Genomic DNA, 60343 nt, shown 5'->3' with positions numbered 1-60343 from the left:
CTCACCGCTAGGGGTCATTTGGATATTAGGTTGTTGTCACGGACTTTGTACCCGGGCATTCCTTGTGAGACAAACTGAAATCTGTATTTGTTCAACTTCTGATTTATTGTGACAGTGTACATGTGGGCTATGAGCAGGTCCACATGCCACATCACCGGTCCGCTTCGATCTGTTGCAGCCACTGCTGTGTCCGCGTCATTATGTTGTACTCAAGGTTCTGTCCACGTCATTCTGTTGTACCCTCGGCTCTGTCAACGTCATTCTGTTGTACCCTCGGCTCTGTCTACGTCATTCTGTTGTACCCTCGGCTCTGTCCTGGTCATCTTCTTGTACCCTCGGCTCTGTCCACGTCATTCTGTTGTACCCTCGGCTCTGTCCACGTCATTCTGTTGTACCCTCGGCTTTGTACCCTCGGCTCTGTCCACGTCATTCTGTTGTACCCTCGGCTCTGTCCACGTCATTCTGTTGTACCCTCGGCTCTGTCCTGGTCATCTTCTTGTACCCTCGGCTCTGTCCACGTCATTCTGTTGTACCCTCGGCTCTGTCCACGTCATTCTGTTGTACCCCCGGCTCTGTCCACGTCATTCTGTTGTACCCTCGGCTCTGTCCACGTCATTCTGTTGTACCCTCGGCTCTGTCCTGGTCATCTTCTTGTACCCTAGGGCTCTGTCTACGTCATTCTGTTGTACCCTCGGCTCTGTCTATGTCATTCTGTTGTTCCCTCGGCTCTGTCTATGTCATTCTGTTGTACCCTCGGCTCTGTCTACGTCATTCTGTTGTACCCTAGGGCTCTGTCTACGTCAGACAGAGCCCTAGGGTACAACAGAATGACGTAGACAGAGCCGAGGGTACAACAGAATGACATAGACAGAGCCGAGGGAACAACAGAATGACATAGATAGAGCCCTAGGGTACAACAGAATGACGTAGACAGAGCCTAGGGTACACAAGAATGACGTAGACAGAGCCCTAGGGAACAACAGAATGACGTAGACAGAGCCGAGGGTACAACAGAATGACCTAGACAGAGCACTAGGGTACACATGAATGACGTAGACAGAGCCGAGGGTACAACAGAATGACCTAGACAGAGCCCTTGGGAACACAAGAATGACGTAGACAGAGCCGAGGGTACAACAGAATGACGTAGACAGAGCACTAGGGTACACAAGAATGACGTAGACAGAGCCGAGGGTACAACAGAATGACCTAGACAGAGCCCTAGGGTACACAAGAATGACGTAGACAGAGCCGAGGGTACAACACAATGACGTAGACAGAGCCCTAGGGTACACAAGAATGACCTAGACAGAGCCCTAGGGAACAACAGAATGACGTAGACAGAGCCGAGGGTACAACAGAATGACCTAGACAGAGCCCTTGGGGTACACAAGAATGACGTAGACAGAGCCTTGAGTACAACAGAATGACGTAGACAGAGCCCTAGGGTACAACAGAATGACGTAGACAGAGCCGAGGGTACAACAGAATGACGTAGACAGAGCCGAGGGTACAACAGAATGACCTAGACAGAGCCCTTGGGGTACACAAGAATGACGTAGACAGAGCCGAGGGTACAACAGAATGACGTAGACAGAGCCGAGGGTACAACAGAATGACGTAGACAGAGCCGAGGGTACAACAGAATGACGTAGACAGAGCCGAGGGTACAACAGAATGACGTAGACAGAGCCGAGGGTACAACTGAATGACGTAGACAGAGCCCTAGGGTACAACAGAATGACGTAGACAGAGCCGAGGGTACAACAGAATGACATAGACAGAGCCGAGGGAACAACAGAATGACATAGACAGAGCCGAGGGTACAACAGAATGACGTAGACAGAGCCCTAGGGTACAAGAAGATGACCAGGACAGAGCCGAGGGTACAACAGAATGACGTGGACAGAGCCGAGGGTACAACAGAATGACGTGGACAGAGCCGGGGGTACAACAGAATGACGTGGACAGAGCCGAGGGTACAACAGAATGACGTGGACAGAGCCGAGGGTACAAGAAGATGACCAGGACAGAGCCGAGGGTACAACAGAATGACGTGGACAGAGCCGAGGGTACAACAGAATGACGTGGACAGAGCCGAGGGTACAAAGCCGAGGGTACAACAGAATGACGTGGACAGAGCCGAGGGTACAACAGAATGACGTGGACAGAGCCGAGGGTACAAGAAGATGACCAGGACAGAGCCGAGGGTACAACAGAATGACGTAGACAGAGCCGAGGGTACAACAGAATGACGTTGACAGAGCCGAGGGTACAACAGAATGACGTGGACAGAACCTTGAGTACAACATAATGACGCGGACACAGCAGTGGCTGCAACAGATCGAAGCGGACCGGTGATGTGGCATGTGGACCTGCTCATAGCCCACATGTACACTGTCACAATAAATCAGAAGTTGAACAAATACAGATTTCAGTTTGTCTCACAAGGAATGCCCGGGTACAAAGTCCGTGACAACAACCTAATATCCAAATGACCCCTAGCGGTGAGGAGAGGGAGGCAAGCTTCAGCGTGACGTGCAGCTTGGCGTGTACATCCCCCCCCCCCCCCCCCCCCCAACACACACACTGTTTCCCCACTAATCAACAATATTCCAGCTAGCTATATTACGGCGGTCGGTACATAATCGAGTCTGAACCAGATAATCCAGTGACCATCGATCGACGCATGGGGATGCGTTGACAAGCATCAACCAGGTCAGCTAGCCTGACCACCCGATCCCGTTAGTCGCCTTTTACGACAAGCATAGTCGCTTTTTACGGCAAGCATGGGTTTCTGAAGACCTATTCTTCCTCTGATCTTCACGTGTGTCCCCACAGGAAACATGTATCATGAACCATTTTGACTTTATCAAATCAGGTGACAGCAGGCCTCACGAATAGCTACCTGCATTCATCTTGATCCCCTATGCTGTCTAATGTTGCAAGACCTAGACCAAAGCCTCTAGCTTATGGGTTATAGTTTATTAGTTTTGTGTTTATATTAAGCCAAGATTTTAGGGCACCACATTCCCAATGCAGTACAAACTATAAATTTAGGATCGGAAAAAGTAACTGTGCTTCATCGAACGTTCAATAAGAAAATGTATTTTGAAATTAAATAATGCATTTTATCACTCAAAACTGGCTCCCAAAGGAGAGATCACTTGGGTGAAATCAAGTGATATATACAGTGTAGATGCTGCTGCAATGCAATTGCATCACAATGCTTTGCAGACCATTGTGACGTCATTGTTACCATGACGTCACAATCAAATGACATCACTGCTACTGAAGCTGTTAGCAGTACTTTTTAACTGCTTATTACTATCTGCAAACTGAAAAGTGGGAAGAATGATGTTGGATGATAAATAGAATCTCACCCTTGTTTTTTCCTATATGAAATATATCAACACTACTACTGCCACTGCTACTTTTACTAATAATACTACTGCTGTTGCTACTGCTACTACTACTATTGTTATTACTACTGTTATTTTTATAACTATTAACTTAAAGACCGCCTCCGTGGTCTAGTGGTAGAGCGTCCGCCCGGAGAGCGGAAGGTCCGGGGTTCGATCCCCGACCGCGTCATACCAAAAGACGTTAAAAGATGGTACTTGTTGTTACACTGTCTGGCGCTCGGCATTAAGGAGCTAAAACAAGGACTGGTCGGCTCGGAGTCAGTATACTGTGTCTGAGTGGGGTATTCATGTTAAACTGCGGCATGGTATCTCAGTGAGCTAGCACTATAAATCAGTCCGGACTAGTACAAGCAGCCACACAAACACACACACGTACATGCACGTCGCTATATAAGTGCAGTAATCTTGACGCGACGACCTCATTTCACCTCACCTCACCTCACCTATTAACTTAAACGTGACAGGTCGCGGTACCACCGTGCGACGTTGCGACATTACCAAACCACGAGAGTAGAATTATCGCGGAACAATATTCGACCTCCAGGTTGCCAACGGACTGCACTGTGTTTTAACGGAATATTTGTGAGTACAGTAAACTCCGATTACAACGAACACGCTTATAACGAACTGACGGATATAACGAACTTACTTTGTAGTCCCGACTATTTGCTGTAGTTATGCTGTATATATGCTTATAAAAATACTAGTCCCCTTGAGTTCGTTATAACCGTAGTTTACTGTATCTAGCTATAGGAACATTTGTGTAGTTATTTGGGTAAGCAACAGGACAGACATAATGATTGTTCTCTTCTTCTCTGTTCCAGGTGGTGTGTCTGCCCAGCAGCGTTGTACCAGTAAGTATATCGCCGCCACACGGTGAGTAAGTGAGTTGGGTTTTAACGCCGCTTTTAACAGTATTCCAGTTATATCGCGGCGTGTCAGCTTAATGTGGGAGGAAAGCCCGGAGTGATGCAGGTGTCAGACGTTTACCACTTCGGTGAAACCCACGAGCACAGGTATGGTGCTGACAAACCTAGAAACATAATCGGGGCGAACCGGGATTCGAACCCACAATCATAGGTTTCTGCCGTGCCTAAGGGACGCAACTCTGCACAGCGTATTGCGGCGCCTTAGACGACTGGGCCACCCGTGCCCCCACTACTTCGATGAAACCTACGAGCACGGGTATGGTGCTGACAAACCTAGAAACACATAATCGGGGCGAACTGGATTAGAATCGTCCATCACGGGATCGAGTGGTCAGGCTCGCTGACACAGGTCATCATCCAAATTGCCTCTCTCGATGCTCATAATGTTAAACACCGGAATGCCTGGTCCCGACTCGATTATTTACAGACCACAGGCACATACAGCCGGAATATTACTGAGTGTGGCGTGAAGCAACAAACGCAACCACTTGGTTCTCAGCAACTCTGTATTTTATGCATTTCAGTGTAGAAACTGTTATCTCCACAGTTCCAGACCCTAATGTTCGTCTGTACAATGATGGTGGACCGGGAGGTCTCGGACTCCTGGAGGTGAAGGACCTCGCCACAAATTCATGGGGGTCTGTCTGTGCTGATAACTTTGACGTTGCGACAGCGAAGGTCGTGTGCAGGATGGTGTGTTTCGAGTAAGTGATGAACTCCCTCTCCCTTGTCAATCTGCAGAAAACTGTGTTCCCTGTGCCTTATGTTTGTCTCCCTTACATATGTCAGTTCTAGTACACTTAGCTTATCTCCCTTGAACCAATCACCTTGGAGAAGAATGGGATCAAAGTATACTATGCTTGTCTCCCTTGAACCAATCACCCTGGGGAAGACTGTGATCCATGTATACTATGCCTGTCTCCCTTGCACCAATCACTCAGATAAGACTGTGTTTAAAGTACACTATGCCTGTCTCCCTTGCACTAATCACTCAGATAAGACTGTGATCCAAGTACACTTTGCCTGTCTCCCTTGCACCAATCACCCTGGAAAAGACTGTGATTCAAGTATACTATGCTTGTCTCCCTTGCACCAATCACTCAAGATAAGACTATGATCCAAGTACACTATGCTTGTCTCCCTTTCACCAATCACCGTGGCGACGACTGTGATCCAAGTACACTATACCTGTCTCCCTTGAACCAATCACCCTGGAGAAGACTGTGTCATAAGTACACTATGCCTGTTTCCCTTGCACCAATCACCCTGGAGAAGACTGTGTTCCAAGTACACTATGCCTGTTTCCCTTGCACCAATCACCCTGGAGAAGACTGTGTTTCAAGTACACTGTGCCTCCCCCCTTGCACCAATCACCCTGGAGAAGACTATGTTTCAAGTACACTTTGCTTGACTCCCTTGCACCAATCACCCTGGAGAAGACTATGTTTCAAGTACACTTTGCTTGACTCCCTTGCACCAATCACCCTGGAGAAGACTATGTTTCAAGTACACTTTGCTTGACTCCCTTGCACCAATCACCCTGGAGAAGACTATGTTTCAAGTACACTTTGCTTGACTCCCTTGCACCAATCACCCTGGAGAAGACTGTGTCATAAGTACACTATGCCTGTCTCCCTTGCACCAATCACCCTGGAGAAGACTGTGATCCAAGTGCACTATACCTGTCTCCCTTGCACCAATCACCCTGGAGAAGACTGTGTTTCAAGTACACTATACCTGTCTCCCTTGAACCAATCACCCTGGAGAAGACTGTGTCATAAGTACACTATGCCTGTCTCCCTTGCACCAATCACCCTGGAGAAGACTGTGTCATAAGTACACTATGCCTGTCTCCCTTGCACCAATCACCCTGGAGAAGACTGTGTCATAAGTACACTATGCCTGTCTCCCTTGCACCAATCACCCTGGAGAAGACTGTGATCCAAGTGCACTATACCTGTCTCCCTTGCACCAATCACCCTGGAGAAGACTGTGTTTCATCCTTACCTTGTCAGTGTAGCAGAGTGTGGAGTCACCCCACAGATGACATCCTTACCTTGTCAGTGTAGCAGGGTGTGGAGTCATCCCGCAGATGACATCCTTACCTTGTTAGTGTAGCAGGGTGTGGAGTCACCCCGCAGATGACATCCTTACCTTGTCAGTGTAGCAGGGCGTGGAGTCATCACACAGATGACATCCTTACCTTGTCAGTGTAGCAGGGCGTGGAGTCATCCAGCAGATGACATCCTTACCTTGTCAGTGTAGCAGGGTGTGGAGTCATCCCGCAGATGACATCCTTACCTTGTCAGTGTAGCAGGGTGTGTAGTCATCCCGCAGATGACATCCTTACCTTGCCAGTGTAGCAGGACGTTGAATCATCCCACAGACGACATCCTTACCTTGTCAGTGTAGCAGGGTGTGGAGTCATCCCACAGATAACATCCTTACCTTGTCAGTGTAGCAGGGTGTGGAGTCATCCCGCAGATGACATCCTTACCTTGTCAGTGTAGCAGGGCGTGAAGTCATCCCACAGATGACATCCTTACCTTGTCAGTGTAGCAGGGCGTGAAGTCATCCCACTGTTGACATCCTTACCTTGTCAGTGTAGCAGGGCGTGGAGTCATCCCACAGATGACATCCCCACCCTGTCAGTTTAGCAGGGTGTGGAGTCATCCCACAGCTGATATACTTACCTTGTCAGTGTAGAAGGGCGTGGAGTCATCCCACATATGACATCCTTACCTTGTCAGTGTAGCATGGCGTTGAGTCATCCCACAGATGACATCCTTAGTTTGTCAGTGTAGCAGGGCGTGGAGTCATCCCACAGATGACATCCTTACCTTGTCAGTGTAGCATGGCTTGGAGTCATCCCACAGATGACATCCTTACCTTGTCAGTGAAGCAGGACGTTGAGTCATCCCACAGACGACATCCTTACCTTGTCAGTGTAGCAGAGTGTGGAGTCACCCCACAGATGACATCCTTACCTTGTCAGTGTAGAAGGGCGTGGAGTCATCCCACATATGACATCCTTACCTTGTCAGTGTAGCATGGCGTTGAGTCATCCCACAGATGACATCCTTAGTTTGTCAGTGTAGCAGGGCGTGGAGTCATCCCACAGATGACATCCTTACCTTGTCAGTGTAGCATGGCTTGGAGTCATCCCACAGATGACATCCTTACCTTGTCAGTGAAGCAGGACGTTGAGTCATCCCACAGACGACATCCTTACCTTGTCAGTGTAGCAGGGTGTGGAGTCATCCCGCAGATGACATCCTTACCTTGTCAGTGTAGCAGGGCGTGAAGTCATCCCACAGATGACATCCTTACCTTGTCAGTGTAGCAGGGCGTGAAGTCATCCCACTGTTGACATCCTTACCTTGTCAGTGTAGCAGGGCGTGGAGTCATCCCACAGATGACATCCCCACCCTGTCAGTTTAGCAGGGTGTGGAGTCATCCCACAGCTGATATACTTACCTTGTCAGTGTAGAAGGGCGTGGAGTCATCCCACATATGACATCCTTACCTTGTCAGTGTAGCATGGCGTTGAGTCATCCCACAGATGACATCCTTAGTTTGTCAGTGTAGCAGGGCGTGGAGTCATCCCACAGATGACATCCTTACCTTGTCAGTGTAGCATGGCTTGGAGTCATCCCACAGATGACATCCTTACCTTGTCAGTGAAGCAGGACGTTGAGTCATCCCACAGACGACATCCTTACCTTGTCAGTGTAGCAGAGTGTGGAGTCACCCCACAGATGACATCCTTACCTTGTCAGTGTAGCAGGGTGTGGAGTCATCCCGCAGATGACATCCTTACCTTGTTAGTGTAGCAGGGTGTGGAGTCACCCCACAGATGACATCCTTACCTTGTCAGTGTAGCAGGGCGTGGAGTCATCCCGCAGATGACATCCTTACCTTGTCAGTGTAGCAGGACGTTGAGTCATCCCACAGATGCCATCCTTACCTTCTCACTGTAGCAGAGCGTGGAGTAATCCTGCAGATGACATCCTTACCTTCTCACTGTAGCAGGGTGTGGAGTCATCCCACAGATGACATCCTTACCTTGTCAGTGTAGCAGGGCGTGGAATCATCCTACAGATGACATCCTTAGTTTATCAGTGTAGCAGGGCGTGGAGTCAACCGACAGATGACATCCTTACCTTGTCAGTGTAGCAGGGCGTGGAGTCAATGTAGAAGACAGACACAGTCCCCCATTTCTTTTAATCACGATTATTAAGTGGTGGGTCCGTTATGTAGTAGTCTAAGCACCTAGTCTGTTCAGACAGTATTGATTTGTACCGACACGATATCATACAAAGATCTAGAACACCCCTCCTTCACTTCCTGGTAGCTGATTTACTTTGACACAATGCCATTAGTCGCTATGAGGACATTCGGGTTTTTTTATCAATCACGTCACTTCAGCTTCTCGCCCCTGACTACACTCACACGCAATAATGTGAAGGAAATAGTGTTGAGATTGAAGAATGTATTAACTTGTCAGCTGTCAATCAAACATATAATCTATGACTATAATCAGAAATTAGAGATCCAAAATCCGCCATTTTGTTCGACGATTTCTACCTGTCAGACTTTAAGACCTGGTGATAGATACTTTTACAGTCAAGGGTCAAAATAATGTTGTTTAATATGATGTAGATACAGTGCAATTATCCATGATTTGTATATCTCAAAATTTCGAATAATTAGAAAATAAACAATGCTCGCCTGGACCAAGAGTTTAATATATCAATGAAAATAACTACTTAGAAGTTGATGAACGAATTTATATTCAAATCATTTCCCAAAACATACTGAGGATACCTAATTCTATTGATTTGAACAATGATGTCATTGTGGCGACCATACCATTTCGGATTCGAACCACGGATCTTCTGATCAAAGGCTGGACGCCTTGTCCATATCATCAAAACGGTTAACCCCGTCAGCAAGCTGACAAGGTAAGGATTTCATCTGTGGGATGACTCCACGCCCTGCTTCACTGACAAACTAAGGATGTCATCTGTGGGATGACTCCACGCCCTGCTACACTGACAAGGTAAGGATGTCATCCGTTGGATGACTCAACGCCCTGCTATACTGACAAGGTAAGGATGTCATATGTTGGATGACTCCACGTCCTGCTGCACTCACAAGGTAAGAATGTCATCTGAGGGATGACTCCACGCCCTGCTACACTGACAAGGTACATGTAAGGGTGTCATCTGTGGGATGACTCCACGTCCTGCTATACTGACAAGGTACGGGTGTCATCTGTGGGATGACTCCACGCCCTGCTACACTGACAAACTAAGGATGTCATTTGTTGGATGACTCCACGCCCTGCTACACTGACAAGGTAAGGATGTCATCTGTGGGATGACTCCACGCCCTGCTACACTGACAAGGTAAGGATGTCATCTGTCGGTTGACTCCACGCCCTGCTACACTGATAAACTAAGGATGTCATCTGTAGGATGATTCCACGCCCTGCTACACTGACAAGGTAAGGATGTCATCTGTGGGATGACTCCACACCCTGCTACAGTGAGAAGGTAAGGATGTCATCTGCAGGATTACTCCACGCTCTGCTACAGTGAGAAGGTAAGGATGGCATCTGTGGGATGACTCAACGTCCTGCTACACTGACAAGGTAAGGATGTCATCTGCGGGATGACTCCACGCCCTGCTACACTGACAAGGTAAGGATGTCATCTGTGGGGTGACTCCACACCCTGCTACACTAACAAGGTAAGGATGTCATCTGCGGGATGACTCCACACCCTGCTACACTGACAAGGTAAGGATGTCATCTGTGGGGTGACTCCACACTCTGCTACACTGACAAGGTAAGGATGTCGTCTGTGGGATGACTCAACGTCCTGCTTCACTGACAAGGTAAGGATGTCATCTGTGGGATGACTCCAAGCCATGCTACACTGACAAGGTAAGGATGTCATCTGTGGGATGACTCCACGCCCTGCTACACTGACAAACTAAGGATGTCATCTGTGGGATGACTCAACGCCATGCTACACTGACAAGGTAAGGATGTCATATGTGGGATGACTCCACGCCCTTCTACACTGACAAGGTAAGTATATCAGCTGTGGGATGACTCCACACCCTGCTAAACTGACAGGGTGGGGATGTCATCTGTGGGATGACTCCACGCCCTGCTACACTGACAAGGTAAGGATGTCAACAGTGGGATGACTTCACGCCCTGCTACACTGACAAGGTAAGGATGTCATCTGTGGGATGACTTCACGCCCTGCTACACTGACAAGGTAAGGATGTCATCTGCGGGATGACTCCACACCCTGCTACACTGACAAGGTAAGGATGTTATCTGTGGGATGACTCCACACCCTGCTACACTGACAAGGTAAGGATGTCGTCTGTGGGATGATTCAACGTCCTGCTACACTGGCAAGGTAAGGATGTCATCTGCGGGATGACTCCACACCCTGCTACACTGACAAGGTAAGGATGTCATCTGCTGGATGACTCCACGCCCTGCTACACTGACAAGGTAAGGATGTCATCTGTGTGATGACTCCACGCCCTGCTACACTGACAAGGTAAGGATGTCATCTGCGGGGTGACTCCACACCCTGCTACACTAACAAGGTAAGGATGTCATCTGCGGGATGACTCCACACCCTGCTACACTGACAAGGTAAGGATGTCATCTGTGGGGTGACTCCACACTCTGCTACACTGACAAGGTAAGGATGTCGTCTGTGGGATGACTCAACGTCCTGCTTCACTGACAAGGTAAGGATGTCATCTGTTGGATGACTCCAAGCCATGCTACACTCACAAGGTAAGGATGTCAACTGTGGGATGACTCCACGCCCTGCTACACTTACAAACTAAGGATGTCATCTGTGGGATGACTCAACGCCATGCTACACTGACAAGGTAAGGATGTCATCTGTGGGATGACTCCACGCCCTGCTACACTGACAAGGTAAGTATATCATCTGTGGGATGACTCCACACCCTGCTAAACTGACAGGATGAGGATGTCATCTGTGGGATGACTTCACGCCCTGCTACACTGACAAGGTAAGGATGTCATCTGCGGGATGACTCCACACCCTGCTACACTGACAAGGTAAGGATGTCATCTGTGGGATGACTCCACACCCTGCTACACTGACAAGGTAAGGATGTCGTCTGTGGGATGATTCAACGTCCTGCTACACTGGCAAGGTAAGGATGTCATCTGCGGGATGACTACACACCCTGCTACACTGACAAGGTAAGGATGTCATCTGCGGGATGACTCCACACCCTGCTACACTGACAAGGTAAGGATGTCATCTGCTGGATGACTCCACGCCCTGCTACACTGACAAGGTAAGGATGTCCTCTGTGTGATGACTCCACGCCCTGCTACACTGACAAGGTAAGGATGTCATCTGTGGGGTGACTCCACACCCTGCTACACTAACAAGGTAAGGATGTCATCTGCGGGATGACTCCACACCCTGCTACACTGACAAGGTAAGGATGTCATCTGTGGGGTGACTCCACACTCTGCTACACTGAAGGTAAGGATGTCGTCTGTGGGATGACTCAACGTCCTGCTTCACTGACAAGGTAAGGATGTCATCTGTTGGATGACTCCAAGCCATGCTACACTCACAAGGTAAGGATGTCAACTGTGGGATGACTCCACGCCCTGCTACACTGACAAACTAAGGATGTCATCTGTGGGATGACTCAACGCCATGCTACACTGACAAGGTAAGGATGTCATCTGTGGGATGACTCCACGCCCTGCTACACTGACAAGGTAAGTATATCATCTGTGGGATGACTCCACACCCTGCTAAACTGACAGGATGAGGATGTCATCTGTGGGATGACTCCACGCCCTGCTACACTGACAAGGTAAGGATGTCAACAGTGGGATGACTTCACGCCCTGCTACACTGACAAGGTAAGGATGTCATCTGTGGGATGACTCCACACCCTGCTACACTGACAAGGTAAGGATGTCATCTGCGGGATGACTTCACGCCCTGCTACACTGACAAGGTAAGGATGTCATCTGCGGGATGACTCCACACCCTGCTACACTGACAAGGTAAGGATGTCATCTGTGTGATGACTCCACACCCTGCTACACTGACAAGGTAAGGATGTCGTCTGCGGGATGACTCAACGTCCTGCTACACTGGCAAGGTAAGGATGTCATCTGCGGGATGACTACACACCCTGCTACGCTGACAAGGTAAGGATGTCATCTGCGGGATGACTCCACACCCTGCTACACTGACAAGGTAAGGATGTCATCTGCGGGATGACTCCACGCCCTGCTACACTGACAAGGTAAGGATGTCCTCTGTGTGATGACTCCACGCACTGCTACACTGACAAGATAAGGATGTCATCTGCGGGATGACTCCACGCCCTGCTACACTGACAAACTAAGGATGTCAGTCTTCGAAATAGACATCGGTCCGTAGGCCCACCCATCGGACAATACATGACACCTGGTCGGTGCTCGAAATAGCCATCGGCCCGTAGGCTCGAGGCCGACAGATTTGTCCTCAGGGTGATAGTTTTAAATTTCAGCAGACCCTTACAGCCTGCAGTTTATTTTAAGCTGTAAACATGGTTAATGAATCACAACGCTAAGATTGCTTTTTGAAACAGGTTCCAGGTTCGAAGTATTCTGCTCGTTAACCCTTCCACACTGCAGGTCGGTCTACCGGCCACACCGTAGCCGCGTCACGATAAGTTAGTTAGTTAGTTAGTTAGTTAGTTAGTTAGTTAGTTAGTTAGTTAGTTATGAAGTGTTAGCTTCATCGGTCTTGTGTTTTCTTAGTTAGTTCGGTAATGGTCAAATAGCCAATTCAACTGCACAGATTTCCCCACTGAACTAGATATAAAACAGACCAGTGAAGCTCCTCCTCTGTTTCATAGATAGGTCTGTGTATTTCAGAATCACAGGACAAGAGGTATCCACAAGACTACATAAAATTCCCCATTGTGTTGAGCAATATTCCAGCAGCAATAGCTTTTAGTGTCTACATTTCACAACATTTGAGGAACGTTTTATGGTAGACATGTGGTGGACATTTCCAAATTTGACGCATCAGTGACCTATTTCCTATATTGACTTTCACAATTTTAGCTGAGTTTCATTATGATTTTGGAAAGGGTTTTGTCATTATTATTCTGAGGCGTTAATGTTTACATTGAAAAAATGCATTTTGAGATGCTTCAAGAGCAATGTAAATAGGTAAAGATCAAAATCTAAAGCATTGCCAAAAACAGAACATGTGTGTTCAATCTAACTACGAACTTCACAAATACAGAATTTCATTACTTTTTTTTATAAAATTGGAAAGTCATTGTCATAAAATGGCTGAGATACCGGGCACATTTGAAGTCAGGTTCGAGCCTCGCAAACAAAGTCACGCAACGGGCATGTGGGGATTCAGCTTCCGTGGTCATATTGATCCTGAGATTACGATGTGTACAGTGCGAGGAAACACAGTTTATGAGCAAGGTCTGAGATTTTATCGAAAAACATAAATTGTCCCCTAAAATGCTTGAACCGAATAATTATACTTCAAACAGTTAATAAATGAAATTCATCACCACAATAATATTTTCAAGATTTTTTTCGAAAACACATTTAGGCTCATAATTGTATTAAAAAAGAAAAAATATCTGGTTTTGTTACAGTAGCTAGAAAAATATCCCAGTCCCCGGATATCAAATGGACGGTCCATAAGCTCACTTGACTTCGGTCAACTAAAAATATGGACAATAAAGAATTTCGACTCGTTGGCCCCTGAAAGAAAACAAAGAACTTGTGGAGGGCCGAATTCTAATTTCGCTTTAGAGTTTGATTTCCCAAACACTCGCAACACAATAAAAGAAATACAAGAAAACAAAGGATAAATATGAATATTTGTTGTCGGGTACAAAAATATTTTTTTCATTTCGAATGAAAATAACCATAAATAACGTTTTCCTTATAACTAGTATTTGAAATGTGTCTGGGTGTTACTGTTAAAGATCGCTGAAAGCGTCTTGGGTCACCTTCAGCCCAAGTAAACCACTATTGCCGTTTAACCTTACAAGTAAAAGAAAGGTATTTGTGTTTTATGTCAAAATCTTACTATGATAAATATGAACACAACCATTGTTATGTTTGCCTTGATTACATATATCAAAGAAGACTCATGAGGTATTTACCCAAGGCTGCGAGGCAGAACGTGAACAACAGGTGCGCGGAGTTCCGCTCCATACTTGTAGCAGTGTGACAACACGAGCCTCGTCGGGGACTGGGAGACTGTTGTGTTAATGTTAATGGAGACAGTTGATGGCTGATTGGGCCTGAGCGAATACAAAAAGAGTTCAAATCAGAGTGAGCCATTCGTCAGACGCGTGGTATCTTTCTTTAAATAGTCTGTTTCCGTCATTACAGGCGCCAGGTCTAAGCAGCCTGCATATCAATCTGTGTCAGGCTTGCATGACCTCAGCGCAGGCATCGATTAGGTGTGATAACGCTCTTTGAATATTTTTAATACATATTATCAAATGTGTCGGTGTTTGTATGCTATTAATACGCCCATACCTGATCACCTATATTGTTTAAAAAAATTACGTACTTACTATTTGAGACTTAACGTGCGCTTTCCGACGTTATTCGTATTTCGCACACGGTTTCAAAAATGTAACTGTGCACCTGTTATATTGCAGATAGTTTCACGTGAATACATTATCATGCAATGCCGTTACAATGGGATCACAAATACCCGACCAGTCGGTAAAACTGCCCTTATAATCCATGCGAGGATGAATAGTCACTTTTCGATGGTTGTCTTAAATGAGGTGAGGCGAAATTGGTTTTAACGTCGCGTCCAAGATTATTGCACTTATATAACGACGTGCATGTACATGTGTGTGTTTGTGTGGCTGCTTGTACTAGTCCGGACTGATGCCGATTTATAGTGCTAGCTCACTCAGATACCATGTCGCTGTTTAACATGAATACCTCAATCAGACACAGCATACTGACTCCGAGCCGACCAGTCCTTGTTTTAGCCCCTTAATGCCGAGCGTCAGACAGGGTAACAACAAGTACCGTCTTTTAACGTCTTTTGGTATGACGAGGTCGGGGATCGAACCCCGGACCTTCTGTTTCCGGGCGGACGCTCTACCACTAGACCACGGAGGCGGTCTATGTCTTAATGTAAGTCTGTTTGTTATTTAACGCCGCAGTAATAAATATTCCGGCTACATGGCGGCGGTTTGCAAATAATTAAAGCGGATTGAGAATAGGCCCCAAGCAACCTATGTCTTTCATTCGAGGCCACAAAGTGGATTGGGTGGCCCTGCTGGGTGCCTGGACTGATTGTGTGTCATCGTACCCCGACAGCGTGGGGAGTTGCTCGAAACGCCAATGACTGATTTGTCTAGCCCAGGCACCATAACATAACCGCCGCCATATTCGCTGGAATATTGTCGGGTGAGGCGTTGACAACTAACAATCACAAGGACGAAAATCTGACCAGAACAATATTGGGCCCCAAACCATCATGATCAAGCTATGACAATTCGGTGACTGGCCATGATGTAGCACATGCATATAGACGCAATTAATATTGTGTAATAGTACATGCAATAGCATATGCACCTGTTTTTAATTCTGTCTTAATTTTGATTGGTTTTCCAAAATGTCGGAATAATTTCTTTTCTAGGTGTGTGTTGCACGTCGTGTATTGTAAACATCCAAAAGATTGGGTCGCCATATGGCTGAAATAATGCCGATGTGACGTTAAATTCTAACTAAATAACTAACTAACTTACTAACTCCAACAGACTGGGAGGTACTAAACCTAAGACACCGAGAACAGTTGGGAGTCGAACAACTTGGTACTTGGGATGCAAGCGTGACATTTCAAAAGCGAGGTCCGCATATTTGCCATGTTTTTCCTCAATCTTGTCAATCACATTAGTGTCAAAAGGGACAGAAAATTCAATGATATAAATGAAATCATTAGATTTATCAAAAAGTACAAGATAAGGTTTGTTGGCCTGGATACGTCTGAGGCTGTATACGGGCCTATTCCAAAGAATTTTGTATTTATCATTTTCCATGACACCTTTAACATATACCGGGGTCGTACCATGGGTGGACCTCTGTCAAAACCACGCGCATGGCGAAGACGGTAATAAAATGATCGAGCTGCACCATCATGTCGTTTAAGAAAGTTTGTTTGTGCCTGCTTAATTCACGAAACGGGCAGTTGCACAGATTGGGTGTAACATATACACGGCTTCATTTATTAAATGGGACTTCATGTTTACACTGACAGCCGTACAACAATCGCGGAAATGCATGGCTCCTCAAAACCAGAGATGACATGAGCGCATGTATACTCAAATGGCTCTTCGGCACCTTTGTATGCACGGGGAAGTTGGGAACGGTACAGATACCGTATCTTATGCTGTAGCTAAGTGTTATGTATGTTAAGGTATTTTATCTTGCATGCTGGTTTTTATAATTAATCGTTTTAGAAGTCTCTCGTAGCCCATTGGAGTGGTCCCGTTCATTTATCAGATCCTATCTCATTGCATTGATTTGTATTCTGTTCTGTCTGGAGTGACAGAAATAAATTATCAGCCCGTCTGTCTGTTTGAATCGCCCTGGACGACTTGGCCACTCGTGCCCAGGAAACACAGTGGGTAGTTATCTATTGCAAATAGTTGATTGTTAGTAAAATACCTCAACCCCATTTTGACACCTCTGCACCAGGAAGAGTCGTTGTGACACTGCATGTGTTTGATAAGACATCGCCCCACACGTTGAGTTTAACACGACGTGTAAAGCCAGTGCGTGCAGATACTGCTTTCATAAATTTTCTTTCCAGTTAAATGCTTGAACTAATTCATTATTATGCCAAGAAGCGTTTCTGGAAATCAAGGGCCAAATTTGTCAAATACGCGGATGAATAAAACATCTGATTGAAATTCCATTTTTAAGGACCGCTTCCGTGGTCTAGTGGATAGAGCGTGTGCCAGGAGTCTGTCTCCGTGGTCAAGGGGATAGATCGTGTGCCAGGAGACTGCAACCGTGCTCCAGTGGATAGAGCGTCAGCCAGGAGACTGCAACCGTGGTCCAGTGGATAGAGCGTCAGCCAGGAGACTGCAACCGTGGTCCAGTGGATAGAGCGTCAGCCAGGAGACTGTCTCCGTGGTCCAGTGGATAGAGCGTGTGCCAGGAGACTGCAACCGTGGTCCAGTGGATAGAGCGTCAGCCAGGAGACTGCAACCGTGGTCCAGTGGATAGAGCGTCAGCCAGGAGTCTGCAACCGTGGTACAGTGGATAGAGCGTGTGCCAGGAGTCTACAACCGTGGTCCAGTGGATAGAGCGTCAGCCAGGAGACTGTCTCCGTGGTCCAGTGGATAGAGCGTCAGCCAGGAGACTGCAACCGTGGTCCAGTGGATAGAGCGTCAGCCAGGAGTCTGCAACCGTGGTCCAGTGGATAGAGCGTGTGCCAGGAGACTGCAACCGTGGTCCAGTGGATAGACCGTGTGCCAGGAGTCTTCAACCGTGGTCCAGTGGATAGAGCGTGTGCCAGGAGTCTACAACCGTGGTCCAGTGGATAGAGCGTCAGCCAGGAGACTGTCTCCGTGGTCCAGTGGATAGAGCGTGTGCCAAGAGACTGCAACCGTGGTCCAGTGGATAGAACGTCAGCCAGGAGTCTGCAACCGTGGTCCAGTGAATAGAGCGTTAGCCAGGAAACTGCAACCGTGGTCCAGTGGATAGACCGTGTGCCAGGAGACTGCAACCGTGCTCCAGTGGATAGACCGTGTGCCAGGAGACTTCAACCTTGGTCCGGTGGATAGACCGTGTGCCAGGATACTGCAACCGCGGTCCAGTGGATAGAGCGTCAGCCAGGAGTCTGCGACCGTGGTCCAGTGGATAGAGCGTCAGCCAGGAGTCTGCAACCGTGGTCCAGTGGATAGAGCGTGTGCCAGCAGTCTACAACTGTGGTCCAGTGGATAGAGCGTCAGCCAGGAGACTGCAACCGTGGTCCAGTGGATAGACCGTGTGCCAAGAGACTGCAACCGTGGTCTAGTGGATAGAGCGTCAGCCAGGAGTTTGCAACCGTGGTCCAGTGGATAGAGCGTGTGCCAGGAGTTTGCAACCGTGGTCCAGTGGATAGAGCGTTAGCCAGGAAACTGCAACCGTGGTCCAGTGGATAGAGCGTCAGCCAGGAGGCTGCAACCGTGGTCTAGTGGATAGAGCGGGTGCCAGGTGTCTGTCTCCGTGGTCTAGTGGATAGAGCGTCAGCCAGGAGTCTGCGACCGTGGTCCAGTGGATAGAGCGTCAGCCAGGAGACTGCAACCGTGGTCCAGTGGATAGAGCGTGTGCCAGCAGTCTACAACTGTGGTCCAGTGGATAGAGCGTCAGCCAGGAGACTGCAACCGTGGTCCAGTGGATAGACCGTGTGCCAGGAGACTGCAACCGCGGTCCAGTGGATAGAGCCTCAGCCAGGAGTTTGCAACCGTGGTCCAGTGGATAGAGCGTGTGCCAGGAGTTTGCAACCGTGGTCCAGTGGATAGAGCGTTAGCCAGGAAACTGCAACCGTGGTCCAGTGGATAGAGCGTCAGCCAGGAGACTGCAACCGTGGTCTAGTGGATAGAGCGGGTGCCAGGTGTCTGTCTCCGTGGTCTAGTGGATAGAGCGTCAGCCAGGAGTCAGCAACCGTGGTCTAGTGGATAGAGCGTCAGCCAGGTGTCTGTCTCCGTGGTCCAGTGGATAGAGCGTCAGCCAGGTGTCTGTCTCCGTGGTCCAGTGGATAGAGCGTCAGCCAGGAGTCTGCAACCGTGGTCCAGTGGATAGAGCGTCAGCCAGGAGTCTACAACCGTGGTCTAGTTGATAGAGCGTCAGCCAGGAGTCTGCAACCGTGGTCTAGTGGATTGAGCGTCGGCCAGGAGACTGCAACCGTGGTCTAGTGGATAGAGCGTCAGCCAGGAGACTGCAACCGTGGTCCAGTGGATAGACCGTGTGCCAGGAGACTGCAACCGTGGTCCAGTGGATAGAGCGTCAGCCAGGAGTTTGCAACCGTGGTCCAGTGGATAGAGCGTGTGCCAGGAGTTTGCAACCGTGGTCCAGTGGATAGAGCGTCAGCCAGGAGTCTGCAACCGTGGTCTAGTGGATTGAGCGTCGGCCAGGAGACTTCAACCGTGGTCCAGTGGATAGAGCGTGTGCCAGCAGTCTACAACTGTGGTCCAGTGGATAGAGCGTCAGCCAGGAGACTGCAACCGTGGTCCAGTGGATAGACCGTGTGCCAGGAGACTGCAACCGTGGTCCAGTGGATAGAGCGTCAGCCAGGAGTTTGCAACCGTGGTCCAGTGGATAGAGCGTGTGCCAGGAGTTTGCAACCGTGGTCCAGTGGATAGAGCGTCAGCCAGGAGACTGCAACCGTGGTCTAGTGGATAGAGCGGGTGCCAGGTGTCTGTCTCCGTGGTCTAGTGGATAGAGCGTCAGCCAGGAGTCAGCAACCGTGGTCTAGTGGATAGAGCGTCAGCCAGGTGTCTGTCTCCGTGGTCCAGTGGATAGAGCGTCAGCCAGGTGTCTGTCTCCGTGGTCCAGTGGATAGAGCGTCAGCCAGGAGTCTGCAACCGTGGTCCAGTGGATAGAGCGTCAGCCAGGAGTCTACAACCGTGGTCTAGTTGATAGAGCGTCAGCCAGGAGTCTGCAACCGTGGTCTAGTGGATTGAGCGTCGGCCAGGAGACTTCAACCGTGGTCTAGTGGATAGAGCGTCAGCCATGAGTCTACAACCGTGGTCTAGTGGATAGAGCGTCAGCCAGGAGTCAGCAACCCTGGTCTAGTGGATAGAGCGTCAGCCAGGAGAGCTGAAGGTGGGTGGTTCGATCCCTATAGCAAAAGACGTTGTTGTTACCCTGTCTGGCGCTCAGCATTAAGGGGATAAAACAAGGACTGGTCGGCGCGGAGTCAGCATACTGTGTCTGAGTGACTTGACCATGTTAAACTGTGGCATGGTATTTCAGTGAGCTAGCACAAGGAACCACACACAAACGCATGCATGCACGTTGCTATATTAGAGATTTTGTCTGAGGTTTTTTTTGTTTGTTTTTTTAAGCAATGTTGGTTTTGTTATATGAAACTGCGATGTTGTTGTGCAGGATGTAAATAATAACGTAGCTGTAGTTATGAAAGAAAATCGAGTAATATAACACTTCAGAACAACAATTATCGAGGTACTTTTATGTCAATTATATTATGTATTTCTCATGTCATTGTAATTTGTACTCGTATGTGTATCATGTTTGAGAGAGGCATTCAGATCAGCAAAATTTGCTTGTTTGCCAATCCCTCCACTTTATGAAAATAAAAATGTTTATATCAAGACTCGGTGGTAAATATGCATGGGTTACTGATGGGTAAGTACTGGCTTCTGTGTGTTTCGGTCTTCGGAATTTGATAGTGAAACATTCGGTCCGTTGGTCAAAATATAAAGGCATTGTACAGGATATTTCAAATCATTTTAAAGTTTGATTTGGATCGGTTGGTGGTTTTTATTTTATAACACCTCGGCCTGATTGACGTATTTTTGCTTATTATACAACTAAAATCTGACATCGGCATTTCAGTGTTATTTGTATTGTCGAAGCGATCTTTACCGTCAGCGGTATACAACAACCCTATCTTTCTGATTTTATTTATATTTCTTTTTGCCTAGCAGTTTATATAAAGCTTGTTTGGTGTTGCTTTATAAATAAACCAAATACCAAAACTGAAATGACATTGATACATCGATTTTTCAAGGATATCGTTTCCTGTTATTACCTTTTTAGTTATGGTTTCGCTGAAAACATCTGAAGCCGCCAAAGCGTTGGCATTGTCTTACAGATATCTGGACTCTCTGTGCGCCATGGTATGGCCATCCTTTGCAGTGACCTCCAGGATATTTGGTCCGCAGTGCTTGCATTCAATGAATCTTTGCAGAAATAATGACTGACTGACTGATTGAGTATGGTTTTACGCCGCTTTTAGCAATATTCCAGCAATATCACGGCGGGGGCCACCAGAAATGGGCTTCACACATTGTAGCCATGTCGGGAATCGAACCCGGGTCTTCGGCGTGACGAGCGAATGCTTTAACCACTAAGCTTCCCGACCGCCTCTGTAGAAATAATGAACGGATAAAGACATAAGCTGTTGTACAAAAGAAAGTATACACCCATGTTTAATGGTGGCTACAATAAAACAAACACGAAATGGTTATTCGATGGTGATGTATGTCATACGGGTGGTATTATTGCTGTGTTTCGGGCCTTAAGTTTGCAGTGTTTCGGCGACTGTTTTCAACAATGTAACGTTTTGGTAACGTTTGTAATTATTTGGTCAAATCTAATTGTATTTTAGTCGGCAGTTTATATTAATATGTCATTAGAAGGACCTTATGTTTGCAGTGTTACTATACTACAGTAGGGATCATAAATATATTTGGGGATATCTTTTATAAAAAAAATGTGTGCTCAGTCTTTACTTTATAAGCTATCCCAAAAATATTCATGATCGCGGAAACTCTTTGTTGTGTACACTTATAAAGAATTAATCCAATCGAAAATTTATGCTAAGTACAAAAACAAAAATATTCTTCAAATGAGTAACAACGTCGTGTGTTTTTTACCTCGAGTTGCCCCACGACTTCAATCTGAGAAATAAGTACAGGTTAGACCACGCGGACCCAGTGTCTAATCGTTGAAATGGTTAATTAAACCACGAGGCGCGCGCAACCTTTATGGCACCTAAAATGCTTAGAAAACATTGTTTTGTTAAAGGTATTTTGAAAGATATTCAGGAACTCTATGCTCAACTGTGAGAACACTGTGTGAGTCGGCCCTGCGTGAAGCACGTGAAATATGTTTCCCGCGCCTTTCGCACGTGCACCTCGCACTTTGCCGATTTGGGTTATGAAATGCATGTCCCGGGCCATTCAATTTGGACCAACTCGAGCACATTTATCAATCAACTAAATATTACTTGTCCATGTTGATGGGCCAATTATGAGCAAATATAGCCCTGATCAAGATAATAGTAATTTCTTTTCTATCTGTTTGTTTCGTTGAACGAAAAGCTTCAAAATCACAAGTGCTGTACAAATACAAGAATGCATAGAGTAACAAACTGTATAAAAATTGCACAAAACACATTTCGCAGTTCATAAAGGGATGAGCAATTGGTACATATGTAAGTAAATATTTACTTGTTAATTTCATATTCGTTCCCCCATGCCGCCGTGGCAAAGAATTCATTCGTTAGCCTTCAGTGCGGACCTCGCGGGTTCGAACCCCGCTATCGACAAATGTTTTTCATGAAATTGTTCTATGATCAAGACAAATGATGGGGAAAAAAGAAGTTCCACCATTGCCAAGTGGTGGTCAACTAACAATTCATTTCGTTTGACCATGGACAAAGACAAAGAAGCCATGGTTTAGATACTGTTAACCCAAATGGTGCTGTGAAATACAGCTGTTCTCCTATAAGTGTATACAACAGGTAAAATAGTCCCCAACAGGTAATCCAGGTGAGGTGAAATTACGTCTCTCGCTCACGATTATTGAACTTATATAGCAACGTGTATGCGCGTTTGTGAGTGGGTGAGTGAGTGAGTTTGTTTTAACGCCGCTTTTAACAGTATTCCAGTTATATCACGGCGTGTCAGCTTAATGTGGGAGGAAAGCCCGAAGTGATGCAGGCCTCAGACGTTTACCACTTCGGTGAAACCCACGAGCACGGGTATGGTGCTGACAAACCTAGAAACATAATCGGGGCGAACCGGGATTCGAACCCACAATCATAGGTTTCTGGCGTGCCCAAGGGTGCGCAACTCTGCACAGCGAATCGCGGCGCCTAAGACGACTGGGCTACCCGTGCCCCCCGCGTTTGTGAGTGTGATGTGTGTCTGTGTGTCTGTGGCTGCTTGTAACTAGTCTGGACCAACACCGGTTTTGCAGTGCTTGACCATTGGGTGAGTGTGTGTACTGTGTTAAAACCCGCTTGTAGCAATAGTCCAGCAATATAAAGGCGGCGGACACCAGAAACGGGCTTCAAACAATGTATCCACGTGGGGAATTAAACCCGGGCAGTCTGCGTGACGAACGAACGCTTTTTGATCAGGCTAACCCCCACTCCACTGATATATTATGCAGCAATTTAACATGATACCACACTGGGACACAGTATACTGACTCCGAGCCGAATTACCGCTATCCCGACAGACGCTCTATCCACAAGCCCACGGTGACGGTCTCCAACAGGCTAATGTAAATATGGTCATAACATGAGCGGCGTCAACCTATATTATTTCTAGACAGAACTTGATAACTTAGGGGCCACCTCGTTCTGGAGGGGAACATGCTGACTGTAAAACCTTCATTCACGAACGAAAGAACGTACGAACGAACGAGACGAAGAATAAATTCGTTATCAAACTCAAGTACAATACAGCTGCATTTGTTTATTCAGAATTCCTGGTTTCTTTTGATTCTGAAGCGATGACAATTGTCTGGAAGGTTTGATCCAGGGCTTTATGGCATCATTCATTCGTGGTACATAAACACATTGTAGGAGAATACTTGACTAAATCCAGGCATATACAAAAGCGAAATATCAATAGCTGTGCGTATATTACCCTAAGAGTGCAGAGTTGCGTCCCTTGGGCACGCCAGAAACCTTTGATTGTGGGTTCGAATCCCGGTTCGCCCGATTATGTTTCTATATTTGTCAGCACCGTGGGTTTCACCAAAGTGGTAAACGTCTGAGACCTGCATCACTTCAGGCTTTCCTCCCACATTAAGCTGACACGCCGTGATATAACTGAAATAATGTTAAAAGCGGCGTTAAACTAAACTTACTCACACTATTCTGAGTGAGTGAGTGAGTTAAAAATTTAACGTCGCATCGGCATTATTCGGCCATATAGCAACGAGACCAAGTTAATATATTATTAATTCAGTCATTTATGCAAAGTTATATTTATAAAGGAGTTATGAAACATATTTGAGCATACTATGTTTAAAAACATTTGATGAAACATATTTGAGCATAACAATATCATTAATACAGTTGAAGTATATCCTCCTAAACAGAAAAAAAGAAAATATGTTGTGTTTGCTAATGACCAAATCATCAGATGAAGACAACTAAAAGCAAAAGTTCAGTTCAGTTATTGCATTGTTTTTGCAACATTGTCTTAAGCAGGAGAAATAACTTCATGTCGACTTACATAAAGTTTTTTCTTTCCTGATAAAGTCCCCTATAACATGTTGCCCTTCCTGGGTGGGACTCGTGCCTTACTGGGATTAAACATCCATGCTTATTATAGTCAGATAGTCAAAGATTGTCGAACATATTGCAAAGCTTCTTAAAAATAATATTGGACTTGTGTCTAAGCTGAGGTCGTGATTCTAGACATAGACCTCCCTTCGTCTATCCCTCTGCCAAATCCAGGTGTTCCTCGATCACCATGGTGCCCCTCTGGGTCCTGTTCCTCCAATAGCAGCAGGCAGCCGACACCAGGAACACCAGCCCCACGCTGTTGGCGAGTCCCACCACTGCCGCTATAGCGGGGAGCACGCGCGGATCCTCGGGGGAAGCAACTGCAACACGAAGTATAATGCGAACAAAAGTATAGTGAGGCCCAAATACAACAAGAAATACCCTGTATAAAAAAGTCAGATGTGGAGACCCAACTTTTACACGAAATATCCTGTGTAAACTGTAAGCGGCTGAAACCCCACTACACGAAATACCCTGTGTAAACTGTAAGCGGCTGAGCCACAACCGCCACACGAAATATACTTGGTAAATTGTACGAGGCTGAAACCCCACAACACGAAATATACTTGGTAAATTGTACGAGGCTGAAACCCCACAACACGAAATATACTTGGTAAATTGTACGAGGCTGAAACCCCACAACACGAAATATCCTGTGTAAACTGTAAGCGGCTGAGCCACAACCGCCACACAAAATATACTTGGTAAATTGTACGAGGCTGAAACCCCACAACACGAAATATCCTGTGTAAATTGTACGAGGCTGAAACCCCACAACCGCCACACGAAATATACTTGGTAAATTGTACGAGGCTGAAACCCCACAACACGAAATATACTTGGTAAATTGTACGAGGCTGAAACCCCACAACACGAAATATACTTGGTAAATTGTACGAGGCTGAAACCCCACAACACGAAATATCCTGTGTAAATTGTACGAGGCTGAGCCACAACCGCCACACGAAATATACTTGGTAAATTGTACGAGGCTGAAACCCCACAACACGAAATATACTTGGTAAATTGTACGAGGCTGAAACCCCACAACACGAAATATACTTGGTAAATTGTACGAGGCTGAAACCCCACAACACGAAATATCCTGTGTAAACTGTAAGCGGCTGAGCCACAACCGCCACACAAAATATACTTGGTAAATTGTATGAGGCTGAAACCCCACAACACGAAATATCCTGTGTAAATTGTAAGCGGCTGAAACCCCACTACACGAAATACCCTGTGTAAACTGTAAGCGGCTGAGCCACAACTGCCACACGAAATATACTTGGTAAATTGTACGAGGCTGAAACCCCACAACACGAAATATACTTGGTAAATTGTACGAGGCTGAAACCCCACAACACGAAATATACTTGGTAAATTGTACGAGGCTGAAACCCCACAACACGAAATATCCTGTGTAAACTGTAAGCGGCTGAGCCACAACCGCCACACAAAATATACTTGGTAAATTGTATGAGGCTGAAACCCCACAACACGAAATATCCTGTGTAAATTGTACGAGGCTGAAACCCCACAACCGCCACACGAAATATACTTGGTAAATTGTACGAGGTTGAAACCCCACAACACGAAATATACTTGGTAAATCGTACGAGGCTGAAACCCCACAACACGAAATATACTTGGTAAATTGTACGAGGCTGAAACCCCACTACACGAAATATCCTGTGTAAATTGTACGAGGCTGAGCCACAACCGCCACACGAAATATACTTGGTAAATTGTACGAGGCTGAAACCCCACAACACGAAATATACTTGGTAAATTGTACGAGGCTGAAACCCCACAACACGAAATATCCTGTGTAAATTGTACGAGGCTGAGCCACAACCGCCACACGAAATATACTTGGTAAATTGTACGAGGCTGAAACCCCACAACACGAAACATACTTGGTAAATTGCACGAGGCTGAAACCCCACAACACGAAATATACTTGGTAAATTGTACGAGGCTGAAACCCCACAACACGAAATATCCTGTGTAAATTGTACGAGGCTGAGCCACAACCGCCACACGAAATATACTTGGTAAATTGTACGAGGCTGAAACCCCACTACATGAAATATCTTGTGTAAACTGTAAGAGGCGATACCAAACAACAACGCGAAATACCTTGTGTAAACTGTAAGAGGTTAGGACACAACTTGGGCAGTTCTTGGACATTTACCCCATGTGAGAGTGAGTGAGTGAGTGAGGTTTTACGCCGCTTTTAACAATATTCCAGCAATATCACGGCGGGGGACACCAGAAATGGGCTTCACACATTGCACCCATGTCGGGAATTGAACCCGGGTCTTCGGCGTGACGAGCGAACGCTTTAACCACTAGGCGAACGCCCTCCAATGTGAGAAGTAAGATAACGGGACCCAGATGCAATAAAATAAATAAACAACAAATATTCATTTATTTATCCATCACATCTTACACTTAGCTCAGTATATCAGACCATCACAACTTACACTTAGCTCAATATATCAGACCATCACATCTTACACTTAGCTCAATATATCAGACCATCACAACTTACACTTAGCTCAATATAGCAGACCATCACAACTTACACTTAGCTCAATATATCAGACCATCACAACTTACACTTAGCTCAATATATCAGACCATCACAACTTACACTTAGGTACCTTAACATATCAGACCATCACATTTTACACTTAGGTAACTTAACATATCAGACCATCACAACTTACACTTAGATACCTCAACACATCAGACCATCACAACTTACACTTAGGTACCTTAATATATCAGACCATCACAACTTATACTTAGGTACCTTAACACATCAGACCATCACAACTTACACTTAGATACCTCAACACATCAGACCATCACAACTTACACTTAGGTACCTTAATATATCAGACCATCACAACTTATACTTAGGTACCTTAACACATCAGACCATCACAACCTACACTTAGGCACCTTAACACATCAGACCATCACAACTTACACTTAGGTACCTCAACATATCAGACCATCACAACTTACACTTAGGTACGTCGTCTAGGTATCAGACCATCACAACTTACACTTAGATACCTCAACACATCAGACCATCACAACTGACACTTAGGTACCTTAACATATCAGACCATCACAACTTACACTTAGCTCAACATATCAGACCATCACAACTTACACTTAGGTACGTCGTCTAGGTATCAGACCATCACAACTTACACTTAGGTACCTTAACACATCAGACCATCACAACTTACACTTAGGTACCTTAACATATCAGACCATCACAACTGACACTTAGGTACCTTAACACATCAGACCATCACAACTTACACTTAGATACCTCAACATATCAGACCATCACAACTTACACTTAGGTACATTAACACATCAGACCATCACAACTTACACTTAGATACCTCAACACATCAGACCATCACAACTTACACTTAGATACCTCAACATATCAGACCATCACAACTTACACTTAGGTACCTTAACACATCAGACCATCACAACTTACACTTAGATACCTCAACACATCAGACCATCACAACTTACACTTAGATACCTCAACATATCAGACCATCACAACTTACACTTAGGTACCTTAACACATCAGACCATCACAACTTACACTTAGATACCTCAACATATCAGACCATCACAACTTACACTTAGATACCTTAACACATCAGACCATCACAACTTACACTTAGATACCTCAACACATCAGACCATCACAACTTACACTTAGATACCTCAACATATCAGACCATCACAACTTACACTTAGGTACCTTAACACATCAGACCATCACAACTTACACTTAGATACCTCAACATATCAGACCATCACAACTTACACTTAGGTACGTCGTCTAGGTATCAGACCATCACAACTTACACTTAGATACCTCAACATATCAGACCATCACAACTTACACTTAGGTACCTTAACACATCAGACCATCACAACTTACACTTAGATACCTTAACACATCAGACCATCACAACTTACACTTAGATACCTCAACAAATCAGACCATCACAACTTACACTTAGATACCTCAACATATCAGACCATCACAACTTACACTTAGATACCTCAACATATCAGACCATCACAACTTACACTTAGATACCTCAACATATCAGACCATCACAACTTACACTTAGATACCTCAACACATCAGACCATCACAACTTACACTTATGTACGTCGTCTAGGTATCTGACCATCACAACTTACACTTAGCTCAACACATCAGACCATCACAACTTACACTTAGGTACGTCGTCTAGGTATCTGACCCTGAACCTGCTGGTCCCGGAGTGAGAGCTGGAGGTGAACTGGAGCAGTACTGCCGAGTGGGAGCTGGTGAGGCTGGTGTTGTTACTGGAGGCGCACCAGGTCCCCAACACAGGACTTGTCGTGCTGTTACCTAGGAGACAGGTCAACACAGCACAGAGTTAATTGGGTTTAACACCGCTTTGAACAGTATTTCAGTTATATCACAGCGCGTCAGCTTCGTGTGGGAGAAGTAAGTGAGTGAGTGAGTTTGATTTAACACTGATTTGAACCGTATTTCAGTTTTATCACCACGCGTCAGATTCATGTGGGAGGTATCAGTAGGTAAGTTTAGTTTATCGCCGAATGTGAGTGAGTGACTTGGAACAGAGGAACAGTTAAATACATCTAAAGATCTAAAGAATAACAAAATCGCCTCCATCATCTCCAAGACAAGACGCATGAGAACACGATTACGTATTTAACTGTCCTCACTGTCGACGATTTCGTGAGCTACGACCAAGTTCTTGCTGTTTTAGAACCATTCTTTCATGGGCGAGTGAGTGAGTGAGATTAGTCCGCGTTTGGTTATATTTGTGGTCAGATCATTTTCCAGGTTTCCATATGGTCACTGGGCCGGAAAATTCATAAAACTGTAATAATAACTGTAAATAATAACATTTTCAGCATAAAATCAGTGGTCGCTTTTTCTCCCCTGAATATAATTAACACTATTCAGAGTGTTGATGTTAAGTCTCATCTCATACTATTACAGGAATGCAGGTGTGGGAACACTCTTACCGTCAAACACGGTGATGTTGTCGGAGCAGTCAGCAGGGAGGGAGGGGTCGAGCAGGTCCACTCTGACGGCGTGGTCCCCAGGGGAGGTGACAAGGTACAGGCAGCTCAGGTCCCTGGGGGTCAAATATCAGGACACTGAGTGATGCTTGCGCGCTTGTCGTGGGAGGATGGTCATGTGGTAGATGAACATCTTCGTAAAACACTTCACTGCACGCTGTGCAGAGTTGCGTCCCTTTGGGACGCCAGAAACCTATGAACCCCGGTTCGCCCCGATTATGTTTCCGGGTTTGTCAGCACCATAGCCGTGCTCGTGGGTTTCACCAAAATGGAAAATGTTGGAGACCAGCATCACTTCGGGCTTTCCTCCCACATTAAGCTGACACGCCGTGATATAACGGGAATACTGTTAAAAGCGGCGTTAAACCCAACTCACTCATTCACTCTTCACTGCAGGGAGGATGCTAATCAATCAATGATATAACCAGGGTGAATATGGGGGTCGAAGCCCAGATCAACGTATCCCGGGACGCACTCGCGACAGTGTCAGCCTTACTGCCATACATAGACACAGGGCGAATATGGGGGTCGAAGCCGGGATCAACGGATCCCGGGGACCGCATCTCGCGACAATGTCAGCCTTCTTGCCTTACATAGACTCAGCTTCATATGATTCACAAGCTGCGTAAGAAAATTAAATGTTTCTAGGGAACGATTTTCTCAAAAGTGGAGAGATCGGTAGGACGTTTTTAAGTTTATTATTGAAAACAAAAAGTTATGTGGGAGGAACCGAGAATACCATTAAACTGAGTACACATTTATATCGGCTATTTGATAGAGTGTCAGTGGCCACAGAGGATCCGGGGGAAATTGGAATAAGTTTTTATTGGCAGGAATTTTGGTGACGCCTCCATGCCCGACAGTTTCCTTATTAACTTAAAACAATAGTGAAATGTTAAATAGTGAAATTATAAATGGTGAAATGATAAATACTGAAATGTCAAATAATGAAATGTTGAATAGTGAAATGATAAATACTGAAATGTTAAATAGTGAAATTATAAATAGTGAAATGATAAATACTGAAATGTCAAATAATGAAATGTTAAATAGTGAAATGATAAAAACTGAAATGTTAAATAGTGAAATGTTAACGTGTGAATCACAACAATCAGAATTTTGAGTGTTGAAGACTTTAAAATGTACTTCAAACAAAAGTCATTCGAAAATCCATCAATTTAACTGTTAACAAACACATTAAAATTAAATCACTATCAATGTAGGTGTGGCAGGAGTGGATACACCCCACTGTGTACGCTTGCTGACGGGGCTAACCGCTTCAGTCATATGGACAAGGTGAAGGTCTGTTGTTCGAATGCCATCGCAGGACACGTGCATTGTATGGCCGCTTCATTGGCGCCAAGAGTGTTGAGCGCGTTCAAACTGAGCAAAATAAGTCTCAGTGCCCCGCTATACGACCGGAACGTATCTTCTGTTGACGGGGAGGATGTAGCAGGGCATGGAGTTAACCTACAGGTGACACCCGTACCCTCTCAGCTTGCTGGCGGTGTTAACCTACAGGTGACACCCGTACCCTCTCAGCTTGCTGGCGGTGTTAACCTACAGGTGACACCCGTACCCTCTCAGCTTGCTGGCGGTGTTAACCTCTTTGGTTATGTGGACAAGGCGTTCTACCTCGGATCAGAAGGTCCGTGCTTCGAACCACCTCACGGGACTCGGAAGTTTATGGCCGCTACATATGCATTGTGAATCATCGTGAGATTATATATGTGTCTCTTGACGCTGACAAAATTTTAACCATGGTAGTTATCTGAAAACGATTAGTCTTAACTAGTTAGCAACAAACTGATGTGTGACAGGGTATGGTTTTACACCTAGAGTCAGTGTACACCTAGAGTCAGTGTACACCTAGAGTCAGTGTACACCTAGAGTCAGTGTACCCAGACACGTGAAGATCCGGGGTAGAATAGGTCTTCAGCATCCCATGCTTGCCGTAAAAGGTGACTATGTTCGTCGTAAAAGGCGACTAACGGGATCGGGTGGTCAGGCTAACTGACTTGGTTGATACATGTCATCGATACCAATTGCGTGGATCGATGCTCGTGATCACTGGATTGTCCGGTCCAGACTCGATTATTTACAGACCGCCGTCATATAGTTGGAATATTGCTGAGTGCGGCGTTAAACAACAAATCAACCAACCAACATAACAACAGTGTAACCAGGTCTTCGGGGTGGCGAACTAATCATTCATCAAGTAGACCACCCGACCGCTCCCCAACACTGACGCGAAAGCACATACCTTGCATAGGAGCTCGGATAACCCGGCGAATCTATGAATTGGTCCCTCTCCGAGGATTCTAGCTCCATAGTCCCGAAGCACCGGTTATCTGGAAAAAACATGTCAGACTTATGTCTGGGGGCATAGACACATTTAAGTGTCGGTCTGACGTTACTTGAGGAACGCGTTACAATGAAAACAAGTCACGTGTTACCTTAAGGCGACTTTAAAAAAGGAAGGTGGGTCAAACATTAATTATCGTTTTTATATCGACTCCACCTTTAATTCACTACAAACAAAATACTAAATACTAAATGGTAATACTGATAGAAAATACAGTAAATACGGTTATAGCGAACTCAAAGGGACTACTATTTTTAGTTCGTTATAACCGTAGTTCGTTATAAGCATGTATACAGCATAACTACAGCAAATAGTCGGGACTAAAAAGTAAGTTCGATATATCCGTCAGTTCGTTATAAGCGTGTTCGTTATAACCGTAGTTTACTGTACCCCTCTTCTAGCCAACATAATGGTTGCCTTTCGTTTTCTGTTTTATGTATTCACAGATTATGTATTTACTTGCAACGGAAAGGTGACGATTCGGGTACTGTACCTTCCAATGAGGAGTATTCCCACTGCACGTGAACGAAGTGCCCGGCTGTTGCTGTGATGAGCTCCACAAATAGGTAGGGGGATGTACTTGTGAAGACCGGCTGCCGAGTGAGGCGCTGTCCACAGTACTCCCCCAGTCGGGGCGATGACCGGTTGTACCCTGTGTGTTGGACGAACCACCTCGAAAACATATGTCACAAAACACACGTGGAACAAACAGTTCATGTAACTTAGAAACCTCAAAAAAATTATTTGTTTGTTTGTTTTTGCCGTTTTTATTTTCATCAACTTTACAAGTTCTATTCTTACTTACATTATCAATGCAAGTTATATCTTTATGTTAATCCACTGGCCGCGTCACACCAAAAAGACATTAAAAGATGGAACTTGTTGTTACCCTGCCTGGCTCTCGGAGATAAGCGGATAAAACAAGGACTTGTCGGCTCGGAGTCAGTATTCTGTGTCTGTATAAGCCCGAACGAGTTCAATCAGACACTCATACACACACGTGCATGCACGTCTCTATATACGTTAAATAATCTTGAACGCGACGTTAAGGCCCATTTCGGGGGCACGGGTAGCCCAGTCGTCTATGGCGCCGCAATTCGCTGTGCAGATTTGCGACCCTTGGGCACGCCAGAAACCTATGACTGTGGGTTCGAATCCCGGTTCGCCCCGATTATGTTTCTAGGTTTGTCAGCACCATACCCGTGCTCGTGGGTTTCACCGAAGTGGTAAACGTCTAAGACCTGCATCACTTCGGGCTTTCCTCCCACATTAAGCTGACACGCCGTGATATGACTGGAATACTGTTAAAAGCGGCGTTAAACACAACTCACTCACTCACTCACTAAGTCTGCTCACCTCGTCCGTGTACTGTTTACACAAACATAAAATACCAATATTCTTATAAATAGTTTGTTTTTGTGTCTGCATAAGACCATGCAGCCTACTAACCGTCAAACACCACGAAATAGTCGCCACTGCAGGGTACGCCCGGCCCTCGGACCAGGTTACTGTCCTTAAACGTTAACTTGACCAGCTTGTCCGCTCCGGCCGCCCGCAGGCGGAATGTACACTGGGTGGACCTGAAACAGAGTGAGTGAGTGAGTGAGTTGGGTTTAACGCCGCTTTTAACAGTATTCCAGTCATATCACGGCGTGTCAGCTTAATGTGGGAGGAGAGCCCGAAGTGATGCAGGTTTTAGACGTTTACCACTTCGGTGAAACCCACGAGCACGGGTATGGTGCTGACAAACCTAGAAACATAATTGGGGCGAACCGGGATTCGAACCCACAATTATAAGTTTCTGGCGTGCCCAAGGGACGCAACTCTGCACAGCGAATCGCGGCGCCTTAGATGACTGGGCGGACCTGAAACAGAAGCTCGTCTGGTTAAACGACATTTGCTGGGTCGCACTTTCTGTTCTCGGTCTCTTGTGCTATGGTGAGTGAGTGAGTAATGTCACGACAGCTAATCATGACTCATTTACCTTCCCCAAACCCTCTCACTTAACCATAACCCACCCACCAACACACTCACCCACCCACCCACACTCACTCAACTTTACTTCAAACTCTATTAACACAGGAGTTATCGGGTAGCCTAGTGGTTGGAGCGTTCGCTCGTCACACCGAAGACCCGGGTTCGATTCCAGCTTAATGTGGGAGGAAAGCCCGAAGTGATGCAGGTCTTAGACGTTTACCACTTCGGTGAAACCCACGAGCACGGGTATGGTGCTGACAAACCTAGAAACATAATTGGGGCGAACCGGGATTCGAACCCACAATTATAAGTTTCTGGCGTGCCCAAGGGACGCAACTCTGCACAGCGAATCGCGGCGCCTTAGATGACTGGGCGGACCTGAAACAGAAGCTCGTCTGGTTAAACGACATTTGCTGGGTCGCACTTTATGTTCTCGGTCTCTTGTGCTATGGTGAGTGAGTGAGTAATGTCACGACAGCTAATCATGACTCATTTACCTTCCCCAAACCCTCTCACTTAACCATAACCCACCCACCAACACACTCACCCACCCACCCACACTCACTCACTCACTCATCAACTTTACTTAAAACTCTATTAACACAGGGGTTATCGGGTAGCCTAGTGGTTGTAGCGTTCGCTCGTCACACCGAAGACCCGGGTTCGATTCCCGCGTGGGTACAATGTGTGAAGCCCATTTCTGGTGTCCCCCGCCGTGATATTGCTGGAATATTGCTAAAAGCGGAGTAAAACCATATCCACTCACTCACTATTAACACAGGCATTTGTGTCGTTGCTTAAATATTTCTAGACCAATAATTGTCACGGGTTTTTCAAATGATAGAATGTGTTATCCTATGATATCTTTATAATATGATAGCGAATTCCTTACACTCGTGCCGTTAAATCGTCTAGAAATATTTCAGCACCGACACAAGGGCATGTGTGTTGTGTCTATGACGTCCCCAGTATTAGAGAAGCAGTATTGGACGTTTACCTTGCTCCGTGGAAGTCAGGTAGGTCCATGCTGAGGAGGTCGGGCTGTACTGATACCACGATATCCTGAGTCTCCTTCTTACATCTGTACCCTGTAGCGAGAACAGTGTAGCGTACATCTTTTTAAAGAGAGGTGAGGTGAGGTGAAATGGGGTTTAACGTCGCGTCCAAGATTATTGCACTTATATAGCGACGTGCATGTACGTGCGTGTGTGTGTGTGTGGCTGCTTGTACTAGTCCGGACTGATGCCGATTTATAGTGCTAGCCCACTGAGATACCATGCCGCAGTTTAACATGGACACCCCACTCAGACACAGTATACTGACTCCGAGCCGACCAGTTCTTGTTTTAGCCCCTTAATGCCGAGCGCCAGACAGGGTAACAACAAGTACCATCTTTTAACGTCTTTTGGTATGACGCGGCCAGAGATCGAACCCCGGACCTTCCGTTCTCCGGGCGGACGCTCTACCACTAGACCACGGAGGCGGTCCTTTTTAAAGAGAGCAGTAGTGTTACAGCTGATACGGACAACACAGGGTCCGCGGGAAATTTGATTTTTATTTATTTTTATTGGCCGGGTTTTGAGTGACACCTCGAGGCCCTAGAACCAGTTCCCTTATAAGCCTAAATAGCGAAATGTTAAATAGTGAAATGTTAACGTGTGAATCACAACATTCAGAATTTTGAGTGTCGAAGAGTTAAAAATGTACTTCAAACAAAAGTCATTCGAAAATCCATCAACTTTACTGGTAACATTTAGATTAAATCAGTATCAGTATATGTGTCCCATCGAACTGTGTAGGCTTGCTGACGGGGTTAACCGCTTTAGTCATATGGACAAGGTGAAGGTCTGATGTTCGAATCCCATCACAGGACAATCAAAGTGTGTGTGGCAGGGTGGATATTTGGGACCCCCTTTAACGAGAGCAGTAGTGTTACAGCTGCCCCTGTAACATATGTGCTACATCGTTTTGCCTTGAGGTCTGTAACGAGACCGTGTGTGGCACATGTACCCTGCAAGTAATAGGGAAATATAGTCATTAGTCTAGAATCTGACTTTCAAGTCCACTGTCAGTATGGATTTAGAAGGGGATACCGAACATCAGATAATGTATTTGTTCTTCAAACATTAATATATTCTACAAAATGTAAACAGAAAAGAAAACACAGTTGCTTTGTAGACTTTCAAAAGGCCTTTGATTCAGTTGATATATCACTATTTCTAACACAGATATCAAATTAAACCCGAGGAAATGTATTAAAAATAATATCGTCACTATATCTCGTACGTAGTGAAAACTGACAAGGACATTTCGCAATCCTTGAACTCCAACATCGGGATAAGACAAGGATGCATTTTGTCTCCCACATTATTTAATAAATTCCTCAATGATCTTCCACTTTATATCAAATCTGAAAGTAATAATATAACACTTAATGGTTTAAACATTTGTCATTTGTTGTTTCCCGATGACTCAGTACTATTTGCCGATTCCCAAAAAACTACAAGTCTATTTTGAGCAACAAATAACCCAAAAAGATCAATGGTGCCAAAACTCATGTTGGTGATACAAAAATACTAGTTACGGATAGATATAACTTCTTAGGAATTTAAAGTTGAGCTATTTCGCAAGCCCCTTGCACAAAGGGAGCACAGCTCTTCGACTGAAATAATAGCGCTAAGATCGCTTTGTGTAACCGGGCCCTCCAGAATTATGCAAGATAACAGATACATTGAACATTTTATTTTAATATTCCACTTCAGTTTGTGCGCGCATCCGTTCAACGTACCAAATGTGGCGCCATTTGTGAACAGAACAGCGAAGTTAGTGTTGGAGAATTCCCGACGAATGCTTACAAGATCGACTGAAAGACTATCGGGTTTTATGATGACTTGCCCGGAAGTATTAAACAGACCTTCGGCCTTGACCTCCACCAGGTATCTGACCCCACTTCCGGCCACAGCTTGACCAATGACCAGCTCCGTCTCTTCAGGTCGGTAGTACGGCCGTCCCTCGTCCGAGCACTTGGGCTGATGCAGGAACTCCATTGTGTCAGCATCTGCGTGAGTAAGTGAGTGAGTGAGTGTGGTTTAATGGGGACCTGTACGTCACCGTGTCCAACTCGCACAAGCCTAGCTCCTTTAAATCCGAGGTGAACAGCCGAATCGCGGCATGTGAGTGAGTGAGTTGGGTTTAACGCCGCTTTTAACAGTATTCCAGTCATATCACGGCGTGTCAGCTTAATGTGGGAGGAAAGCCCGAAGTGATGAAGGTGTCGACGTTTACCACTTCGGTGAAATCCATGAGCACGGGTATGGTGCTGACAAACCTAGAAACATAATCGGAGCTAAGCGGGATTCGAACCCACAATCAAAGGTTTCTGGCCTGCCCAAGGGACGCAACTCAGCACAGCGAATCGCGGCGCCTTAGACGACTGGGCCCCCCGTGAAAGGTGCTGAAGGGCAAGGCTACCGTCATGTCGAATCCGCTACACGAACTAAGGACGAACTGTCAAGCGGCACTGACTATGTCACCACATTGCCAGGGCTGCATCGATGCACACCTACCTTATTGAAACATACCAATCCAGCACAGGTTGCACAGGCGTCAAAGGCACTGCAATTCGACGTGCAGAGTTGCTTCCCTTAAGCAAGCAGGAAACCTATGATCGTGGGTTCGATTCGAATTATGGTTCTAGGGTTGTCAGCACCATACCTGTGCTCGTGGGTTTCACTTGTAAAGTGGTAAACGTCTGAGACCTGCATCACTTCAGGCTTTCCTCCCACAGTATGCTGACACGCCGTGATATAACTGGAATACTGTAAGCAACTCTCTCTCTCTGTTGTTACCCTGCCGAGCGCTCGGGATTAAGGTCTAAACAAGTACTGGTCGGGTCGGAATGAGTATACTGTGTCTGAGTGGAGTTTTCATGTTAAACTGCGGCATGGTAACTCTCTGGGCTAGCGCGCGCAAACACACACACACACACACTAACACACACACACACACTAACACACAAACACACACACTAACACTAACACACACACACTAACACACACACATACACACACACACACAAACTAACACACTAATACACTAACACACACTAACACACTAACACACTAACAAACACACAACTCATGCACGACAGTATTTGGCGATCAACAATAAGCTGAAGCGCACATAAAAGTGGTGATGAATATACGGTAAGTCCTCTTATACGACCCGGCTCTGACGCAGCTTAAATCCAAATAAGCACCTGGTACATACTATTTAACATTGAAATGATAATTCGATTTTAGTAATTATTTCTTTAAAATCCTTAATGTCGGCCCTATATAAGCTGCCGGGTCTGGTAGCGGCAAATATAATCTCCTGGGCCCCTGTTCCCTGTTAGAGGAAATACGGTGTACCAATTCCTCGGTATTGTTTGTTTGTTTGTTAAGCAATATTATAGCTATGTGACGGCGGTTTAGAAATAGTCAAGTATGGACCATACAATCCAGTGATTGACATGATGAGCATCCATTTACGCAATTGGAATACGATGACATGCATCAACCAAGTCAGCGAGCCTGACCACCCGATCCCAAAGGGTGTGTTCTTAAGATGAACTTATAAAGCGATAGAAACGTGTACAACTTCACTGCCACTATAACAAAGGCCCTCCTTACATGAAGACACTTGTATGTAGTTGGAGCCGCAGTTGACGGCTGTTACTGATGTGGACGCCAGGACAGTGATGACCAGGCTGCTAGCTGGCCCTAGTGACCGGACTGCGGCGGACACAGGGCAAGGTTGACCACTGTAAAGGATTCAAGATATTGGCAGGTAGGTCCGGCAGCATGCGATTGATGAGTGAGTAAGTGTTTGTTTGTTTGTTGTTTAACGCCGCATTCAGCAATAGTCCAGCTATATGACGGCGGACTGTAAATAATCGAGTCTGGACCAGACAATCCAGTGATTAATATCATGATCATCGATCCACGCAATTGGGATCGATGACATGCATGAACCAAGTCAGCGAGCCTGACCACCCGATCCCGTTAGTCGCCTCTTACGACAAGCATAGTCACGTCTTACGGCAAGCATGGGTTGCTGAAGACCTATTCTACCCCGGAATCTTCACGGATCGAGTGAGTTGGGTTTAAGGACATGCTGGGTCACTCAGAACATATTGTGTAAGTACCTTGGTGGCGAGCCTTATACCTTACTTATCAATAAAATTACATTGCCAATTAAGTATACCAATGAAATCAGTAAATGATGTTCACTAAACTTCTCCAAACATTACAACCTCATACTTTTTCTAAGATGTAATTTTTAATTTCATTTGGCCGCCTTCACCTACATAATGCTGTTACATGATGTGATGCACTAATAACTGTTTACTCACTCCAGTCCGTAGGAGAACGGTACCCACATGTACACAGGGCTGAAGGGTATCTGGACAGTCGGGAAAGCACTGCTGTCGCAGTCACCTGTAACGATAAGGGTGAAAGACTGAGTCTCTGTGTGGGGGGGATTGGAGAGAGAGAGAGAGAGAGAGAGAGAGAGAGAGAGAGAGAGAGAGAAAGAGAGAGAGAGAAAGAGAGAGAGAGGAAAGAGCGAGAGGGGAGAGAGAGAGGAGAGAGGAGAGAGAGAGGGAGAGAGAGAGGAGAGAAAGAGAGAGAGGAGAGAGAGAGAGGGGGGAGAGGGGAGAGAGAGGGAGGGGGAGAGAGAGAGTGAAAGAGAGAGAGGAAAGAGCGAGAGGGGAGAGAGAGAGGAGAGAGAGGGGAGAGAGAGATGAGAGAGAAGAGAGAAGAGAGAGAGAGAGAGAGAGAGGAGAGAAAGAGAGAGAGAGAGGAGAGAGAGAGGGGAGAGAGGGAGGGGAGAGAGAGGGGAGAAAGAGAGAGGAGAGAGGGGGGAGCGAGAGAGGAGAGAGTGTGTGTGTGTGTGTATAGACAGGGCTGAAGGGTAGAGAGAGAGAGAGAGGAGAGGGAGAGAGGGAGAGAGTAATCATGATGAGATAGATCATTTGTAAGATCATTGAAGTTTCATTGTCCAAGTTTGCGTGTATCTTATGCCCTCAGATTTGTCTCCAGGGAGAATTACCCTTACCTGATGCTCTGGGCTGTCTGTAGGCCATGAGACCTAGCTGTGCTGGACTACGGGTGCCCACTCTTTTAGTGAGTCTGGTCTGAAGGAACAGCGAGCTACCAGAGCTGTACACGGCGGTAAAGCCCGTCTCCGTACACCACAACCTTATAGGGGCGCCTTCGTTGGTTGTTCCTGCAATAAGACAGCACAGGAACATACACACGTCCACTGCCATATCACTACCACGTGGAACACCAGGTATGCTGGAAAAGGCAGATGTGGGAACGAAGAAACTCTGTTATTTAAATCATAACTACGTATCTGTTCGACGTGCTCAACAGGGACGAGAAACAATACTTGCTTTAGTTATACAGGTTATAGCCGCTGTGACAGGTACTTTTGTTATATACTACTCAAAAGAGGTTAAGGAACCTGATTCTGGCATTTACTGTAGTTAATCTGTCATGCAGTATATTGAAAGTATATATCTTGGGTATGCAGTGTGCCATTTCTTGGTGCATATGTACTGGGCCAAAAGTTATGATTCTCGTATGAATCTTGGCTTTAGTATATCCTAGACAGGAGGAATTGAAATGATGGATATAGACTTGTGTTTTGTTTCTGTGTCGAGAAAGGGGTATTTAAAACCCATCCTCCTCACTAATTCGTACACCACCAACATTACCAACAACAGAAACAACAAAACTACCATCACCACCATCATCATCACCACTTGTCACCAAAATCACCTTCACCACCACCACTATCACCGCCAACATCATCATCAACACAACACATCAACACCCTCATCATCACGACGACCACCACCATCATCATCAACACAACACATCAACACAACAACACACCACAATCACCACCCCTCACCATCACCGACAACACAACCACAATCCCCATAATCACCACCACAAAACACCACGATCACCACCACCACTAACACAACCACCACCATCATCACCACCCCATCACCACCACTAACACAACCGCCCCCATCACCAACCATAATACAACCACAACCACCAATAACACAACCATCCCCATCACCACCACTAATACAACCACCACCACCACCACCACTAACACAACCACCCCCATCACCACCACTAACACAACCACCACCATCACCACCACTAACACAACCACCACCACCACCACCACCACTAACACAACCACCCACATCACCACCACTAACACAACCACCCACATCACCACCACTAACACAACCGCCCCCATCACCGACCATAATACAACCACAACCACCAATAACACAACCATCCCCATCACCACCACTAACACAACCACCACCACCACCACCACTAACACAACCACCCACATCACCACCACTAACACAACCACCCACATCACCACCACTAACACAACCACCCACATCACCACCACTAACACAACCGCCCCCATCACCGACCATAATACAACCACAACCACCAATAACACAACCATCCCCATCACCACCACTAACACAACCACCCACATCACCACCACTAACACAACCACCCACATCACCACCACTAACACAACCACCCCCATCACCACCACTAACACAACCACCACCACCAACACCACCACTAATACAACCACCACCACCACCACCACCACTAACACAACCACCACCACCACAGCTAACACAACCACCACCACCACCACCAATAACACAACCATCACAAACACAACCACCACCATCACCACCATCACTAACACCACCACACCACGACTAACACAACCACCACTAACACAACCACAATCATCACCACCACCACTAACACCACCACCACCATCACCATCACAACCACCACTAACACCACCACACCACGACTAACACAACCACCACTAACACAACCACCACCACCAACACGACCACCACAACCACCACATCACCACCTCCACCACCACTATCACAACCACCACCACTGACACAACCAACACCACCATCACAACCACCACCACCACCACCACCAACACAACCACAACCATCACCATCACCACCACCACCACTAACACAACATCACCACCACTAACACAACCACCACCATCACTACAACCCATCAACACCTCTTGCCCCGCCTAAATGCTCACCATCGTATGCTGTGATGTGGTCTGTTGTACAGTCAATGTCTACAGCCAAAGTGCCTGACACTGGTCTCAGCAGCAGCACGTGGTCTGTGTCTGTCTCAAGCAGGAAGTCGCATGTCGAGCCCCTGAAACAAAAAGCAACATCGACAGGTAGTGACGTGCCATGTTAACTCTCCGATCCCGATTTGATAAGCCTTTTACAAACACTTATTTGAGACCCTTTGCCATTCTTTGACTTTAATATCAATATCAATATCATGCATATCACTCGTAACAAAACCTTTAGGTCAACAACTGACCCTGCAATGTAGACGCCACGTCAGCCGTGACCTCCATAACTCACCACGCAATGTAGACGCCACGTCAGCCGTGACCTCCATAACTCACCACGCAATGTAGACGCCACGTCAGCCGTGACCTCCATAACTCACCACGCAATGTAGACACAACGTCAGCCGTGACATCCATAACTCACCACGCAATGTAGACACAACGTCAGCCGTGACATCCATAACTCACCACGCAATGTAGACGCCACGTCAGCCTTGACCGCCATAACTCACCACGCAATGTAGACACCACGTCAGCCTTGACCTCCATAACTCACCACGCAATGTAGACGCCACGTCAGCCGTGACCTCCATAACTCACCACGCAATGTAGACGCAACGTCAGCCGTGACCTCCATAACTCACCACGCAATGTAGACACCACGTCTGCCTTGACCGCCATAACTCACCACGCAATGTAGACACCACGTCAGCCGTGACCTCCATAACTCACCACGCAATGTAGACGCCACGTCAGCCGTGACCTCCATAACTCACCACGCAATGTAGACACCACGTCGGCCGTGACCTCCATAACTCACCACGCAATGTAGACGCCACGTCTGCCTTGACCTCCATAACTCACCACGCAATGTAGACACCACGTCAGCCGTGACCTCCATAACTCACCACGCAATGTAGACACAACGTCAGCCGTGACATCCATAACTCACCACGCAATGTAGACGCCACGTCAGCCTTGACCGCCATAACTCACCACGCAATGTAGACACCACGTCAGCCGTGACCTCCATAACTCACCAGGCAGTGTAGTCGGGTAGATCCAGCCGTTGGGGTGTGGCACCTATCTCCACCCTCTGCACCTCGCCGGGTACACACTGGGGGTAGTTCACACTACGATTCCCTGTTTACACCAAGACACACCTTGTGAGAATTAATGTTGTTTAAAACCTCAGTCAGCAATATTCCAGGTTTATCACAACGGCCTTGAAATAAAAGAACGGCCTGTAAAATGAAGGCAAGAACAGCGCTCGCTCCAAGGCATCTGAGTACATGGTCAAGTCAGAGAGCATGGCCACCAGCACCTCTTCAGACATACATGATGTACTGGTGGTCTATTCTGACCTTGAATCCCAAGGGTAGGCACGTTAGAAACATGGCTCATCCCATTATTGAATGGGGACCTATTCTGACCCTGAAACCCAACGGTAGACAATGAGTGAAAGGTTATTTGATATCATTTGGTGACTATCGTCATGTATAATTCATGTTACAAGTGACGTGAAGTCTGCCTTACCTTCAAGCGCCTCCCAGTATCTGAGAGCAAATCCCCGGCCCACCCTTGCACTGTCAGCAGAGAAGGACAGGTAGGCTGACCCCCCGGGCTCCGTCTTCACCAGGGTAGGTGCACGTCTCCCACAAATTCGATCTAGCATCTTGCCACCAGTGTCAGCTCCTGTATAAACATGACACACTGACACCGGTCACATCTAATCAGTTCCTGTATAAACATGACACACTGACACTGGTCAAAACATCTAATCAGCTCCTGTATAACATGACACACTGACACTAGTACTGGTCACATCTAATCAGCTCCTGTATAAACATGACACACTGACACTGGTCAAAACATCTAATCGGCTCCTCTATAAACATGACACACTGACACTGGTCACAACATCTAATCAGCTCCTGTATAAACATGACACACTGACACTGGTCAAAACATCTAATCAGCTCCTGTATAAACATGACACACTGACACTGGTCACAACATCTAATCAGCTCCTCTATAAACATGACACTCTGACACTGGTCACATCTAATCAGCTCCTCTATAAACATGACACACTGACACTGGTCACATCTAATCAGCTCCTGTACAAACATGACACTCTGACACCGGTCACATCTAATCAGCTCCTGTAAAAACATGACACACTGACACCGGTCACATCTAATCAGCTCCTGTATAAACATGACACACTGACACTGGTCAAAACATCTAATCAGCTCCTGTATAAACATGACACACTGACACTGGTCACAACATCTAATCAGCTCCTGTATAAACATGACACACTGACACCGGTCACATCTAATCAGCTCCTGTATAAACATGACACACTGACACTGGTCACAACATCTAATCAGCTCCTCTATAAACATGACACACTGACACTGGTCACAACATCTAATCAGCTCCTGTATAAACATGACACACTGACACTGGTCACAACATCTAATCAGCTCCTCTATAAACATGACACTCTGACACTGGTCACATCTAATCAGCTCCTCTATAAACATGACACACTGACACTGGTCACATCTAATCAGCTCCTGTATAAACAAGACACACTGACACTGGTCACATCTAATCAGCTCCTGTACAAACAAGACACACTGACACTGATCACAACATCTAATCGGCTCCTCTATAAACATGACACACTGACACTGGTCACAACATCTAATCAGCTCCTGTATAAACATGACACACTGACACTGGTCACAACATCTAATCAGCTCCTCTATAAACATGACACACTGACACTGGTCACAGCATCTAATCAGCTCCTGTATAAACAAGACACACTGACACTGGTCACAACATCTAATCAGCTCCGGTATCAACATGACACACTAACACTGGTCACATCTAATCAGCTCCTGTATAAACAAGACGCACTGACACTGGTCACAACATCTAATCAGCTCCTGTATAAACAAGACACACTGACACTGGTCACAACATCTAATCAGCTCCTGTATAAACAAGACACACTGACACTGGTCACAACATCTGATAAGCTCCTCTATAAACATGACACACTGACACTGGTCACAACATCTAATCAGCTCCTGTATAAACAAGACACACTGACACTGGTCACAACATCTGATAAGCTCCTCTATAAACATGACACACTGACACTGGTCACAACATCTAATCAGCTCCTGTATAAACAAGACACACTGACACTGGTCACAACATCTGATAAGCTCCTCTATAAACATGACACACTGACACTGGTCACAACATCTAATAAGCTCCTGTATAAACATGACACACTGACACTGGTCACAACATCTAATCAGCTCCTCTATAAACAAGACACACTGACACTGGTCACAACGTCTAATCAGCTCCTGTATAAACAAGACACACTGACACTGGTCACAACATCTAATCAGCTCCTGTATAAACATGACACACTGACACTGGTCACGGCATCTAATCAGCTCCTGTATAAACAAGACACACTGACACTGGTCACGGCATCTAATCAACTCCTGCAAAACATGACACACTGACACTAGTACTGGTCACATCTAATCAGCTCCTGTATAAACATGACACACTGACACTGGTCACGGCATCTAATCAACTCCTTAATATTATCGGAAGTGAATTATTATGATTTTACGCCGCTTCAAGCAATTTCGAACCTTGGCCTTCGGTTTAACGAGAGAACGCTTCAGCGTCAATGCTACCCGACATGACCATAGCACACCACTGAAGAGCACATGACCTAATGTCATGACCATAACACACTACTGAAGAGCACGTGATCTAATGTCATGAACATAACACACCACTGAAGAGCACATGATCTAATGTCATGTACATAACACCCCACTGAAGAGCACATGATCTAATGTCATGACCATAACACACCACTGAAGAGTACATGATCTAATGTCATGACTATAACACACCACTGAAGAGAACATGATCTAATGTCATGACCATAACACACTACTCAAGAGCACATGATCTAATGTCATGACCATAACACACCACTGAAGAGCACATGATCTAATGTCATGACCATAACACACTACTGAAGTGCACGTGATCTAATGTCATGACCATAACACCCCACTGAAGAGCACATGATCTAATGTCATGACCATAACACACTACTGAAGAGCACATCATCTAATGTCATGACCATAACACCTCACTAAAGAGCACATGATCTATTGTCATGACCATAACACACTACTGAAGAGCACATGATCTAATGTCATGACCATAACACACTACTGAAGATCACATGACCTAATGTCATGACCATAACACACTACTGGAGAGCACATATGCTTATAACGAACTTCTGTTATAACGAACTAAAATAAGTTGTCTCTTTGAGTTCGTTATAACCGTAGTTTACTGTATTACCATATATTTGATATTGTACATCTCGAAAGAAAATTGTGTTAAAGCTAGGGTAAAAGATAGATTACCCAGACAATATTTTCTGGAAACCTCTAACAAGATCGTGTAAGGCACCGGGTGAGGTGAGGTTAGGTGAAATGGGGTTTAACGTCGCGTCCAAGATTATTGCAGTAATATAGCGACGTGCATGCCTGTGTGTGTGTGTGGCTGCTTGTACAAGACCGGACTGATGCCGATTTATAGTGCTAGCCCACTGAGATACCATGCCGCAGTTTAACATGAATACCCAACTCAGACACAGTATACTGACTCCGAGCCGTCCAGTCCTTGTTTTAGCCCTTTAATGTCGAGCGCCAGACAAGGTAACAACAAGTACCATCTTTTAACGTCTTTTGGTATGACGCGGTCGGGGATCGAACCCCGGACCTTCCGCTCTCCGTCTCTACCACTAGACCGTGGAGGCGGTCCATACACAACGGAGTTACATGACACATTTTATGCGATAGAAAGTCAAGATAACAATTCACCTCGTAACACAAACGCGTAATGTATGTGCAAATCTGGTTGAATTCGTAGTCGCGGGCCCTTGTCGGTCAGTTATGGAGAAACGCTTTTAACATTGAAAGGAGGTAAAGACATACGTCTCCCTTTAAGTCCGAACATGTGATCAATTGTGTTGTGATTTCTAAACGTTTGGTTCAATTAATAAAATACCCAGTCGCTGTGGGTAAACCAGGCACTTATCGTCAAGGAATCAGTTTGATAACTCCCCAAAACGAGATGTTTAACAACACTTAATTTACCCCATATAGTGAGTGGTGGTCGGGTAGCCTAGTGTTAACGCCGCTGACCCGGGTTCGATTCCCGACATGGGTACAATGTGTGAAGCCCATTTCTGGTGTCCCATGCCTTGATATTGCTGGAATATTGCTAAAAGCGGCGTAAAACCATACTCACTCACCCGAATGAAACAGAAATGTAAATAATTTATGGGTCACATATATAACCCACCAAACGTCATACCTTTCTTCGCTGACCGGCTTATATCTCATAAACACGTCTCCTGGACGTGATGTCAAATCCCTGGGATTTCATCTACCATACCTGGACGTACGAACATAAATAACCCGCATGTCCCCTCCATAAATGACCTGGCTCTGACCTGGCTCTGATCTGGCTCTGATCTGGTTGTTCTTACAAACAACCTCAAATATTGTCTTCAATTCCCCGTTTCTGGAAACCCTTATTACGCATCGAGTGACATTTCGTTTTTGATTCTTCCTCTTCCATGACTGGGCTTTACGAAACGTTTGAAGTGGTGCTTTATAGATGTTAGAAATTATTACCGGCATGTACAGTAAACTACGGTTATAACGAACTCGAGGGGACCGCTGATTTTAGTTCGTAGTAACCGTAGTTCGTTATAAGCATACATGCAACATATATACGACAAATGGTCGGGACTGAAAAATAAGTTTGTTATATCCGTCAGTTCGTTCTAAGGGTGTTTCGTTATAAACGTAGTTTACTGTAGTTAAATGTTCTAACATTACCATTAACTGGTATGTGAAATGTGTAATGTGCAATATCATATGAATGATGGTACAAGGTTGTCAGGGGCGGTGGGATGAATACTAATGAATACTATCAATAGTGGAGGTGCTCATTTTTCATCCGAGGGTGACTAATCCAAGAGTGAGTGAGTGAGTGAGTATGGTTTCACGCCTCTGTAAGCGGTGTTCCAACAATATCACGACGGGGACACCAGATATGGAACCAATGTAACCATGTCGGGAATCGAACGCTTTAACCACTGGACTAGCCGACCGCCCCAAACTATTTAAGAAGACAACAACGACTAAAAAAATATTCCTATGCAGAACACAATTTCTTACCGGCGTATATGGTGAGGTTGTCACTGCAGACGCCGTGTGTGTCGTCCAGGTCGACGTCGACCACCTCGATGTACACGCGGGCACCTGTCGTCGCTGGGTACAGCCGCCAGCTGCAGGATGCTGCACTGAGAAGGGGATCCACGCATCATAACTGATGCTGCACGTGCTTTTACGTCAGGCTTGTAGTTAATGTATAGTTAGATACCACTTGCACAACGAGATCTTTAACGACTACTCACCATCAGGTCCGTAAATGATGACTGTGTCATCAGGCCTATAAATGATTACTTCATCATCAGGTCCATGAAATATTAATGGGTCATTGGGTCCATAAATGATTTCTGTATCATAATGTTCATTACAAAATATTTTATCATCTGGTCCATGAGATATTACTGTATCATAAGGTCCATAAAAGATTACTGCATCATCAGGTCCGCAACATATTAATTCATCATCAGGTCCATGAAATATCACTGTATCACCAGGTCCCTAAAAGATTACTGCATTATCAGGTATATGAAATATTACTGTATCACCAGGTCCCTAAATGATTACTGCATTATCAGGTATATGAAATATTACTGTATCACCAGGTTCGTAAATTATTACTGTATCATCGGGGTCATAATTAATTCCTGTACCATAAGGTCCATAAGCAATCCATGTGTGCACATGCCAATTACTACTTCCTGCACAAACAGGAATCTATACTGTATCATTATATTATACTACAGAGTCTATATGATGAAGGTGTTGTATATCGAGCAGGCAGGTCATCAAGAATTCCTGTTAATGATTTTTTGTATGATGCGGCCGGGGATTGCAGCACCGAAATTCACCGGGCAGACCCCTAAACAGTAGAACAGGGACTTAAAGACTAGAAAGAAGTTCTTCCTATAGTGGCTTCACTCACTCTATCACTTGGACAGGGAGGCGGTGTTAAAGACTAGAAATAAGTTCTACCTATGGCGGCTTCACTAACTCTATCACTTGGACAGGGAGGCGGTGTTAAAGACTAGAAATAAGTTCTACCTATGGTGGCTTCACTCACTCTATCACTTGGACAGGGAGGCGGTGTTAAAGACTAGAAATAAGTTCTACCTATGGTGGCTTCACTCACTCTATCACTAGGTCAGGGAGGCGGTGTTGAAGACTAGAAATAAGTTCTACCTGTGGTGACCTCACTCACTCTATCACTAGAACAGGGAGGCGGTGTTAAAGGCTAGAAATAAGTTCTACCTATGGCGGCTTCACTCACTTTATCACTAGGACAGGGAGGCGGTGTTGAAGACTAGAAATGAGGTCTACCTATGGTGGCTTCACTCACTCTATCACTAGAACAGGGAGGCGGTGTTAAAGACTAGATATAAGTTTTAACTGTGGTGGCTTCACTCACTCTATCACTAGGACAGGGAGGCGGTGTTAAAGACTAGAAATGAGGTCTACCTATGGCGGCCTCACACACTCTATCACTAGGGCAGGGAGGCGGTGTTAAAGACTAGAAATGAGGTATAACTGTGGTGGCTTCACTCACTCTATCACTAGAACAGGGAGGCGGTGTTAAAGACTAGATATAAGTTTTAACTGTGGTGGCTTCACTCACTCTATCACTAGGACAGGGAGGCGGTGTTAAAGACTAGAAATGAGGTCTACCTATGGCGGCCTCACACACTCTATCACTAGGGCAGGGAGGCGGTGTTAAAGACTAGAAATGAGGTATAACTGTGGTGGCTTCACTCACTCTATCACTAGGACAGGGAGGCGGTGTTAAAGACTAGAAATAAGTTCTACCTATGGTGGCTTCACTCACTCTATCACTAGAACAGGGAGGCGGTGTTAAAGACTAGAAATGAGTTCTACCTATGGCGGCTTCACTCACTTGGTATAGCTGCTGGGGTAGTTGGTTGAGAAGATGCTGGCCTGCTGGGCCGTGGCAGCCAACTCGACATGACCCTCACAGCTCTCGGCTGAAATAAACAATAACACGTTGGTTTCCTGACTCATGGCATCCATCGCCAAAGGAGAGTGGAAACTGTACCTTTAACATCGCATCCTATTTGATGAAAGGAATTATTTCGGATGCATACAACTTGTTACAAACACCCAGCGCCGTCACCCAATTGTCGTTGGCGTGAGATGACTGTGACTGATATACATTTGCTCAAAATGGTAAAATTCACATAAAGATACAAAACAACTCGGAACTCGGTAGTTTGTTGTATAGATAAACATCTGATACGACAGATATGTTATAGGACCTTGAAAGAGTTTTATCCTAATTATTCACTTGTTCTTGGGATGTCAGGGTTACATAGCCTGACAGCTGATCGGGCGTTTGAGGGTACCTTACAATGCACCTCTTGTCTTCACCCAGTTTTGTGATCTCAGGGATACATAGCCTGACAAGTGATCGGGCGTTTGAGGGTACCTTACAATACACCACTTATCTTCACCAGTTCTGTGATCTCAGGGTTACATAGCCTGACAGGTGATCGGGCGTTTGAGGGTTCGATTCCCATTGTCCATAATGAAAAAGTTTCATGTCTACTCTTGTTTGGAACATTGGACGTTTAAAGCACCAAGTCCATACTTCATCTGCTCATCAGGACTTATCAAATTTCATACTCGGTCTTACTAGTAAAATCTAATACCCTGAATGAGGTCTCACTAACAAAAAGTAAAACGTCGATAACCGTGAAGATAAACATATAGAACACACACGCACACACAACACAACACAACACACACACACACACACACACACACACACACACACACACACACACACACACACACACACACCACACCACACCACACACACACAGACACACCACACACAGACACACCACACACAAACACCACACACACACACACACACACACACCACACACACACACACCACACACACACACACACACACACACACACACACACACACACACACACACACACACACACACACACACACACACACACACCACACAAACACACCACACACAAACACACCACACACACACACACACACACACACACACACACACACACACAAAACACACACAAAACACACACACACACACACAACACACACACACACACACACACACACACACACACACACACATCCACCTGAATTTCCATGCTTAAAGATGTATACGAGATACACAACTGGCAGCCCTGGTTGAGTGATATAGGGTTGTACAGGTTACAGCGTGAGGCCAAGTCGACCGGTTCTCGTGTACTAGTTATTGTCTTTCACAGATTACTGATGAATACCATCCCCGGTTTCATAGGCTACCTACCATGGTATGATATCAGTGGTATGAATTGGTAATGAATGAATTTGTAATGTCAATGTATGGTCGAGGTAAATCGAAGTATGCATGTTATTTTGACCTTCAATGAATGTTTTTATAATATATATAAAGATAAACAGACATGTATATATATGTTTATAAGATGATATTTGGTACTGAGCAGTGTGATACGCAGGATGCAAAAAACAATACTATTTGATACATATATTCAACATTTAAAGAGCATGACGGTTTACATTAAAATTCCCTCATAATATTTTATTTTCGATATTTTTTCAGTAATGTCTTCAAATCGCAACTTTTTCACAAAGCATTCGCAATTTGTGTTAAGTAGCATCCGTGATTCATGGGAGGGCGGATTTGGCGTTCTCTGATACTGTCCGTGACATATTTGAATTCAAGGTACGGCTCCTTCTTGACGGCAAGGCAGATCTTCCTCACATTTTTCTCTCTGTCCAAGAGTTCATCACTGAAAGTCAGCGTTGCATGCCTTTCCTTTTTATCACCAATCTCTTCTGTCCATCCTTCTTGTGATATATGTTATTGTAAACGAAGCATTGTCAATAGCTTTAGGAGCAAGTAACCTAAACCTTCGGTCGAGATGTATACTATTTATCTCCATACGAAATGCATTATCAATGAAAACTGAAAGTTCAGTTAGTTTCCTGTTGGTAACATCACTCCTTATTAAGCTAACCGAGGAAAAAGGCTAAACGTGGCAATCTTATCAAGATGGCATTTAAATATATATTTTGATACTTCCCCGCATACCATGTGCCCTGGTGGATGATTGTTAAACACAAACTTCTGAAATTACCCTTTCATGTCAACCAAAGAATGATATACCCACGGGCAAGACATTACACTTTAAGCACGTAGGTCTGCTAGGTAGAGCGCAACAATAACTTCCTGTAGGTGAGGTGAAGTGAAATGGGGTTTAACGTCGCGTCCAAGATTATTGCACTTATATAGCGACGTGTGTGTGTGTGTTTGTGTGGCTGCTTGTACTAGTCTGGACTGATGCCGATTTATAGTGCTAGCTCACTGAGATACCATGCCGCAGTTTAACATGAATACCTCACTCAGACACAGTATACTGACTCCGAGCCGACCAGTCCTTGTTTTAGCCCCTTAATCCCGAGCGCCAGACAGGGTAACAACAAGTACAATCTTTTAACGTCTTTTTGTATGACGCGGTCCGGGGATCGAACCCCGGACCTTCCGCTCTCCGGGAGGACGCTCTACCACTAGACTACGGAGGCGGTCACAACCTCCTGTAAGGGTGGGATAGTTCGAATTCCAAACAAACTCACTGACACACACTCACACACATAGACACACTCGACCACACATACATATACACACAGACACACACTCACACACATACACACACAGACAAACATATACGAACACACTCACATACTCACACACACTCAAACTTTCTCACACACTTATACCACTAACATACATTCACAGACACACACACACACACACACACACACACACACACACACACACACACACACACACACACACACACACACACACACACATACATACATACATACATACATACATACAGACACACGCACTCTCTCACACACAGAAATCACAGAAACACACTCATACACATACACACATACACACTCTCACACAGACAACATACTCACACACGCACTCACACACACACACACACATACAGACACACGCACTCTCTCAAACACAGAAAACATAGAAACACACTCATACACATACACACACATACACACTCTCACACAGACAACATACATTCACAGACACACACACACAGACACACACATACATACAGACACACGCACTCTCTCACACACAGAAAACACAGAAACACACTCATACACATACACACATACACACTCTCACACAGACAACATACTCACACACGCACTCACACACACTCACCCACACAGACACACACTCACCCACGCACACACACACATATTCACACACAGACACACATATAGACACACTCACTCACGCACACACACATTCACACACACAGTCACACACACACACTCACACATACATTCAGACACAGACACACACTCACATACACCTTCTCACACACACACTTACACACACACTCACACTCACACTCACACACACACACTCACATATACACAGATACACGTATTCTCCCACACACATACAGATGTGAGATTTGAGGTTAGAAAAGATCCAGTTATGTTTGTCGTAAAATGTGACTTAATGGATCGGTCACTTGGTTGATGACGAGTACTCCGAGGTTGCGGGACGTAATAATATAAATCACTGGTTTGTCTTGTCCAGTGTCGATTGTTTACTGACCGCCGGAATATTGCTGAATGCGGCGTCATATAACATTCAACAGTTTAGATAAAACGGCTGTGCAAAACTAGTAAAAACTGATTTTCAAGTTTGGTTTTCAACCTGTTTTATCTGCGCCAGACGCTAGTGTATACGTAGACACCATCGCTTGAGGGTTCACAAATCTTAAGTGTTTGGCTTTGTTCGTCATTTGCAATTGCAGGGTAGAGTTATGGTCGTATTTCATTCGCGTTCTGTTTAGAAGGCACTGAAGCATGTTGCATATGTCAACCTCGGCTTTCACATACTCGTGTATTATAAAGCCGTATGTTTGGCCATCACTGGAGGTAGAGCTGACAACTGCCCCGTTCACAATAAATAACTCCCAGTAATATACACCGGGACTTGAATTAAGGTGAGAAACACTCGATCAATCAATGACAGAAATCCGACCTGCAACACTGTCGTGTGTATAGATGCACTGTAACGCTCTACATACACCCTGACATCTTGGTAAGCTGGTGTATATATTAAACGTCTGTAACAGACCGCAGGGGGCATTATACTCATGGCTATAGGCAAAAGTAACTGGTCATATAAACCATGACGATGTGGACTAGTATACACAGTGAGTGAGTGAGTGAGTGAGTGAGTGAGTGAGTGAGTGAGTGAGTGAGTAAGGGAGTGAGTGAGTGAGTGAGTGAGTGAGATGTTGAGTGGTTGAGTGGTTGAATGAGTGAGTGAGTGGTTGAGTGAGTGGTTGAGTGAGTGGTTGGTTGAGTGAGTGAGTGAGTGAGAGTGAGTGAGTGAGTGAGTAGTGAGTGAGTGAGTGAGTGAGTGAGTGAGTGAGTGAGTGAGTGAGTGAGTGAGTGAGTGAGTGAGTGAGTGAGTGAGATGTTGAGTGGTTGAGTGGTTGAATGAGTGAGTGAGTGGTTGAGTGAGTGGTTGAGTGAGTGGCAGGCTGAGTTAAACACGCACTGTGTCTGAAAAGAGAGGGTTCAGCCCACTGAAAACCACAAAACCCCGACTCACATTTTCTAAAACTAAATGTCACATATAATTAACTGTGGCCTTAATGTTCCCATATTTACCTGACTATCCCAATCTACATTGTGTTTATGGTTGATATCGTCATGTCATCACATGTATACATACGGTACATAACAGACTGACTGATTTGATTTCCTCGGCAAATATGACACATTAATTCATAAATTAAGTCAGAACTGACCACCACGTCATAAACGACTCACCTGTTGGCATCACGTGCACCCACACCACGAAAACCAGGGCCCATGCCACTCTCTGGAAATGCATGCTGCAGTCGAGGCAGGCCGCCTTGGAATAACGGAGCATGTAGGTCTACCCCTTTAAGTCGCCATACAAACATGAACTGTATTGTGATCCTGCTTCATCTACCCCGGGTAGGCGGGGCTGTATCTTTAACCCTTTCTAACCACGTAACCAGATTCACTGTCGTCCAAAACCAACTGCAATTGCCAGTAAACGAATATGTGTTTTAAAGGTGGATCAAAGCCTTTTCATTCCCGGGTAGAATAGGTCTTCAGCAACCTATGCTTGCCGTAAAAAGGTGACTATGCTTGTCGTAAGAGTCGACTAACGGGATCGGGTGGTCAGGCTCGCTGACTTGGTTGATGTCATCCTATCCCTATTGCGAGGATCGAGGCTCATGATGTCAATCACTGGATTATCTGATCCAGACTGGATTATTTACAGACCGCCGTCATGTAGCTGGAAGGTTGCTGAGTGCGGCTTTAAACAACAAACAAAATATATACATTCTTTCCCCATTGTTGTTGTCGTTGTTGTTGTTATTGTTGTTATTGTTATTGTTTGGGTGGTCGGGTAGCCTAGTGGTTAAAGCGTTCGCTCGTCACGCCGAAAACCCGGGTTCGATTCCCGACATGGGTACAATGTGTGAAGCCCATTTCTGGTGTCCCCCGCCGTGATATTGCAGGGATATTGCTAAAAGCGGCGTAAAACCAAACTCACTCACTCACTCACTCACTCACTCACTGTTGTTATTGTTGTTTCTTTGTGTCGTTAAGCAGCTGACTAGAAGTAAAAGCTGGTCTTCACTTCGTTAAACATGAAATTTAAATATTGCATATTTTTCATTTATTCATTTTAGTCGTGAATGTAAGTATATATATTTTCTAAAACTGTTTTCATTTCATTTTCAGGACAATTAATTAAGACGTATTTGTAACAACGAAGTCACATTTAAAGTGTTAACACTGACTTAGTGTGCCACCGATCTCGTTATATGTCTCTCTATACAAACGCAACAGTCAACGGCGGTTCAGCTCGCCTTCAGCGTGACGACAGTATCATTGTCGAGTCCTGTCACGGATGTTTTGTATGTCCATAACGCCCTCCTGTAACCCATAGTGTCCATGACAGAGAGTGTACACACGGGACGGGATTTCTATAGCTCAGCAGGTGATTATAATCAATAAATGGATCACCGTTTGGCCGGACATTCAGGGTCTTCACAGACCTTTGACCGTCACCTCTCTGTGACATTCCTGGTTGTTTTGGGGGGAAAAGCTATGTCCGAATCTATATCGACATGTTTGTCTGTTTGTTGTTTAACCCAGAGCTCCAGATAAGCTGCGTATCTGCGTGAAATACGCATCAGAAATGCAGAAATACACAGTAAAATATAATCTAAGCGTATCAAATACGCAACGAACGTTACAGATACGCTACTAAAATCAAACTTGTGCGTATCATCAAAATATTGTGAAGTAACCCTGCGTATACGATTAGCAAATCAGCAACTTATTTTGAAATTATAACGGGCATTCCGTCAACCTTGCCAAACTCCACGATGACAGTTACATCATGATCATTTGCCATCACACTTTCTTGTGGAAGTATCGTGGTATTTTTTAGTCCTATAAAGCTCTCCAACCCACACGACACCACTTTGTAGGGACTAGATGAATAGAGTTTTTAAATATTTAACTTAAATACCCACATGTGTAAAAACTAGTGGGTAACAGAAATTTGAATACGCAGATAGAATTACTGATACCCAATGATTTTAAAAATGCATGGGTAAAATACCCACAACACCAAAAGCTTATCTGGAGCTCTGTTAACGCCGCACTCAGCAATATTCCAGCTGTTTGACGGCGGAATGTAAATAATCGAGTCTGGACAAGACAACCCATTGATTGATATCATTAGCATTGATCTACGCATTTGGGATACGATGACCTGCAACAACCAATACAGCGAGTCAGGTCCGCCCGATCCCGTTAGTCGCCACTTACGACAAGCATATTCTAACCCGGATCTTCACGGGTCTGTGTCGACGTATCAGTACATGATATATGATTATACCCACACAATATCAATATAATCTTTTACAATTGTGTGCGTTTTTATACCATTTCTAGCAGTATTCTGATCGTATTGCACTGGTCACCGTTGCCTTTTTTCAGAACCCGGAACCTAGGCATGATGCGCTTACGCCTGTTCTACTGGGCTAACCTACCGCCTAGTTGGAACGGCTTCCGAAGTTACGATCGTTAATAGTGAGATCAAGAATTAAACTGTTTTTTGATGGCAAGGAGATAATGTATACGCTAAGTGATTCGTGTATTCCATATTAATGTGGTATTATTGTGTGTAATATGCTACCGGGGATCAGTTGGTTAAAGTTACTCGAGTTGTGATGATGATAAGAAATAATAAGAAGTCCATTTATAATGCGCCAAATTCCACCAAGTGAATTCTCTTACGCTGTTCAATGGATCGGTGTGCACTCGATTTTCATTCTTAGCTCCCTGGGGAGTTTACAACTCATGCTGCCTCTGATGCGCTAGAAAGTTAACAGCCGTGAGTATCTCTCCCTACCGGGTACCCATTCATTGCTGGGTGAACGGAGGTATATTTCGAACAAATTAAAACCACGTGCTCAAGGTGACCCCACAGATGCTACATGTGCTTCACTGTTGTGTCGAACCCCTGGACACTCTCATGATCATGAGTTAACTCTCCGCCATCAAGGTTCTACTACACCAAATCAGCACCAGTTTGGAGAGTGCGGTTTTCGTAGGGAGCCTTCAGTGCAGATCGAGAGATATCTGCAGGCTGTGATTGGAGGATATTCTGTAAGATTTTTATGTCTTTCAAATGTACATCCATCCAGTTATTAAAACTGACCATGTTTTTTCTATATTTAGTACTGTCTTTTTCAACATGATGACTTATGCTGAATGTGACCACAGCTATTTTCAAGTAGGTGACATTTGGTGCGAAACTGGGGGTGGTGTGTTTAGCTTCCGGTACTCGGAAAAGGAGCTGGCTAAGCTAGTCATTTTTATTTTTTTTATTGCTGCTCTAAGGCCAAACTGTGCACACACGTACAGGTAATTGCTGTTGAATGCTTAGTTATTTTAAAAAAAATCATAACGTTACTATAGAAGTCTATTGGAAAACATTTGGTTGTGTGTAACCTCAACGCCGCTAAACTTCACCGGATTATGACCTTGTACTGTTCATCTGTAAAGCGAGGACCATACTATAACCGACCTTCTTCGACTACTGTAATCCTATGTTAAACCATAGGAGAAAAAAGGCTATTTCAGCAGTCAAAAAATTAAAGGTACGAGGGGCTTTCAATAAGTTTTGCATCTTCAATATAAGACCAAGTCGCAGAATAGCTCTTGCCCTTTTATTTTTCAAAATAATCTCCATTCACCTCAATACACTTATTCCATTTGTCCTTCAAGCTTTTAATACCACTTTTATAGAAATGGTCACTGGAGGTTAGGTCTGGGCTGTACAGTTAAATCACCCTACAGCCCAGACTTAGCCCCCAGTGACTATTTCCTGTTCCGGCAAATGAAATCTGCCAAACGTGGAAGACACTTCCAGGATAACGAGGCTATAAAGGCTGCCACAGAGGCGTGGTTAGAGGGCCAATCTGCGGATTTCTATAAAGGTGGTATTAACAGCTTAAAGGACAAATGGAATAAGTGTCTTGGAGGGATGGAGATCATATTGAAAAATGAAAGTTCAAAAGATATTCTGCGACTTGGTCTTATGTTGAAGTTGCAAAACTTATTGAACGCCCCTCTTATATCGTAGTAATCTTTGTCAGATTCTTGTTCGAGAGAAAGACGCTCAAGTTTTCCTCATACAGCTACAACACATTTCTGAAAACAAATATTTTTAAACCTCGGCGGTATGAGAACCTTCAACCTCTTGATTCGTCGCCCTTCATGCGGACACAAGTGCTATGGGTTCTTTTGGTTTGGATTGTTGATTAACGCCGCACTCAGCAATATTCCAACTATGGCGGCGGTCTGTAAATAATCGAGCCTGGACCAGACAATCCAGTGATAAATATTATGAGCATCGATTCACGCAATTGGGATCGATGACATGCATCAACCAAGTCAGCGAGCCTGACCACCCGATCCCGTTAGTCGCCTTTTACGACAAGCATAGTCACCTTTTACGGTAAGCATGGGTTGCTGAAGACCTGTTCTACCCCGAAACCTGCACGGGTCACAAGTGCTATGGAGACTGATGACGTCATTAGTGTTAATATCCTTGTCATCATTAACAGAGTGTGGTTAACTTGTACAGTTTTATGTTAAACTCTTCTGTTGTAAGTCGTGGTGGTATATGTGTTATGCAGGTGCCTGCGAATCTGATTTGCACATCTAATTTTAATATATTATACATCTTATCCATATTAGACTTATTGCCTCATGATATGCACTTCATTTATAAGGGTTTAAACATGTTTTAATTCAAAATATGTTTTAGTTTCAAACATGTTTAATTTCGAAACATGTTTAAAATCTAAATACGCTTTAACGTGTCGTCAACATGTTTAGATTATGGGAATGTTATGTTTAGGTGGTGTTGAGGCTCATTTCACGTGT

The 60343-nt window shown here is 45.3% G+C and overlaps 1 protein-coding gene across 1 annotated transcript; it reads right to left on the bottom strand.

Annotated features, from left to right (window-relative positions):
* Positions 1-24370: 24370 nt before the first annotated feature.
* Positions 24371-55820, bottom strand: LOC124118560 (cubilin-like). The gene is made up of 17 exons (XM_048393940.1): positions 55667-55820; positions 50657-50744; positions 48775-48899; positions 43988-44146; positions 43492-43594; positions 42404-42525; positions 40316-40486; positions 39612-39696; positions 38890-39020; positions 37131-37274; positions 35214-35304; positions 33689-33819; positions 32733-32891; positions 32138-32225; positions 29818-29930; positions 29012-29170; positions 24371-25034 (listed from the first exon to the last, which is right to left on the bottom strand). Exons 1-17 carry the CDS (start codon positions 55767-55769, stop codon positions 24865-24867), a joined length of 2142 nt encoding a protein of 713 aa, XP_048249897.1. The 5' UTR covers positions 55770-55820; the 3' UTR covers positions 24371-24864.
* Positions 55821-60343: the final 4523 nt, after the last annotated feature.

The sequence above is a fragment of the Haliotis rufescens genome, unplaced genomic scaffold (genome assembly GCF_023055435.1).
Source record: "Haliotis rufescens isolate VD_foot unplaced genomic scaffold, xgHalRufe1.0.p SCAF_122, whole genome shotgun sequence".
NCBI classification, from domain to species: domain Eukaryota; kingdom Metazoa; phylum Mollusca; class Gastropoda; order Lepetellida; family Haliotidae; genus Haliotis; species Haliotis rufescens.
Note: the sequence above shows the minus strand (reverse complement) of the source record. Positions and strands in the feature narration are given on the sequence as shown.

Bases quoted from the DNA above. Each gene is read 5' to 3' on its own strand.
- LOC124118560 (XM_048393940.1), bottom strand. From the start codon at position 55,769: ATGCTCCGTTATTCCAAGGCGGCCTGCCTCGACTGCAGCATGCATTTC. The intron at 44,147-48,774 runs GTAAGAAATTGT...ATGTTTATACAG, and splicing joins CAACCTCACCATATACGCCG to GAGCTGACACTGGTGGCAAG. The intron at 37,275-38,889 runs GTAAGGAGGGCC...TTACTCACGCAG, and splicing joins CTACATACAAGTGTCTTCAT to ATGCTGACACAATGGAGTTC.